The sequence below is a fragment of the Coptis chinensis genome, chromosome 7 (assembly GCF_015680905.1).
Source record: "Coptis chinensis isolate HL-2020 chromosome 7, ASM1568090v1, whole genome shotgun sequence".
NCBI classification, from domain to species: domain Eukaryota; kingdom Viridiplantae; phylum Streptophyta; class Magnoliopsida; order Ranunculales; family Ranunculaceae; genus Coptis; species Coptis chinensis.
The window spans coordinates 40,685,669-40,757,757 of NC_141462.1; the positions used below are offsets into that span (position 1 = coordinate 40,685,669).

General features: G+C 38.1%; 6 protein-coding genes across 12 annotated transcripts in view; all 6 read left to right on the forward strand.

The window, feature by feature from the left end:
• LOC147487540 (uncharacterized) overlaps window positions 1-1,115 on the forward strand; it is a 2,953-nt gene extending 1,838 nt beyond the window's left edge. The window contains exon 1 of the mRNA XM_086575088.1: window positions 1-1,115. This exon is cut by the window's left edge and continues 1,838 nt beyond it. Coding sequence (XP_086431214.1) covers window positions 1-95 — 95 coding nt within the window. The 3' untranslated portion in view covers window positions 96-1,115.
• On the forward strand, window positions 1,054-5,763 carry LOC147487541 (uncharacterized). 7 transcript variants are annotated; one of them, XM_086575096.1, is made up of 9 exons: window positions 1,054-1,195; window positions 1,569-1,762; window positions 2,778-2,899; window positions 3,052-3,255; window positions 3,579-3,638; window positions 4,099-4,243; window positions 4,330-4,451; window positions 4,754-4,971; window positions 5,504-5,763. In XM_086575096.1, exons 2-6 carry the CDS (start codon window positions 1,639-1,641, stop codon window positions 4,108-4,110), a joined length of 522 nt encoding a protein of 173 aa, XP_086431222.1. In that variant the 5' UTR covers window positions 1,054-1,195; window positions 1,569-1,638; the 3' UTR covers window positions 4,111-4,243; window positions 4,330-4,451; window positions 4,754-4,971; window positions 5,504-5,763. The 7 variants fall into 7 exon arrangements, with proteins under 7 accessions (XP_086431222.1, XP_086431218.1, XP_086431221.1 ...); XM_086575095.1 differs by having other exon boundaries at window positions 1,057-1,195; window positions 1,624-1,762; window positions 4,136-4,243; XM_086575094.1 differs by lacking the exons at window positions 4,754-4,971; window positions 5,504-5,763 and adding an exon at window positions 3,817-3,830 and having other exon boundaries at window positions 1,057-1,195; window positions 1,624-1,762; window positions 4,136-4,243; window positions 4,330-4,452.
• A 61-nt stretch (window positions 5,764-5,824) lies between these two features.
• LOC147487542 (ribose-phosphate pyrophosphokinase 4) lies at window positions 5,825-8,765 on the forward strand. The gene is made up of 7 exons (XM_086575089.1): window positions 5,825-6,104; window positions 6,843-7,158; window positions 7,342-7,437; window positions 7,619-7,687; window positions 7,775-7,903; window positions 8,269-8,368; window positions 8,447-8,765. The coding sequence occupies exons 1-7, from the start codon at window positions 5,989-5,991 to the stop codon at window positions 8,578-8,580; spliced, it is 960 nt and encodes a 319-aa protein (XP_086431215.1). The 5' UTR covers window positions 5,825-5,988; the 3' UTR covers window positions 8,581-8,765.
• A 14,487-nt stretch (window positions 8,766-23,252) lies between these two features.
• Window positions 23,253-23,870, forward strand: LOC147487543 (PKS-NRPS hybrid synthetase cheA-like). Its single transcript, XM_086574059.1, has one exon. It carries the CDS (start codon window positions 23,253-23,255, stop codon window positions 23,868-23,870), a length of 618 nt encoding a protein of 205 aa, XP_086430185.1.
• On the forward strand, window positions 23,871-24,923 carry LOC147487544 (uncharacterized). Its single transcript, XM_086574060.1, has one exon. The coding sequence runs from the start codon at window positions 23,871-23,873 to the stop codon at window positions 24,921-24,923; it is 1,053 nt and encodes a 350-aa protein (XP_086430186.1).
• Window positions 24,924-35,113: 10,190 nt separating this feature from the next.
• Window positions 35,114-35,899, forward strand: LOC147487545 (uncharacterized). The gene has a single exon (XM_086574062.1). It carries the CDS (start codon window positions 35,114-35,116, stop codon window positions 35,897-35,899), a length of 786 nt encoding a protein of 261 aa, XP_086430188.1.
• The last annotated feature ends 36,190 nt before the right edge of the window (window positions 35,900-72,089 follow it).

Sequence of the window (72,089 nt, forward strand, 5' to 3'; positions counted from 1 at the left end):
ATGACGACATGATAGATGCAGGCTTGATGCCTGATGAGACAGTTTGTTCTACTCTTATAAGTAGCCAACATGTGCAGAATCCTAGAAAGCTATGAGCACAGGATTAGTATTCTATTTAGTATTTTCCTATGTTCTGACTTTGCATTGCTAAAATTGTTGGCTTGAACACTGAATAGACAGTATCATAAGCTGGCGAATGTCATGTGTACATGTGAGAGGGTCTAATCTTCCATCAATAATATCAAGTGGTCCATCTTTAACAAGTGTTTTGAGGAAAACTGGGAGACACAGGGGCTAGAGATCATGATAATCTTCTTCACTATTGTTGTTTCTTAGAGACCAATTTGAGATGAAGCGATCAGCGGGATTTATGGATGTCATTGCTATGTTGGTTGCTTCTACTGTTCAACACAACTTTTATGTTAGTGGAAGGAGAACTGTGATTCGTAAACTGGCTGACAGGCAGATTGAGCCGTGGACTTCAGTCATATACTTATGGTTTTTTCAAGGCATTATGTGAAAAGGCAAGCAAGTCATTTACTCATTTATAATCTAAAGTTGGATCGTAGAGCTGTCCGTGGCAGAACAAACCCCGCCCGTTACAAGTGCTGTTAAAGAAGTATAAGTCAGACTATGCAGATGCAACCCTGAACCTAGAGTCTAATTTGACTTCACAGTCTGAATCTCAGCATAAAATCCTTCACAAAACGGGTTATGTTGATCTAGAAGACATGCGTTGCTTCTGTTCCAGTTTGCACATTATGCATGTGAGCTTCTATATTTGCATCGAAATCCATGTAAGTGTGTGAAGTGTATGCAATAGGAATGTGCTTTTTTCTGTCTGTGCCAGTCAAGTTGTCCTGCATTGTGTATTGTTGTGAAGGAAATGATGAATCGATGTTGAGACTGCAGAAGGTGTATATAAAAGCAGAAGGTGTTGAGACTGCAATATAGAATCGTAACATGTAGATGATGATTGGTCAAGTTATGGGTGCTTCTGACCAATTAATAATAGAAGTAACTTCTTAGCTCATTCTGTATTATGCATATGAAATATTGACTATTGAGTACAGATTGAAACTTCTAAAGGCACTTGACATCCATTTGTCTGAAAACGTCTCTATTCTCTCCAATCTCTCATCTCTTCACCCAGACTCAAAAATCTCTCTCTCTCTCTCCTGTGCAGTCCTGGCAGGTAGTATTACTATACAAGCTTTTATATATGTAGAATTGTGTATAAAGCATGTGAACTGTGAATATGTGTTAGTTTTTTAAGTTTCCATTGTTAATGTTATTGCCTATTTTAGGGCTTTAATGTGGAATATTGATAGATTTATAAGATGAAAAGAATATAACATGTGTGCTTTGTTTTAGTAAATATACAATTAGCAGAAAGTTGCGTATGACACTGTAATGTATGGAAACACGATACATGTTGGGTACCAATCAGGCTATATATCTTATTTTGAAGGAAAGTTCAGTAAGTCAGACTTAGAAATGAAGTTTGTGTGTGAAATGGAATTTCTTTGCAATCAGTTTGATGAATTCTTTTTATTTTGTGCAAGCAGGCTTTCGTGTGGGCAAGGAGAATGTATTGAATGGTTTACTCTGTTTTCATTTTAGGTTTTAGCAGTACCAATGTTGGTGCCAAGATCTTACACAAGAGAGGATGTTGTGGAACTTCAGTGTCATGGGAATGATGTATGTCTGCACCGAGTTCTAAGAGCTTGCTTAGAAGCTGGGGCTGGGCTTGCAGAACCAGGTTGGTTTTGGTTTACACTTTGCTTTCAAAAGTTTGGAAATAGTTGTGATAGTTTGTTTTTAATAAGAATAAGGAGAAATGTTATTACTTTTAAAACGGAAAAGTAAGCCAATCTACAAAAAGCTGCATTAGGTGTACCCAGGTCTTTTATATTTACATCTGCATTTAGGGAAGTTTGAGTAGAATTACATTGGGGTATGTTACTTATATCTAGCAAATCATCAGGACAATACTTGTGTACACCAAGACAATATTGACACCCCTTTTCCTGAGCTCAACTCAGCTCCTTCAAAAAAGAGTAATCATAGGAGTGATCTTGAATATAAGCTGAACTAGAGTTTTATTGTATATAGGTGTTTTCGGCAGATTTCTTCTGAGCAAGTTTTAAATTTGGATCTGTGATCTACTTAGTTGGAAATCTGGAACTATAAAGGAAGAAAAAGAAAAATGATTGTGGTGATGTCCAGTAGGTTTTTGATATGTATGAAGATTTATATTTGGATTCTCAAAAATAAAATTTCAAATCCCCAAACCAATGATAAAAAGTGGCCTACTTGGCAGCGTAATCCCTTAGGGAAAACAAATAGGATGTGAATGGAGATTTCTGCCACATCATAATAATAGATTGCACCATCACTCTCGCCATGGAAACACTGGTAGAGGTATCAAAAGTTTATAACACTCCTGCTAATTCAGCAGCAGCTAACTTCCTTTGAGCGTATCTGCCACTTGTATGTTATAATCTATGTTACATGGACACACCATATTTCAAAAATAATCTGTGTCGGATACGTATCCACGTGTCCGTGTCGGACACGCATGCACACATATGGTATGTGATATACCTCAATTTTTGATATTTCACCTTGTCGGACACTTCGTATCCGTGTCAATGTAACTTAGGTTATAATGTGTAACGAGCTAAAGATACTGACTGCTTTTCTTATTCAAAATTTGATGTTATCTGCTAGAAATGTTATATTCCCTATCACACCAATGTCTCTCTTTCTGTCAGGCGAGTTCACTCTCCGTGCTTTTCTAAATGGGTGTCTAGACCTCTCCCAAGCTGAAAACATCAAAAAACTTATTTCAGCAAAATCTGTGGCTGCTGCCGATGCAGCACTAGCCGGAATTCAGGTGTGCTATCTTTATACTCATATTCCAAAGATACATTACGTTTTGGGGATAGATCATTTTCCTATATATGGAACCATTGGTGATCATTTTGGTTCGAAGATACTTAGTAAACTTCTAATACTGAGACTTAATTAATATATTTTCTTGAGCAGGGAGGGTTCTCTGCTTTAGTCAAATCATCAAGGAGGCAGTGCGTCGAGTTGCTAACAGAGATTGAAGCTCGTTTGGATTTTGATGACGAGATGCCTTCATTAGACTCCCACTCTTTGATGGATATGATACATGGCATGTGTCTTGATGTTGAAAAGGCCTTGGAGACTGCAAACTACGATAAGCTTCTACAGTCGGGATTACAGGTATGATATTGGATGTCTGAATGTTCTTGCTTTTGTTTTCTTAAGAGTTAAGGCCAGGAGATCACTTGCATTGAGACTAGGATGTATAAAGTCAATAATCTCTATTCTCTACCACTAAATTTTTTTTAAAAAAAAATGAAGATAATTTACTGTCTCCCTCTGAACATAATAAACTTCTATGTTGGCTTGACCATTTTATATATTTTTCTGAGGTATCTGTATATTGTCACTATCTGAGTACTTTGTTGTGGGTACTACAGTTACAAGGATTATTTTAGGTTTTAACTCAAGTCCAAGCATTTATGAGGAAGTTTCTTTTGCAGATAGCAATTGTTGGCCGGCCAAATGTTGGGAAGTCCAGCCTGCTCAATGCATGGAGCAAAGTAGGTTTAAGAATTTGATCTGCCATACTTATTTCCTGTGTTGGTATTTTATTCATGTGTGCTTGTTCATGATCAATGAGCTAATGCTGTACATAATATAGTCATGCTGACTAGCTTCACTATGCTTTGGTTCTTTCATTTGAATCCTGAATTGACAAAACTCAGTTTCAACATATAGGAAAGCAGTCTCAAGTATGTGGTGCTCCCCAAGGTCTTCATAGCAACACACTAGGAACATACCTAGGGACCTCAAGTGGCAAGCTCACATGTCAGAAAAAACCATTACAAGATATGGGAACCAAAGTACCCAAACGCCTAAGGACTGTTTTTTATATTTGTTAATTTAAAATGTAGACAAACACCTACTTAAAATTGAGTGTTTTCTTGTTGAAAACAGTGAGGGCAGTGGTGTCATTTTCAGTTTCCGCATGCATCTTAATCATGCTATGTTTCCTTTTAGCATGCAGAGTGAGAAAGCAATATTACTGAAATCGCAGGAACCACGAGGGATGTAGTTGAAGCCAGCATTAATGTTCATGGTATTCCTATCACTCTTCTTGATACTGCAGGTATCTGGGAAACTGAAGATATCGTTGAGAAGATAGGTAATGACTGTTCTGTGTTTGTAGATAAGTTATCTTATTATGAATGGCAGATCTTTTCTTAATGTTACGATTTTACTATGTTGTAGGTGTGGAGAGATCGGAAGCAATTGCAATTGGTGCTGATGTGATTATTATTATGGCAGTAAGTGCTATGGATGGGTGAACTTCTGATGATGCTGAACTTCTTGAGCGCATTGAAGTTAATCAGGTTGGTGGAAATCACCTGTCCTCTCTTTGCCTACCTAGTTTGCTTGTTTATTTTTATTGAATAAATTTAGCTACCTTTATATATTGATTGAATAAATTATATTGATGGAGCCTGGAGTAATGGACACTACCAAATAAAGCTATACACATCATCTCTTTCTTGTTTGTGTTTCCCTTACATATTACTTGATTCAGATATGAAATAGAATATGCATCTTGTTACTCTGCTTTTAAATAACTGGCGATATATATGAATGAATTGGTAATCTGCACATGTTGATTTGGTTCTTTCTTAAAATGCAGGAAATTACAGGTTCTTCTGCACTAACGATTCTTGTAATTAACAAGATACACTGTACGTGCTCCATCTGAGTCGGTTGAAACGCTTAAAAGGGTTGTCAATAAGCATGTCTTAACATGTGCTGTCAATGGTCAGGGTATACCTGATGTGGAGTCTGCACTAGTAGAGATTGCAGGACTTGACCGCATTCCAGCAGGAGGGCTGCCGGGCTGTAAAGCAGGTTATTCCATATCCATACGTGTTAAGCTTTTTCTGTATTTTTCATTAGTTTGGCTAAGTATTCATTTTAATTGTGGGAACAGTTGGAACCCCCTAGCTACCAATTTGGTGTACATTAGGAATACGCCTGTGTCACAACGGAAAGGGCGATGGATATATGTGAATAATACAGGAAATTACTAACCATGCACATAATCACGTAAGGGGATGTAGTATGTCTCTGTCACACAAACTACATCCCTACATGATCTCAACCGACATTGGTATTTCCTGTGCTAAAACATTTTTCTGTATTATAATAGATGTAGTAGTAAATGGACCATGAAGGGATACCACATGTCCATATGTCAATATAGGGACACAGCCAGCATCACCCTATTACTACAGTCTGCAGAGTACAGACTGAAGAAATGCCCTAGATGATTTGCATCTGTTACTTTTCTTCTACTTGTACACCTGGAATATATACTGAACTGACTTTTGAGCTAATGTTTGAAGCTTATACTGATTTGCGTAATTGTGTTGTGGGACAGAGACAATTTGAGCAGCTCGGAAGCTCTTATTAATGAGGTTGAAGTCATCTATAGATTTTTGGAGTATCGATTTGAGGGAAGCTGCCGGAGAAGTCTTGTCCAACATCTTTAGTGAAATTTGTATTGGAAAATAGCTTATTAGCTTTGACATTATCCGTAGTATCTTTTCTCTTGATTTTGGCTGTGCTATAAATTAACTGAAGGTGGGCATACTCCTTAATTCTTTTTGCCATAAGTTAATAATAAAATTATTATCTGTACATTTCCACATGGCCATTTGATATCTCAGTGATATATCGATCGAGACTGACATGACAAATAGAGGGTAAAACAGTCCCAACTCTTTCTTCTCTTCGTCTCCAATATTCTCTCTTCTCCATCTCCAATTAACCTTTATTAATCTTAAAAGGAGGCCCCATATATATATATTGATTCTTCACTATCATAAAAAAAAAGGTGCAAAAGAAAGACACAGAGAAAGAGAGATGGAGATGCCAAAGAAGAAACAAGTACTACTATTCTACTGTGTTGAGTCTGAAGATCTTGCTCGTAAAATTGCTACACTATCTGACTCTATTCAGCTTCAGTCTATAAACTGGAGGTTTTCACTATCTTTTTATACATTATTTTCTTCATGTTTTTTCATTACCAACTTAACCATTTCTTTACGAGTGGCCTTTTAGTTTTATGTCTTGCCCATTCTTTATCTGTTCAAGCTTTCTTGTTTTTAATCAAGTTTTCATCTTTTAGCTTACATGTTATCTTGTACTTCATCATATATTTTTTCCATTTTTGTCTTATCATGGAATGGAATAGATATATTCTTTTTTGCTTTCAATGAGAAAAAATGTTGGGAAATTCTTTGTTACAGTGTACTTGTTTCACTGAGACAAGTTTAAGGTATTGTATTGAGTGGGGATAATGAGTTGGTTTAAAGAAACTGACATATCTGTGGCAATAGAGTCTTGGAAATTTGTTGATGAGCACAAGCTTATTTAGGTGATAAACCGATTGGGAATTGAATTGGTCTTAGTGGCAGAGGAAGTTTAACGAATGGCTTCAGATAAACCAAAAATCACAGGAAAAATTAGGTGAATTGTGTTCATGAAGTCATGGATTGATGAATATGAGTTGTAGTTTTGTGGATGAATTATGTTTAGATATAGTAGGTGTGTTTCATAATTTATGGATTTTTTTGTATCATAGAGTCCATACATATTCTATAAGATTACTGGTGGGGGCTTGTTGTGTCATAGGAACAAGGGTTCTTCTGTTTATGAAAAAATTGTTGTTTTTTATTAAGAGGAGAAATGATACATTTCCTTTTTGTATATTTCAGGAGCTTCGATGATGGATTCCCAAACCTTTTTATCAACAATGCACAAGATATTCGAGGCCGTCATGTTGCCTTTTTGGCTTCCTTCAGTTCACCATGTGTCATCTTTGAACAATTGTCTGTCATATTTGCCCTCCCAAGGCTATTTGTTGCTTCCTTTACATTGGTATTGCCATTCTTTCCAACTGGCTCTTTTGAGCGCATGGAAGAGGAAGGGGATGTAGCAACTGCGTTTACCATGGCAAGAATATTGTCGAATATACCCATATCACGGGGCGGTCCAACTAGTTTAGTCATCTATGACATACATGCTTTGCAGGTTGGTTTTACTGCCATGATGCTGGTACATATTTGAATGGTTTGCAGATGTCATATTTCTGATCCGTTTTGTAAATAATGTAGTTCTTCAAGCTTTTCACTCTATTCACTTTCTTACATTGTGTGTGCCGTACTGCTCTCAAACATTTAAGAGCTAGATCCTAATCTTGCATATCATATATAGGAAAGATTTTATTTTGGGGATCATGTTCTACCATGTTTTGAGACTGGGATCCCTTTGTTGAAACAACGCCTCCACCAGCTTCCTGATGCTGACAATGTGAGTAATTTCGTTCAACATAGTTTTTCTTTAGAAGTTCTGCTATGGAAGTATACCCATAATAATTTTCTGTACAACAAATGAAGATAGTTTACCCTTCTTAGCCCTCTTTCTTTGTTTGTTTGACCATAAGTTTTTCCTTAAAAGTTCTATTACTCAGTGTAACTATATTATCTTCCAGATTAGCATTGCATTTCCTGATGATGGAGCATGGAAAAGATTTTACAAGCAATTGCAGCATTTTCCAATGGTTTGGTTATTGCTCTGAATGTGTTTGTTTTCTTTGTTGTACAAAACCTTAAGATACCCTTCCTTCCTTCTTTTTTTTTTGGTACAGGTTGTGTGCACGAAGGTTCGTGAAGGTGATAAGAGATTTGTTCGCCTCAAAGAGGGGAGTGCTGCTGGCCGCCATGTTGTCATCGTAGATGATTTGGTTCAGTCAGGAGGAACCCTTATTGAGTGTCAGGTATGGACTATCTACAATGGAAAGGACGGTTCATGGTCTTGTGATGTAAATGACAGTTTAGTATTTTATCGATAGCTTATAAACTAATTGAAAATATTATTGTACCGTCCCATCAAACAGAACACAAAGTTTTGATTTAGTTTCTTGGTTGAAACTAGTTAAAAGCATATTCTGAAATCTGCTCACTTCTAGTTTAACCTGTGGACTAAGTTCTGACTTCTGACCATCTTCCACTCACTAGATTGTCTTCGTAGCCCCAGCTTCTGCATGCATAAGAGCTTCATGAATTTGGATTGACCTAATCTATATAGAATTCTACAAAATTAGGGATAGACTAAATTGTTTTTCATCTTTCTGGTTATCAGAAAGTGTTGGCTGCTCATGGTGCTACTAAGGTTAGTGCTTATGTCACCCATGGTGTGTTTCCTAAGCAATCGTGGGAGCGATTTCTGCACAAAAACGAAGGTAGTTCTTGTACTTATGCGTACTCAGTTTCTTTTTCTTCAAAGCTAACGTATTTTATTTAATTTTCTTTTCTTTCAGAGGGATCCGAGAAGGCATTTGCTAATTTTTGGATCACAGATTCCTGTTCCCGTACAGCCAAAGCCATAGCAAACAGGGCTCCGTTTGAAATTATAAGCCTTGCAGGATCAATTGCAGATGCCCTTCAAATCTGAGCGAGGGGAGGGGATTCAGTTTGGATTAAGCCTTAAGGTGTTCTGATGAGACGACGAATGCTTCAGCATAAGCTTATCACCACCAGTCTTTCTATATAAAGAGAAAAAAAATATATGGAGTTAAGAAGTTTTTGTCAGGATTCAGTGTTTCAAACTTTCAACATAATCTGAAGTTTTTGCCAGGATACATTGTTTTACATAATCCTAGACCACTGCCTATATATACAATTTGCTTCCCTCGGCATATAATATGTAGTACTTGGATACTGCGGAGTAGTTATCACCTTCCGACTCTCCCTGGCTAGGTATCAAGTACGCATCTTCCATGATATGATTGGTGGAGAAACGTCTAGCTTCAAACAATCGTGAGTCGGTGTTCTGCGTGGAAACAAGATTTGCACCCTGTTTGACAAATTCGTGTTCTTTGATTCTCTTCTTTCAACTAATACTTATTCTTAAGTCGGATTTCATACAAATGAAAGTACCATTACTGTAAATCATATGTTAAATGAACTATAACTGTCTTGGACAATATACTTGGCATATCCCTTCAATTCTTCTATTATTTTACCGTGATTTTGTTTTACAAACTTTACCTTTCAATTATAAATACCCCTCAATGGCAGTTATAACATCTTTCAGAGTTCATTTCCTATACATAATATGTTTAATCCCTTCCAAATATACTTTGACTCATCCAAAATCATGACTGCAACTGGCAGTGATATATATAAATTACGGAAAATGCCTAGATAATGTCTACCACCCATAATACCTTTCCAAATATTAGTTATTTTTATTTGAAAAAAATGAAATTAACATAATAGGAATTTACATATAAACCCTTGAACATCTCCCACCCTCTAGTCACCTCTCTTATATCAGAAGTTTTTCTCTTTCTCCTATTCCTACCCAAACTGGAAGTCTTTTCTTCTCTCTCAACAACATTCACTCCTGAGTACACAGTCTTCAATAAAAACTTCATTTCTTCCCGCCCAATTTCCTTCCCCCCTCTTTTTCCCCTCCATTTCTACTCTGATAAGATACTTTACCTTTCATTCTAGAGTTCTTCATCTAAGAAAATCAGTTGGAGCAGCATTGCAGGTAACCGTGTGCTTGTTGATAATAGGCTAAAATTAATTGTTTACATTTAAGTTGATTACGCTTATAATGTTTCTGTTACATTCGAGTTAAATGTCAGTTTAATAACAACATCCTAAATGTCCCAAGTCACTTTGATCATTGGATTCTTTCCACATGTTATAAAAGTAAAGCAAAATTGGGATGAAAACCATATTAACCATGTATTTTCAGGTTATCCAAATTTGAATTTTATAGCACTATATATTGTTGTACATTTGAGATAAGATGTCTTACTATGATCACATTCATTTCAGTTAAATTGTAGTACGCTCTCTAAAGTGAACTTATATAGTGGAGTACATATGAGATAAGATGTCTTAATATGATCATGTTCAGTTTAGGTAAATTGTAGTAAACTCCCAAAAGTGAACTGATATAGTGTTGTACTTGGGAGATAAGATATCTTAATATGATCATGTTCAGTTCAGGTAATTTGTAGTACACTGTCTAAAGTGGGCATATATAGTGTCGTACTTGGGAGATAAGATGTTTGAGATGGTCAAGTTTAGTTCAGGTAAACAGTAGTACGCTGTCTAAAGTGGACTAATATAGTTTCGTACTTGAGAGATAAGATGTCTTGATATGATCAAGTTCAATTCAGGTAAACAGTAGTACGGTGTCTAAAATGTTCTAATATAGTGTCGTACCTTGGAGATAAGATGTTGTAATATGATCTTGTTAAGGTAAGGTAAATTGTAGTAAGGTGTTTAAGGTGGACTTATATAGTGTCCTAGTTGGGATATAAGATGTCTTAATAAGATCATGTTTAGTTAAGTTAAACTGTAGTACACTCTCTAAAGTGAACTTATATAGAAATGTTTCGGGTTTTTGTTTCAGCCATGGTCACTAAAGCATATCAAAGTCCAGAGGAATTATACCATGATGGTGATTCTGAAAAAACTATAGAGAGGAATTATTGTAGAAAGAAAGTTTACTATTGGTGGAAAAGTCATGTTGAGATGGGCACATTTGACGAGTACTGGATTATTGGCAAGAGACCAGAAGCAGTTGTGGCTATATGTAACAATAATGGATACCTTAATTTCCGTAGTTACCATCTCTAGACCCCTCACTGTCCGGATCTAGAGACTTTGGTCCATTTGATGGAGATTTTCGTGGTGACAATTAACAAGTTGTACAACTTCGAGCTCAATATGGAGGCGGTGGTGAAATGAGAATTTCATAAGTTAGTTTCTGACATAGACTTGCTCAGGAATTGGCGTTTCGATATAAACTTCATGGCTAGGTATCTGTATGAGATGAGATGCGACTGTAAAACATGAGGAATGCAAAAAAGGCCAAAGAAATGAGGTTTATTCTATACCCAAGTGTGGTTTATGCGCTTAAGTTCCTGGGAGAATTTGAAAGTACAAAGGACTATGATGTTTCATAAAAAACCACCACGCCCGAAAGCACTACCATTTCCCTACCATGCCAAGTATCAGTGGATAGCCAAGGAAAAAAGGTAATAAATATGGTTTTGAAATATATAATAATATTTGATATATAAGGAAAGGAAAAGTTATTGTTGCCTGTTTATGTTGTATGCTATGTGCAATAAATCTAAGTTCAAATCTTGTGTAGTTGAAAAGAAACTACGACAAGGCTATGACAGATTCTGAGGATATTGAATGGAAGGCGTATCTACTCTCAAAACGACCACAACTAGGAATGGGTGGAAGTGGTCGTAAGTGCTATGTGCCTGCAAAGCCAAAGGACTCATGCATCACATATACACTGCCATGTGGATCTCTTGAAGCTGACTTCTACGACGAAGACGAATATGGTGATTTGGAGTAATTTGTATGAGGAAAGTTTTGGAGTTTCAAACTTGTTTTATATGGTCCTTTTGTTGTGATGAAAGTGAATACTAGTATTGATAAGTTTTAGTAAATTATATGGTAGAAGTTGATAGTTTTAATCTGTCGAAAGTGAGAACCTAAAACAGACCAAAATATGACGCTTTCCAAATTTAAAGTACACCAAAATAAACAAGGGTTCCGAATAAACAAACAAATCCACGACGCACCACATGAATAACTTCAATAAATGTCACCAGGCATGGAAGTCAACCCGCTGTCTAGAAGCTATCGTATTTTCGATGAGGAACCTAGGGTGGCCAAATTGTAAGAGATAGCAAATAAGTAGTCTCGACAGAGGAACATAATTACTCACGATAATTGGTATATGATATACGTGAGCGCGTGACACTTAAATTTATTTTTAACGATAAAAGGAAGACACTTCCAAAGCTAGGAAGGGGTTGGCACAGTCGTTACTGATTGAGTAATAAACAGACAAGCATCTTGAGTAAAAATTGTGCAGAACTCAGCAAGTAACTATGATATCTTACAACAAATCACAATGTCCTACTTGAAGTAGCGGACTTTTAATCCAAAATTAGAGTATAAGTTAGTGTTTGGAACATATTTAAACAACCATTTCCACCTCAGCAGCAGTAGCAGTTGGTGCATTTTCAACTTCAGATATACCCTTGACTGTAGGAGTTTTTTCTCCCGCATCAAAGTCTAAAGACCGAGCAGCTCTCCTCATACAGTACTCTTCGTTGGTCATGCCACACTCCAACAAGTCCTTTGCTATTCTTTTCCTGATATATATTCACCTCTTTGATTGAAAGACGGGTGGCAAATTTCTGAGTAGGCAGTCAGCAAAGGCAAGTGTGTATGCACCACAGCTGGTGTCGTCATCCTATTTGGCGCATTTGGCAAACTCCAATTTCCATTGGCGACCCAGTTTTGCCATGTCTATACACTCACTATCTGAGCTAAGAAGTGCATAAGGGAGCACTATTAACAACTTTGTCAAACGAGGTGTGGGGTCCAGAGCCCAGACGACACCATCTTTCGACTTCTCCAACGAGTTGTAGATTTGAACAGTCCACGTGACAAAGTTAACGATGATGAGGATCCAATGCACTCCTTCAACATTCACCGTCATCATCAACCCACGACAGTTTCTCAAAACCGCCTCGAATCATCCGGCGAACCAGATTCGATGATATGGGTCTTTAAATTACCCACAATTTGTAGTCCCGCTGCACAAAGCTTATCTTCTACGGGCATCTGCTGGTCTTCTAAAATAGTGGCCAATCCATTATACAAATCACACAAATAATGCTATCATTACTATAATAAAATAAAATTAAATAAATCATTATACTGAATAAAATAAGGAAAGAATAAATCATTATAGAGGTCTAATGTGTGTGAAATTATCGAGAACCACGACTCTACAACTATGATGTACAAATTCTCCATTCCACATGGCTGAGCTACGGAAGTGTACCACCGGCCTAGTAAGCACATGTACGAGTCCTGTACCTCGAACCCAAAACAATATTAATAATCAACATCAAGTATATGTAGAAGAAGTACTTTAATAGACAGAGACATACCACATCATTAAGCCATTCTCCCCCGAATAGTCCATAGAAGCTGCTGATGTCAATTTGAAACCCACTCCCATACCGTCTAACAATGTTAGAGTGACTAGTTTCATCATTGTCGTGCTTATTCCAGTAATATGGCACTTGTACATTCGAGGTATGCAATTTTGTCAGGTCATCTCCAACACTTTTCCGACTAGCAACACCAGGAGCTCTATCTAGCAATCCCACTCCCTTATTGAAAACACCAAGAATCAGATCTTTGCAAATGTCAGCCACTTCAACCTCGAGTTCACTCCTTATATATTGAGTAAATATTCGTTGCCACGATCCCTGTGCCATATCTTCTTGCATCACAGAAGTAGCCATAGAATATTCTCCCTCTCCTTCATCAACAATCAGGAGGCAACCTTCCACCCCATTCTTAGAAAGTCCATCACCACGATCATCCACAATGGATGTCTCACAAGCATCCTGTGTCAGAAAGGAATGAAGTCAGAAGGCATCTATGATGTCATACAGCAGGAACATAATGTCCTACTAAAATAACAACCTTTCAATCCATATTTAGAAGATAACTTAAGAGTAATTTGGGAGGTAATTAAAATAAAGGGTCCATACAATAAAATAATGTACCTTGACTGCATTTTCCCCTTCTACAGGAGCAGTTGGTGCAATATGAATTTCTGCAATAGCGCTCCTACAAGCAGATTTATGTTCACAAATAGCACCTTCTACCGTATCAGTGCCACCACCCTGAACACTCACAGTAGGCATAGGGCATAAGTCTGCAGCTTGCATCCCCAATTCCTTGAAAATAGTAGCCTAAAAAAACATAATAATAACATATAGACACGACAATATTTTAAAAAAAGTAATTAATAGTGAAGCATAAGCATCGGTATTACCATATCAAATGCAAAATCATCAGTGTATTGTTCGTTAGGATTAAATTCTAGCCCCCCATCTTCTAAGTTGTCCTCACAAATTGGAACTAATTCAACTTCACCATCACTTGGAGTCACAGAGACAACCTAAATAAACAAACTTTATATAAGCTCAGAAAGTAGATATGATGTCTCAAAGAAGCCACATAAAGTCCCAGTCATATACAAAACATTTAATCTCCACTAAGAAGCTAAATAAGTCATAGGGACACATTTAAATTTCAATTACCTTAGACGCACTTTCGACATCCATAGCCAGAAATTCGTGCAATTTCATTACATAAATTTTCCTCTAGATGAGTCTGTTCCCCATCGATACCCGCTGTCTCAATCTCAGGAAGCTTCTTCTCATTACCCACCGCCTTTATTTGCAATTGCTGATTCCTTGACACATACGATTGGTAGACTTCCATGTCACTCATGCTCCCCCTCAGGTGTTCACCAGCTCTAACAGTCGGCTCAGGTTGACTCTGCCCAGTATAACACTTGTTAAATTCTTCAGCCGAAACATCTTTTAGCAAGTCTTCTCCGCCCCTATCAATAACATCAGGCTGACTCCCTAACAGCTGCACGCTTAGATACTTGTTGAACAACCCATCCATTTGTTTAGGGGGGATATGGTTAATATATTCTTGCCGATCCCCAACAAATAAATATGTGGGGCTCAATAACACCGGGTTGTGAGTCTCTTGAAGGACACCTGCGACAACATGAGAGGGAGAGGGAGATATAGTTGCGAATTTGTATCCTAACAATTTTGCAATAATTGTTGCCATAACAAATTAAAAAATACATACCACTTCAGTAGGTACTTGGTTGTCGGTGCTATGACCCGCTTCAGACTCCTTCGAAATGTCATACAAATCCTGATTTAGATCAAACCCACAAAGTGAGGAGGTTATTTTTTCATATTCAGCCACCGAGGCATCTAAGGTCGGTGCAAATAAACTCAAATAACGATCTCCTTTTTTCATTGCAGTCACTAGGACTCGACTCACCACACGTGCTGACGATGACATTCTCTTGTTTGCAGCAACCTCCTCCTCCAATTGTTGATTGTTGATCAGTCTTGCCAGGTTAAGCGACCCTTCTGCGTATTCAATAGGGTTCTGTTCATCTTCCTCAGTGACTGATAAAGGCTCTGCGTCATTTCCCCCAACACGCTGGGGAATAACTCCAGTTTCTCCAGTCTGGGATTTAGAACTATGTTTGTGTTTGGGGTACTTAGAAAGAGGCAAGCTGTTAGACACGGTATAGTTTGACGAATCCTGGAGTTGTTCAGACACAACTTTTCTCTTCCTCTCATAAGTTGAGGGGAGCGCAACACTTACTCCAAGGGGGGCCGACGATCGTGTTGCCCTTCCAACGGCTCCGGTACCAGGCACAGTCTGTACTTCTTGTGTTATGGTAGTAGGAATTTTTTTTCTTGGATGGGTACGTTCTTTCATCTTTGGAAGTTGGGGTGGTTTCCTAGTGGAAGGTCGGGGTGTTTTTTTTTTAACAACGACAGCTTGTTTCTCTTTAATAGTCGTTGTTTCTTCCTGACAGCTTCTACTTTGACAACCTTTCTTTGGGGAACAGACTCACGTCTTGATAGTTTCCTGGTATGCACTTTTTTGGACTCTCCTTCACTACTAACAACTTCTTCTCCCTCTTCATCTTCTTCCTCGTCACTATCTAGTTCCTTTTCTACCGGAGTCAGTTCTCTTCTTACATACCTATTCGCTCGGCCGTGGGCAAGACCGAGGATCTCCTATGTAGTCTTTTTAATCACCTAAAACGAAACAACTTAGATGTCAAAATAGTAGACCAACATGTCTAATTCGAATTGAAAAACAAGTAGAATATAATAACCCCTCATAGTTATACCAATAACGTATCCAGCTCCAACTTTCTTCTTTGCGCCAGGAGATCGTAATCATTAGAGATATCTCGCAGCTCTCGCTATCATAACAAAACACGAAAATCATAAAACAAGCTGCTCTCAAAAAAGTATACATAACACAGTATAACACCATGAATGGTTAGGCAAAGAGATACAAACCTCCAAAGCAGATCTGACCACTTCCTTATTCCTAATGTCTTTTGGAATATCTAGGCGATCGAGAACCACAACATCCACTCTTCCCCTTTTAGTCAGCTTTGATTCCCACCCAATGGCCCGACAACTCTGTCCAGGAATTTTCACCCACCCTTTAAACCACGGGAAGTCGAGAGGATCCAACTGTCTTGCCCCCAGCGACGGAACATGGAGGAATACCCAGAGGTTGAATGCTAGGTCACAACCGTGGAGGGTCCCCGGGTAGGAAAAGCCGCAAAGTGGGCATTCATCTTCTCATACAGCGACTCAACTTCTGTGTATAGCAGTTCGTAGGCAAGATAAGGAAAAGAATTAAACTTCTCCAAATCAGTAACAATGTCAACCCACTGGACTCCGACCCAGTTGGGATCAGGAAAGCACCAAGAGAGAAAAGCCTGTTAAGGCAGTGGATATCATCAGCCGTGTTTGGATCAGTTAGGGAATTATCCTTGGATGTCTCTTTAGCCTTGAGAATCTCTTCACATTTAATTTGACCACGTAGTGAAGCTTCTGTTAAGGGAAAATACCTCGTCCGGAAATCACTTGGCTTGTTCTCGTTCATTTCATAATACCAGCTAGGTGGATGTTGGGTCGAAAGCCCGGTTAGTAGTGCCATATCCGACAACTTGAATGAGATGTACTTGCCACAACTCTAAAAGTTCTTGGAACAATTCTCATTTTCAATAACTTTGAAACCAATTTGGGGTGGCTAAAATGATTGTACGTGATTTTTTCAGGATCCCTATAGTCCATAGTCCCATCAACCATCAGAAGAAAACCAAATGGAGAAGTCTGAAAATGTTCTCTTTCATCATTATCAAATAAATCAAACAGCTGCTCTCGAAGCTTTCTAGGACAGCATCGAGAAGTAATCTTTACTTCAGGTCCCACTGGATGTTCAACTTTCTTGCCCTTCCTCTTGGAACTACTGCTTGTTTCATGACATTTTGTTAGAAAATTAAGACAACATCACTAATAAGTAGACAACAAAAAACTTTGAAACATCCTAGAGAGCACAGACGATTAATTCTACAGTTACTGCTAAAGCATACATCAGAACAAAGGAATTCCTCATCAACTGGTTACATTATCAAACACATATCCCTTATTACAATATCACTAACTAAAACAGTATGAAATCCTGGAAAAGGAAACCAAATATTACCTTTATTTTAATGTATTTTTAATCTTAGCATTTGTGCAATTTTCACTGTGCAATAGTTCAACTCAACATTGTGAATCATACTGAACCAATTCATTTCCGTATATAAAAAACACACCTTTTAGGGTTGCACATTGTAGTGGGGATCCTAAAAAAAATGTGCAACAAAAAAATTGAGCAAAGTTATGGCGACAGCAGATAGATTGCTTAAACGCTTGCTTAAATTGGGGGAAGGATTAAGGAAGGGAAAATAATGAAAAGGTTGAGTATTTCGTCTTAATTTGGGATGAGAACTTAGATGTCAGAGTTTATAAGGTTAGGATTCAGAGGTGAGAAGTGAACTTTAGTTGAAATTGAGCAAATTCTAGTTTACAAAAAATCGCAAAAATTAAGTGCTCTGCTACACCAGACAGACTATATGCGAAATGGTGGGTAGTTACCAGTTGGCCATGTGTCCGCGTGAAATTAGATTTCCAGAAGTGCCATATAGGTGGATGTGTACAACCGAGTACACGTGTTTTAATCCTAGACGATCCAAAAAGTTGATCATAAACAACTTCATCCAACCGTTGCAAATAACTTTGACATGTATCATGCTGGCACTTCAAGTACTTTCTCGAGAGGATTGCTTGTTGTTTGCGATATGCCTAACAATTAGAACCCATCACATGTAGCTTATTTACAGCGAGAGTACATAAATTGGCTCTCAATAGCTGAGTGTCCAAGTTGATCACATACTTGACATTCAACCTGTGGTGAACGAAACATGTACTTCTCAATTTTAAACTCATGAAGATAGCGACAATGAACAAATGGCTAAGCAACTAATGCAGAAATTAAACTTCTTAATAAGCTAGTTTAGACCAATAGCTCAACCAAGTTCAATTATTAAAGAATTACTAATCCATGAAAGAAGTAAAACCTTCACACAACCAACCAATTTTTTCATGCTCTTTATACTTGATAAACTAAAATTTATCTTTGTTAACATTTCAAATATCAAATTCTTCGTGCTCTTTATACTTGATAAAATTCGAAGTGAAGAATGACACTCAATAACTCAAAATCTTCTCTTACTCCCCCCCTAAAACTTAAACTTAATGAAACTCATGAATTTGAAGGGAAATTACCTTCATTTTTGCAAAATTATCGTGCTCTTATGCTTGCCTCATGCTTATTATGCTTGATTGGATCTTATGCAGCAGCAATAACAGATAAATTTTTTTTTAAGAAAAAGGTAAAAACCTTAAACCCTAGCCCTAGATGTTGATGCTGTTTATAAAAGAAAAGTAAAAGAAGGAGGGACGAGTTAGACTGTTGGAGCATACGGAGGGAACAAATGCATTGACCAACTTATATTAAAACAGTACATGTAATATACTCCAATTAAGCCACTAGATGTAGCATACTACTATTAAATTACTAGACGTAGCATACTACTATTAAGCCACTATTTGTAGCATACTCCCATTAAATCACTATATTGGATTTAATAAGTTTTACGAGCGATGGAAAAGTGATAGAGCTATATTGGAATAAGAGTCTTTTAGAGATGTACAAAGTGTATTTATAAGTTTTAGATTTGGCTATTTTATTTGAACATATGATCTCCCAACTACTATAGACATTATCACAAAAAATGGCTAATTGTGGACTGTTCATTTTCACCATTTATAAACTATGTTATTCGCAAGTTACATTAAACTTTTTAATTATTTTGATTAGTTGTGATAATGTTTTAAATAGTTAGGAGATCATATCTACAAAAACTTAGCCTAATCTAAAACTTCTAAATACCTTAACAATTGTGAGTTTGTTTACATGTTTTAACTTGTACAATAAATATTAACTTACACATACATGGTAATTTAATCGATTTGATGTACGTTTCCAATTAAAATTGTTTCCGCTTCTTGCAGTTGCCTTGTTCAAATGATCGTCTTCAATTTGAAAATTTTCAACAAAACATTGCATAATTGTCAATAATGTATGTTTTAATTATCTAATAAAATTCATATTTGTATAGTGTTAGTGGTGATGCTAGGAGAATTGAAACATTATTGTACTGTCTTTAGTTTAAAAACTTGAACAATTGTTGAGACGTTCTAGAAAGTGAAACTATCGGTGTAGGCAATGGCCTAACCTGAATACTGAAGATGTACCACACTCACAAACTAAAACCATAACACCGGTTTAGTGGTGTGCTGCTCGGCTACTACTCACTCCATTCACTGTTTTGGCTGTCATAATATAAACCCTGAAAACAATTAACGAGTTAACCCTCAAAGATTAAATTAACGAGAAATTGGAAACTAGATGCAAATTTATTGAACTAACCTCAAACAAAAATTAACGGGAACTCAGAAACTAAATGCAAATGAAACTTTATCAAATAATAAACGAGAAATCGGAAATCGAAAACTGGATGCAAATACATTAAACTAATCTCATATAATAATTAACGGGAATTCAGAAACTGGATGCAAATGCATTAAACTAATCTCACAAAATAATGAACGGGAAATTAGAAGCTGGTTCCAAATGCAATGAACTAATCTCAAACACTAATTAACGAAACATTGAAAAATGGATGAAACTGCACTGATCGAACTAACCTAAATGAATAATTAACGGGAAATTATAAATTTAATGTAACTGTATTGAACTAACCTAAAAAAATGATTAACGGAAAATTATAAATTTGATGTAACTGTATTGAACTAACCTCAAAAAATGATTAACGGGAAATCGGAAACTTGATGCAACTGCATTGAACTAACCCCAAAGAACAATTAACATAAAATCTAAAATTGGATGCAACTGCATTGAACTAACCTCAAAGAATAATTAATGGAAAATCATAAACTTGATGCAAATGAATTAAACTAATAACCCTAAAACATATTTGTATTATATGTATGGGGAATAAATGTATCGACAAATATAGTTTTGCATTTTAAGTAGTGTTTATCATAATTCTTTTATAGTGACTGGGAATGCCTTGCTATTCAAGTAGCTTCAATATTATCTTCGCCATATTGGGCATTCTCACAAAACTTCAATCAAACATCTATTGTTAAATCTAACAATAAAAAGAAGTCAATGAGTTTTATCAAGGTTTGATATGATGCTTCCTTTTTATAGAGAGTGGTGCAAGAAATTTAAATGAGTAATACTTTATATAATTTTCATATCTTATAGCTATGCATAGTTGGTAATATTTTTTAGAATAATTTAATATAATGACACCCATTTGTAGGACATGTTCATGTGATAAATCTTCGGAATCTTTTCAAGTGGGAGTAGTGTATTCTTTGAGGATATGGAAACAATCAATTTGTTTTAGTGATTTGTATACACTAGTATGTAAGGCGAGCGGTGATGATTTATCGCTAAATCACCATAAATCTAATCAAACTATTATATAAGCTAGATCGAGTTTAATATAATTCCATTTGAAAATTACGGATTAATATCCTAAACCACAAAGTGAAGAGGCTATCTCAATTTGATCCATTAGTTTCTAAGTACTTATGCACCATAATCGCTGCTAATTAAAGTATTTTAGTTTATTTTCAATAAAAATAAATTATGATAACAAAATTTGTGTGAGACTTTTTGTGAAGCCTTTTCAGCACACAAAATATTTAATATATCCAGGGAGTATGCCCGAGTCCAAAATCTAGTTAAACCCTATAATTAAACACAAGCGCACAACTATCGTTGAAAATTATTGCGGCGAACAGGTCGATCCCACAGATAATGCAATTGGGGACAAAATTTATAAAAACTGTATTTACCTTAGATATTTTATTTTAAATTGTTAAGAAAATGAAATATTACCTAAAGTATTCATAAAATCAATCAATCTGCACAGTTTATGTGAATTACGGGACAATATCTAAGTAAGGACTCTTATGTGAAACCTTAAATTATCCATTGAACATGTATATTATTTCCTTAATAGTTGCAACTTCCTAAGCACAATCGTACGATCGTTATTAAATATGAGTTTGTATCCTCTATAAACTCTGATTGCTTGATCCCATTTTGAATCCCTAGATTTTAGAGTCCTAAATTTTTTGTATACATATCTCCGGACATTAAATTAGATCTAATTAAGCCACAAGTTTGGAAGTTTCAATGGAGGGCCACTACTTAACACTGATATTACTCAGGATCAGTGTTCTTTATTATGTTAGATTGATGTTCTAGATGAACTATCTGATGAATCTATCAAAATACATTTTAGTTATTTTAATTAGCGTCTATGCTTAAGAATACACTCATACGGCAGTTCTAATTGTTTTGCCTGGGTTATTTCCCTTTTAGAAAATGATATTGGTTTCGCAGAAAAATAAATTGTGCTTGCCTTAGAGAATATCTAAGCCCTCGACTCCCGGAGGCCCCACCTCTGATATCAACTTACTTATGGACAACATAAAGTTCCACAAAATAGGGACAAACAGATTTGGCAAAGGGGATGACACAGATGTACAATCTGAGTCAACTGTGTTAGGGAACATAATCTTCCAGCTGAGGCATCGCAAAACAAGTATACGACAATCTATAGCAGATGTTTGTAATCTGAAAATAGCCAAGTGAATATCCCTTTAAGATATGATAACAATAACAGTAAATAGGGCTATCCCCTATTATAACCTAGTCCGGATTCGGTAAATATTTGCTCCCATATTTGCTAAGTTTACATGTGAAATCACCAAACTGTCCTCAAGTCTAATCCATGCAATTAATGGAAAAGCTTGCCAACTCTCATGTACGGAGCTAATAAGAATGAGAATCTTTGCCCAACATCAATTTCGAAGCAATTTTGATCTCTTTCCAATAAGGCACTGTGCGAAATTTCCTAGATATTTTCTCTATTTTTTTTACCCTTTTTTCTTCTTCAGTTTCATGCTTGAAACAATTTCCACACCAAATTTTGAAGTTGTACGTCATTGCCCAATTACAGAAAAAGGTATGTAAACGTTGTAAACATTACCCTAATTATTATAGGGTGATCTTGGACATACCCAACAAAACACTCCCATACCCCAACTTTAAAAAAAATAAAATAAAAATTTAGACCACATTTAGCTTCCTAAATTAGCCTTCTTTTTTATTAGACGTACCCAAGATATTTATTGACTAAAACAAATCATTTACTCTACGTGATTCTGAAAAAAAAAAAAGACTGCGTTTTTTTTTTTCTTCTTCTTCTCTAATAACCTCTTGTTCTTTTATCTCATCAATAAACATGCAAACACCCACTTTTGATTTGAATCAATCATACCAAAGTAATGAGGATGAAGAAAAAAATTCAAAATCAAATTTTGACGAATGGAAAAACGCAGAAAACTATTATACTTTAGATTACTACAATGAACCGATACAAACACCAAACAAAAATGTGAGTTTGTTTGCAATATTAAATAAAGTGTTATTTTTTTTAGGTGCATACTGAGTATAAGAAACCTAAACCATTTTTTTTTTGATAAAATTTTACTTTGAACAACCTCATCCTGTTAGTAGTGCATCTCCAAATGCATTGTCTTTGCTTCAACTGAATTATGAGTCAAAAAATGAAGAGCAAGAAAGCCTGACAGAAAACTCTAATTTTGTTTGTCCGGATACGACTGACACATTTACAACTGCAACAGTAAGAACTTGAAGACACTTTTATAAATTTAGTATATCGTTTTTCCGAATGGTGATGTAATACAATCTATAACAAAATGATTACAGGTATTTGAAAATTGAAAAGACCTTGTTGATTGGTGTAGAGAGGTAGGGAGAGAAATTGGTTTTGTGGTTATTATTGCAAAGTCGGATAGCGTTGAAAGTGGCCGAAGACCTAGGGTGCTTTTAACTTGTGAGAGAGGTGGTGTTTTTAAACCTCAAAAACCAAAGAAGATAGATCAATACAAGCTATCCATGAAACTCCCTCGACAGACAGGAACGAAAAAGTGCAAGTGTTCATTTAAGTTGAAGGGTTATCAGTGTAATCAAGGGGGATGGGAAGTGGTAATAGTTTGCGGAACTCATAATCACCGTCTTGCAGAAAATCTTACAGGCCATTCTTTTGTGGGAAGGCTAACACGAGATGAAGAAATGATTGTGATCGAGATGTCTGAGGCTGGTGTTAAACCAAGAGAAATTTTGAATACTTTGAAAAGGAAAGACGGTCTAGAGAATTTGTTAACCCTAAGTACCATCTACAATTTTCTAGCGAAACATCGCCTTACAAAATTGCAAGGGAGATCACAGATGCAACAATTATTGAAGATGTTGGACGATCGCGATTACTATGAGTCTCATAGAGAGAACCTGATTATAGGAGAATGCAAGGATCTTTTTTTTGCTTATTCGAGATCAATTAAGTTGGCCAAGTGTTTTCTGGAAGTATTGATTATTGATTGTACCTACAGGACTAATGTTCACAATCTGCCATTGCTAGAAATTGTTGGGTTTACGTCTACAATGAAGACGTTTGCTATTGCTTTTGCATATTTAGATTCAGAGAAGGAAGATAACTTTGTTTGGGCTTTGTAAATGTTATACAGTGTTTTGGAAGGCAAGGCATCTAGTGTGAAAGTTATTATGACTGACAGAGACTTAGCATTGATGAATGCTGTGGCGCGTGTATTTCCTATGGCTAAACACCTCCTTTGTCGTTGGCACATTCAGACTAATGTGATTACTAACTGTAAAAAATCTTTTGAAGAAAACAATGAGTTTCAGAAGTTCTACAAAATGGTTTGTGATTTATTTAGTTCACCTACTGAAGATGTCTATAATGAAAATTTGGTTGTGTTTAGAAATGAATATGCACATATGACACGTGTGGTACAGTACGTCGAAGAGTTGTTGAACAAGTACAAGGAACAGTTTGTGGCAGCTTGGGTTGATTTAGTGATGCACTTCGGCACTCACACCAGTAATAGAGTAGAATCCCAACATTCATCTTTGAAGAGAAATTTGAGGAGTTCGCGCGGCAATTTGTACCAAAATTGGGATGTGATTGATAACCTCCTTAAAAATCAGCTCAATGGTATACAAACTTCATTTAATATTAGTCGCAACATTATGCGTCATTATAGTCGAGACAAGGCATACAGTGAGATTAGAGGATTTATCTCTAGGGAGGCGATTGATATGTTGTCGAAAGAACTTGTACGTTCAAACAAAGTGGGCATTTATGAAAAAGAATGTGGGTGTGTTTTGAGGCGTACTTGTGGTCTTCCATGTGCTCATGAATTGGTACATATGGTAAAACTTGGTGATGGTTACATACCCTTGAGGTCCATTGATCGTCGTTGGCGGCAACTTGATTTTGAGCCAATGGAAATTCCAAGAGGGTTGCTGGACATTTCACTTGAGGTGGAAGGAATTAAGAAGAAGTTCAACTGCTTACCAGAACACCAAAAATTAATGTTGATGAAGAAATGTGTAGAGCTTGCTGATCCAAAGACTACACATATGCAAGAGCCTCAAGAAAAACTCAATGTCAAAGGTAGACCATCAATTTCAAAGAAACATGTGAAAGTATCAATTCAAGATCAGAATGACACAAGAAGAGAACCATCTGCTTTTGAGTATGCATAGACGCAAGAGGAGAAAAAAACAAGTGAACAAGTTCCGAAGAAGAGAGGCAGACCACGTAAAAACCAAGGAGAAACTCAAGCAATTGAAAAAGTACCTAAAAAAAGAGGCAGACCACCTAGGAAGCCAGTTCAAACATCTTTGCTAGAAGATTTTAATCCATTGCTTAGCAACTTTATTGTTTCATGTGAGGATGTCCTTGGGGATGGACACTATGGATACAGGTCCATAGCAAGATTATTGAACTATGGTGATGAGACTGGATGGTTTACCGTGAGGAAGAGGTTGTTGGTCGAGTTGATGGAATATGTAGAAGAGTACATTGAATGGTCTGGATTCACCATTTTCGAACACTTAATTCGAAATTTACAATGTACAAAGTTGATGACGATGAACCCGACTGAGTGGTTTGAACTTCCTGACATGGGTTGGTTAACTGCTTGTGCTTATAATTGTGTGTTTGTCACCCTAGCGCCAAAGCAAGCATTAACTTACCTTCCTTTGAGAACTCCACCAGACTTGGAGCATACTCTCATTATCTCAATTGCTCATATAAATAACGGCATACATTATGTGCCGCTTAGACTTAGTGATGATGCTCCCTTGCCACCAGTTATATCAGGTTACCACAATCTAGCCTACCCGGGCATCGCTGACTTGTGGATAGCAAAGGTTCAAGAAAAACTTGCTGACTGGGATAGGAAGGTAAATAAAAAAAAAATTATATGGTGTACTTGGGTGGAAGCATTTTTTGTTCTTGATTTGAGTTTGTTAAATTATGTCTATTGTAATGCCTAAGCTTGTTGAATTAATTTTAGTAAGATGTTGAGCAGGTTGTACAGGAGCAAACTAAAAAAAAGTGCACAAGCACAACATAGGGGACTTCAAAAAAGAGAAATAGAAATAAGAAAGGTATGTCATATCGATGGGTTGACTGTAGCAGATTATTTGTTTTAGGACTTGTTTTTCATAAAGGTTCTCTTTTTCTAACATGTATGTTTGTTCAAGTCTCTGTTTTCCTCCTTGTTTTATGCCTTTTTTGCGTGTTATATAATAAGAGTTTGTTTTGAATTATCAGAATAACTTCAATGTATAAATGTGGGTTTCGATCCTAATTCTTAACGCATTGATTCAACCCGGCCCTTATTGCCTTCCGTACTAGATTGATACTTTTGATATATATTTCCTTTATGTATGGGTGCTTCAGTTCTAAATGGCAATCCCAACAGCTTGTTTTATGTAGTTTAGTTTGAGAGTTCTGTAGTAATAGTGTATATCTCGGTTTGTTATTTTTTCTGGTTGGATTGGTCTTATTTCACTTTTGAGTAACATTTTAATTTGTCTCATACTCATTTCTTTTTTGAAGAACAAGGTGATACAAATATTGCTCAAGGCACAAGCAACGACCAAAATGTTCATTCTAACATTGGTGAAGCAGCTGCATGTCCCAATTCTTTAACCAACATGTCGCGGACTACGATTTAAATGAAGATGTTCATCCTGAAGTGAGTGGATCGTCTGACCTTGACTCGTTTAGCTTTCAAGAACTCATTAACAAGGCCAAAGAGAACATGAAGAGAAGCAGAAAAAAAAAAAAAAAACTAGGTCAGAGATAATTCTAAAAAATATGAAAATCGAGCATAAGTGGGTAAATATTTTACACGACTTTAATCCTTTGATCTGCGATATGATTAAAGATTTGGCTGAGGTAACCCTGGATGGGCATTGTGGTTATAGATCCATAGCTGCACTGCTAGGATATACAGATGATTTAGCATAGCAGACAGTAAGGGATCTTATGCTGGAAGAGTTGATACAGTATGCAGATTACTACACAGAGTTGTACGGTAATGACAGGTTTGAAAACCACAAAAGAAACTTACAGTGTACCGAGTCTTCTACAATGAATGAGAAAGAATGGCTTGATCTCCCGGATATGGGTTCCTTAGTTGCAAGTGCTTTTAATTCTGTTTTTGTCACCATAGCGTCGCAGCAATTAGGTGTCACGTACTTTCCGATGAGGATAGGTCCAGAAGAAATGTTCCGGATAATTACAATTTTCCACATAAACAAAGGACATTTTGTGCCAGTTGTGCTCAAGGATATTGCTCCACTACCTCCGGTTTGGCGAGATTGGCAGTGTGTTAGATGGCCAGAAGCAGCAGTGTGGGAAACTATTCTGAAAGAAAAATTGTGCAGGTGGGCTGGATAAGTTCCGATCAATATGCAGAACCTACAATATGTTTATCCAAACTAGTTTTAGTTGTTGGATAGAAAAATAAAATAGTTAGTTGTAACTTACTAATTATTTTCTGTGGATGAACCATCAGTTTCTCAAGAATTACTCTGTGCTTATTTCATTATAGAACATGGCTTATGGCAATATTGATTATAATATGAGGTTTTGAGTGTCAACAGAACAAAGATCTCTTAATATATATATACTTAACTTGCGTAGTTACTATGGAAGATAAACCTGCATTTTGCCATTTTGATGTTTCTGTTAATGCCCCTTTAATTTTTTTCCATCGTTGAAATATAATTTTTTTCCGTCGTTGATTCTTTGAAATATATGGAAGACTTGGTACACTGTAGGCCCTTCTTCGTTGCTGCTACTAACCTTTGCATTACTTGAAATTAGTTTGCTCTTGTGACTTGGTTTCTTCTGCAGCGCTACCGCTTTTAGTACTCTTGATGTATCTGTTCCTGCCTTCTTCTTCTGCATATGTGGCACATTTTCTTCACTTCTGTTTCTATCTTTACAGCTGTGTTTCCTATTAAGACAATTGACCAACTCCCCTAACAGCCCTTGGTACATCTGTGTTTAGATTGTACTTCCCATTTCTGCCTTTTGCCATATACATAACGTCTGTTTATAAACCTGCATTTGTTAGGCCACCTTCATATGGTGGGACAACATCATGAACTGATATGAGAGAACAAATAGTCAACAAAAAGAGAAGTGGATAACATCTCAAAAGATAAAAGACACTTTTCTTGTATCATGATATTAGACCCAGATGGATTCGAACCATCAACCTCTCAACTAGTGAGCGCTCTTTCCATTTTGAGCTTATGGATCCATTGATAGCAAACACATAGGGAAACTAACATTTATTTTGATGAAGTAAATAAAAACCATCCAAAGTCGTTTCCATCACAACTACAAAAACATCTTAGCATATATAGATGGGGGGTCCTATCATAGCACGGGAAAAATAGAGACAAGCAGTTGATTATAGCAGCAGCACAGCAAAAAAAGGGTACAGGAGCAAAGAAAGACAAAACACAACCTGTATTGTCACGACTTAATGTCTGCTCACCGTTTCCATTAGCTATCTTTGCTTCAAACAGAGAGATCTGGTTAAGGCCCACATCTCTCCCTTTACCAACTTGCATGTATTCACGATGAGTAACATTTCCTTCACGAAGTGTTGAATTGAAACCTGAAATATCAACAATATGACATCCTAATATCAGGCAGATCACATGAAAGCGGTATAACTAACTGACAGCTAAAAATTTGACAGTTTTGAACATGCCGGCAAAGATATCTTCACTTAAATTAATAATCTTTGATGCTTTGCTTATGCTCCCTCTTCGTGGGGTTGCGTAGTTGCCTTGTATTCTTCATGACTTGCTTCCGAAACCTGTCGCTCTACTACATTGTTGGTACCCTCGTGAAGACGATCACTTGCTTCAACATCAACCAACTCAACCTCTTTGTGGGGTTGCTTAGAAGCCTTGTGTTCTTCGTCATTTGCTTCAGAATCCTGCCGCTCGAATAAATTGTTTCTAGTCTCATGAACACGATCACTTGCTTCAACAGCTATCAGTGCAACCTCTTCTTGGGGTTGCTTAGATGCCTTGTCTTCTTCTTGACTTGCTTCAGATTCCTGCCGCTCTATTACAATGTCGGTACTCTTGTGAAGACGATCACTTGCTTCAACATCAACCAACTCAACCTCTTTGTGGGGTTGCTTAGAAGCCTTGTGTTCTTCGTGACTTGCTTCAGAAACCTGCCGCTCTATTAAATTGTTGCTAGTCTCATGAACACGACGACAATCACTTGCTTCAACATCCATTAATGCAACCTCTTCTTGGGGCAGCTTAGAAGCCTTGTCTTCTTCTTTACTTGCTTCAGAAACTTGCTGCTCTATTACATTATCCACAGTCTCATGACCTCTATCACTTGCTTCCACATCCATCAATGCAGCATTTGTTAGGTTTGGTTCGTTTATGAGAACTTCAACTTTGGATGAACCGCTGTCATCCCCTTGAATGTTTTCACTAGAGATTCGTTCGTAAATGTTCTTCTTGTCGTTGAATAATACCTCATTCACATTCACACTGTCAATGATGCTGGCTCCTTCAGAAGACACTAAAATTGTTTCCTGATCAAAATCAGAGAAATACTATTTTATGTATGCAAAAAATGATTTTGGGAAAACAAAGCAGGGAATGGTTGCTAAAGATGACTTAGCCCATCAGGAAACATCCTACAGCTAAGTAAAGATTCATGATTAGAATATATAGGCTCTACCACAAGCCTAACTAAGAGGTAATATATGATTATTCTGATCCTTTCTCCCTAGAGTTCTATTGCAAACGCATATGAGAAGAGACTATGATATTTAGGAAGGAAAAAGGAAGATTGTTACATTGGCTCACCCAAAATTTCACCCAAGGCGTGCTTGTTACAAGTTTCCAACAACGAATCCTAATGTACTCGAGCTTAAAATGCAAGAACATATTTTTTTTAACTAACCTAAGATTCTTCATGACGATCAATATCAGGTGATGGTTGAACCATCAAGTTATCAGGCACAAGCTCTCTGCTCTCCAAGTTTGGCGAAGGACTAGGAATGATGAACTCCAACACCTCTGCATCTGGATGTTTGAATGCAACATGAGCTTCTGATTCTGTGCTTGAAGGAGGTGCATCATTGACAGAGGAAAAAGCGAGTTTGAGCTGTTCACAAATTGTTCAACCACAAATTTCGCCCGTGGGATCTTCAACCAACCATTTCAAATCTGTGTCATACCCTTTTTTACTCCCACTTTGACAAAGATCATCCTCACTACTCTCGGTTGTTTCTACTGGTCTCAATTCCTTTTCTTTAACTTCATTTCCGGGATCTTTCCCATTTTCATCAATACCACCAAGAAATGAAGATTCCCCATCAAGATATAGATATCTATCATAAGGCACCCTCGGTGAACACCTTTCGAGACCTCAACCTGCATATCGGGTTACGGAGGAACTAGTAGTGAGAACATGACCTTTAACCGAATAATTTAAATATTCATCAATTGTCCTCTTCTCAACAGCAGATGGACTTGAGTCGAAACTGGTTCTTTGGTATGAGCATCATCATCCTCCATTACCCTGCTATTAATCTCAGAGACCTCCAATGACAATGATGGTCCATTTGGCTCATTATAAGGATTGTTGAGATCAGCTATTGATGGTTCAATATCTTTTGATCGAACTTCTTCAATGTTAATACCCAAGACCTCTTCATTGATACCCGCTGACGAGGAATCGCTTGAGTCATGGCACTTTTCTTCAACTACTTCTAATTTTATGAAAGCTTCAAGTCTATCAGGTAGGCTTATTTCTTTTCCAACCCCTTTGATCTCAACCTTGTTGAGGTCAGCATCTCCCTTTGCCTCTTCGCCAGACTTCATCAAGTCTACTTCAGTAGAGGATTTCCTTTCTTGCTCAATAAGATCAAAATTATGGTTGGTCTGGTAGATCAGTGCTCCTTGAGAAAAAATTTGTTCGGTTTGTGCCATGTAAATTTCTCTATCAGTAGGAGGAGATGGTGATTCGACTTCTGGGGACGTAAAACCAGTCCAGATATTACTTTTTTCACCTAATTTCCCATGTAACTGGAATACTCATGCTGCAGTGATGCTTCAATTTGCATAGTAGGGGTCGAATTTAGTGTTGTTTCTCTCTTGCTTAAGTCCCCCATGAACGAAGGTCCCAAACTAAAGCTTTCATGCCCCTTAAGTACATATCTTTCTCGAAATGCTTGACATGAATTCTTGATGAAAATTGTCCTCGGTGAGATTAGGTTTTTTCTTGCGGGTCATAAGGAATATCAAAAGGATTTCCTCTCGGGACTAAAACGTAGGAGCGAAGCGAGGAACAAGTGGTAAGCCGTCAAGCATACCGGAATTGTATGGAACCTCAAATGGGTTGGTTTTCACCATTGTAATGGATGGAATATGAACCGGAGCGTCATTGCTATCAAAGTCTATTAGATTCTTCTCCACTACCCTGCTGAAGTTTTGCCTTGCTCTTCGCTTTGGCAATTAGTTTCTCTAATCGTTGATCACGCTCCACTTCGAAGTCCCAAGATCCATTAGATTCTTCTCATCGTCTTACGTCAAGAGAATACAGATTTAGCTCCATCCTCTTCATTCTCATGTTTTTCTTCATGGTTCTCGGTTTGAATCTGCACTCCCATCAAGGGATCTATCCGAACAATCCAAAGTAGCATCAAATTCATCCGTAGAGGTAATGCAAGCCGAGGATATTTGGGATTTAACAGATGGATCATTCTCATCAATCACCGGAAGTAGATCGGCCGAGGAGTATCGGAGAGGAACATGTTGCTTGATCGAACCAAAATTTGAACTCTCAAAGATCATCCGAATTGATTTGCACTTCAAAGCCATCGATGCCATTCCGAGAATTTCGGAGGTCGCCCTCAATCCCCGACTATTCTTCTGATGAAACCTTCATAAGGCTTAGTGGAGAATGACACCTTTTTATCCTTACTACTTAAAGCCTTGCCTCCAATGGGAAAACTACCAATTTCTAATGCTCTTTCTTTTACGTCACTTCTCTTCCTTGCACGACTTTCTACAAAATATCTGTCATCTTTCTCTATATCCTGACCATTCAGAGATGACATTGCATGGACCCTCTTCTCTTCAGCTTCCGGGTTATTGGGACTACCGAAACTTAAAAGTATGTTTAAAAGAACAACAGTACAGATAAAAATAGGGGAAGAAGAAATAAAAAATCTTAGCACAGATGGGAAAAATCTATATACAGTAAGAAAAATAGTGCAACCAAGACTAAGGCATGATTATAAATCCATCTATAAAATGTTTGTATCGAAAAAACTAGACTTCTCCACATCTGAACTATATTTTTTTATTGCACCAACAACACCCATCTCTTTGATAGGGTATAATATCAAATGACTGAACACATAACAACAAAAAGCTCACAAAATTTAATAAAAAATTCAAAAACCAGCTTCCATTAATCAAAATGTGGGGAGACTAGAGAAGAAAAGAAGAAAAACGAAATACAAATAAATAAAAATGGATAGAAATATTTCAGGGAGGATAAACTCACTAAATTACATACAAATATGCAAAATCAAAGAGAAAATAGTACCCGAGCAGGAATACGTATTGCCTTGTTAGACTATCCACATTTTTTGCTTCTTTGTAGCAAAACTAATTGGGGAAGAATTGCAACTGCCTTGAGGTATATCGAAAATGCCCAAAAGATCTGGAAAAAAAAAACAAGTTATATCAAAACACCACAAAATGACTTGCTGGGAAAAATTGGAAAGATGTTTACATAGAAATTAGAAAGTAATATTGTATATGACTTGAAATAGCAAATGTATTCCTTCTACAAGATCATCCACGAGTTCTTTTATAGTCCAGCTTTAGAGAAACTCTGGGTTTACGAAGAAAAAGAGTACGTTTACGAAGAAAAAGAGTGTGAAAGAAACTTTCACTCAAAACAGGCGGGTACCAAAAAGAGTGGTTGTTATTTTTATTTTTTTATTTTATTTTGTGCCCCTATTGGAAATACTCCAAATTTATTTGGGAGATATTATTGGATTTAGGCAGTTATTGGGGTATTTCAAAAATTTATGTTAGTTATGGGGTACGGGAGTGTTTTGATTGGGTATGTCCAAAATCACCCTTATTATACTCTTTTCAACTAAATATGTGCTAATGTTTGTGTTGGTGTATGTGTGGAAGTTAATGCTACCACCTTCCATTTGTGTTCAAAACTACATCTTTAATTTGATGTAAAAGCTCACCACTTTAAACATGGAACATCAAATAAGGACACAAGGACAATAAATAGGGGTTGTACAATAATTGTTAAATGTTGAATCATCATACAACCCAAGCAGGACATTAAATGTGCGTATAGTGGCTGTTGATACAATAAAGCTGGATTCTTGATACTGTTGAATGAAAGAAACCCATGAAAGAAAACCCGAATGTTTTTAGTATATATATTTGGCAGCTATATTTGGACTCATTGACACTGAAATTCGAAAAAATAAGTTGATATTTTATCGGAACCCATATTATATTGTCTGAGAAGAGTAAAAATATAATGAAAAACTGACATTTATAATGTCTTGTACATTATAATGTCTTATTATGACAAGCAGAATTATGTTGAAGCTGAACCTGAAGAGTTCGATATCGAGCGAATACCACTTCAGTACTGCCCGATTATTCCTGAGTTACATAAAGGTACATTTATTGTAACGGGGGTTAGGAACCCAACATATTCCTCTAGAACTTAACGATCCATCTGATGGGGAAGACAATGTATATATACCAGAGCTACCTTTAGCAAAAGTTAGTAACCAATCCGTAAGTCTTCTTGAAGTCATTAGGATTGCTGAAGAACAACTGGAGGGAAGCTGATTGGGAGGATTACATGTTGAACCCTATTACAGATGACCTAGGAGATGGTGAGGCTGGTCATGAATTAGTGTTGGATGATTCTGATGATGATGCAAGTGATGGACATGTTGTCTTAACAAATGATTTAGATGGTGGTGGAATTGATGAGGAAGATCCCGAAGTTGATGAGCAAAGTGGGGGAAGCGATGACCAAGGGTGTGAAGTTGAACAATAAGGTGGTGGAGGTGGGGATGGGTTAAGAGGAGGTTGGATGGACTAATCTTTGGCATCGGGACTTTTAGGGGTGAGAGGTGAAAGTGTTGATGGGTTAATAGGAGGTGATGGATGGACGCCAATGATTAGACTATTAAGACACTAATTGTAGTTGAGGAAGGTCGTCAAAACAGAATTGAAGAGCACATTCCGGTTTTTTCATGCTCCACATGAAGAACTATGCGATTCAAAATAACTTTGAACCAAAAAAGGATAAATATGGATGCAAAGGTTCTGATTTGAGTAGGCTTGGGTCGGGTTGTCCATTTCATTTATATCTTTGCAACACGACTAAAAGGATCTTATGATTAGACTATTAAGACACTATCAATTTGTATAATCGCGATGCGAACAATGACTATGTTGCCATGATTTGTAGAGGGATGTTGCAAGATGACAAAACTATAAATGCAAGCAAGGTGAAGGCTATTGTTAAACACTGGAAACACGTTAAAGTATCATACAAAGTTGTGTGGAGGAGAAGGGAAAAGGCACTGGCACAGGTGAACGGAATAACCAAATAACCAATAACATTTAGCTCTACCACAACAATTTAATTGTGTTAGCCATTATAATGATTACAAGTACGTGCATATACTCTGTCTTTGTATCCTGAATAAATAGTAACTGTATAAGACAAGGTGATATATGTGACCTACAGTACATATATAGGTAATACCCATACCTACATATACTCTGCTGGGGCATCCTAAATGCCTTATGCGAGATAAGACAAGGTGATATATGTATATGACATTATAATGAGTACCCACATATATGTGCAGATCCATGGGAGTTATGGGCAGTCATACCAACTACTATCAAGTTATTCTAGCGAGCTAAAGAAATTTGATCCAGGTTCTTACACTAAGATAAAAAGAGAAGAACGTACCGATAGGTTCAAGTCCTACTTTTGGGCTTACGAGATTACAATTAGGATCTTCCGTAACACATGTAGACCTCTAATAGAGCTTGGTGGCACATAGCTGAAGGGTAGATCAAGAGGTTGCCTTCTATCTGCCATTGCATTAGACGCAGAAGGTCATGTATTTCCCGTTGCCTTCGGTGTTGTTAGTGCAGAGGACAATGAAAATTGGGAGTGGTTTCTTCGTTGTCTTGGGGACCACGTCGTCGGTTATGACCGTCCGCTTATCCTCATGACTGATAGGCACCAGAGTCTGATCTCCAAGGTCCCCGTGGTGTTTCTGAGAGCAAGACATGTGTTATGCATGAACCACGTGTGCAAGAACTTGAAAAGAGCTCCACAACATGTGTTCGAGAAGGTGAAAACGGCAGCTTCTTCCCTTCAGCCATGGCATTTCAAGGCAGTGATGAGAGATATCCTGAAAATTAGTCCCACAGTGCACACTTTATTGTCGAATATTCCGGTAGAGAAGTGGGCTTGTTCAGCCTCAGATGTGAAAAGGTACGGTATCATTTACACCAACCACGTCGAGAGTTGGAACAAAATGATTAAGGAAGCGCGGTCGTGGCTCGTACAAGCTATGGTGGAGGAAATCAGGCGAAATTTGACTGTACATTTCTACAAGTACAGAGATATTACGAGTGAGTGGGCTTTGAGGGGTCAGCTGCTAGTACCTTATGCAGTTGAGACATTTGTGTATAACATGAAGAAGTCGAGGGAAATGTACGAGTTGTGGTCTTCAATGACATGTTTTATGATTATGACCAAGCAGGGGGGCAGCCACGCCGTGAATCTGGAGAGAGGGGATTATATGTGTATGTGGTTCCAACACTTGGGTATATCGTGTCCCCACGCACACTTGGCCATTAGCGTTGCTGGCCTGTGCCACATTTCATATGTTGATGAGTACTACACAACAAAGAACTGGTTACGTACATATCAAGAGGTTTGGATTGGTATTCCTAGCAAGGAACAGTGGGAAATAAACGAAGAGGATGACCGTATTCTTCCTTTTGAACTGAGGCGCAGACCAGGTCGTCTCCCAATGGAGAGAATCAAGATCCCACCACCGCGAAAGGGTCCAAAATAGAGGAGGTGTTGCACGCTATACAACCAACATGGCCACAACAGAAGCACTTGCAAGTACTTTGTTGATGACAAGGGAGCTAGTAAATGTCCTGCGAACCAGGAGACTGTCGACAAACGGTTCAATATCTGAGTTTTGAGTAGCACAGACTATATTTTGGGTTTCACTATTTCTGTTGTCACGCAAAAAATCAGCCAAAATTGAACTGCATCATTGTATTTGTTTTGACTATGGCTACAACATGATCTAGAAACTTATTTTGAAGGTATTATCACATAGCAAAAAATGGTATCCAGACAGCAGCGTTATGTTGTCTTACACCTACGTGTTGGTGTCGCCCTATGCACACTTTTAATTACTGCGATTGTACATGTTTACTAAAAGTTACAACCCAAGTTACAAGGGTGGAGTTACAAGTTGGGAAATTCAACGAGTTGACCACCACCTCCTTCTGACGTTACTTGCAAATGGCCCCACCTAATTTATTGAACGGACCATTTATTTATTGAATGGTGAATTTTGAACAGTTTTCCCTAACCTAAAATCCCCAAGGGATCCGAATCCCCAATTGGATGCAATGCCGTATTCTTCCTCCTATTCCCTGACAAATCGAAACTAATCATGAATTATGATAGAAGGTTGGTTGGTTGAGGAAGTTCCAGACCCCAAACTGGAGCAAAGTATGGTTGTTTTTGTGCTGGGTTTGTCCATCAAGAAGGGACTCTAACTCAACGAATCGACTAACTGCAGTACGAGATAGAAACGAAGTGCTCTTCGGTTTAGGGAAGTGGAAGTGGTAAACAATTTCAGAGGACAACAAATTGATGAAGAGGAAACATTCATTGGTTCAGACTAACTACAAATGTTTGGGTTTTCAGACAAAGTTGCAATCTTTTGTGTTGTTTGTCCTATGTGGTGTACTGGTTGTGCCTCTAATGCAAGTTAGCTACCTTATCCATATCTGTTTGACTATATTATCTTGGGATGTGGGATCATAAAGTTGAATCGTGCTCCTGAAGATTCAGACCAGTCTTTCACGGTAAGTGTTGGTGGTGTCATTCAGATTCTTGTATGACACACCGTACAATTGCATGATATATATGACACAGTGTTTCTCTACTCCAGTAGAAGTTTGTCTCATAGTTTGAAGGTCCGTAGTTTGAACGGAAGCAGAAATTTAGGTTTGATAACATAACGGAAATGTCAATTACTTCCGGGTCATCTCTTCCACCAAATCGGATGGTGCAAACTTTAGAAGAAATATTGTTGTCCATCACTAAGTTGAAGAAGGAAATGAGTTTGGAAGGCAGGATGGAGTTAGATATTCTCTATGGCAAGCTGGATATATTTGTCTATGAATACAATTTGATGCTGAAAAGAACAAAGGCGGCGGCTGAGGTGGCCCTTGCACAACAGCGCCAAAGAATGAGGAGGGTGGTTTTGTGCTCTCGTAAGCGGAAGCGCAAATTAAAACAACTAAAAAATGTTATATTATATTCATTAGAGGGCACTTCATTAGATAGTTCATCATGAAAATGTGTAACATGGAAGCCTCTTCGGTGCCATTGGGAAGAAAAAAAGGAAAAAAATTCAGTTTAGTTGTGGGGTTCTGTTGCTTGTTTGTTTAATGTTGGGATAATTGTAGATATGATGGTTACTTTCGTTATTGTCTGACTAGTTTATGCAAGTGCTAATGTTTTGGGTCCGTGAATGTCTTCTATAATGTTTTCCATAATGTAAAGGGTCCGTAATGTAAATGAGTGCTTCAGAATGTATGCATGTGTTTAGGGTTAAATGTTGTGGTATAATCTTTAATTTCTCTGTAGAAGTTCATTTCATTCGTCAACAAGCACTAGGCATTGAATGTTCCTATTGTAGTCCAATGTAGTAAATAGGGAATCTCATCACTCCACAACATGCATTGCAATCTAGTGACACTTTATGACTACTTCCATATGATGTTGTAAGGAAAGTATCCATTACAAATAGGGTTACAAATAAGAGACGCCACAGTACAAAAAATGAAATAAAAATCCACAGAAGCAAGACAGGAGACACACTATGAAGAGACGGCAAGTGATTCCCATTCTGCCCAAGTTTTCCTCCAATCAAATGAGGGTTCTCTGTGGATCAATTAGTAGCGGCATCTCCCTGTCGGACATAATTGTAAGAACGGACCTTGTAAGAATATCTTGCGTGCCTAGTGTTGGGATTTCTTTATCTGATATTATCAGCCCTGGTACCTAAATTGAACTGCATTATGTTCCTATCACTATTAAAAACAGCAATGTCTCTGGAAATTAAATGAACAAAGTTTGGAGAGGGTATAATAATGCATAAATGATGGTTGCGAAAGTTATGAGCATTTTCAAGCCCATTACTCGTTGTCAAGTAACCAAGATATGCTATTCAAGGCGTACTCTACTAGAAACAAATGTTTATTGGGTCCGATGTTTATTCGCAACACTTGCCCATTGACGGCGTAGTTTGTTGGACTTGTGATGAAAGGATAGTGGAGCAAGAGTAAGAATGTTTCTCACCGTTGGTGTTGGAAGGTACTTATTGTTCTTGTGCTTTCCTTCCAAAGAAGAGGCTTCCATTGTAGAGTTATTGGTTTAAGGATGTCGTGTCATAAGTTCCTAGTCCATGTCTTTTGTTTATAATATGTATGGTAGATGATGATATATGTAACTACTTCGAAATACTGTTGTTGTCTGAAAGGGATAATAAGTTGTCTTAAACAAGATCATTATTAAAGTCTAGGCAAAGTAGAAGTAACTGATGACAGTCCAGTACAATGGAATTATTTTGTCCATCCCTGACAGTACACTAGCCAATGGTTGTTGCTAAAATTCGTACATGGTGAACACACATTCTACCAGCGTTTTTTCTCCACATTCTTAAATTGGGATTGGGTCAACCCACATTCTATAAGGTCTTTGGTCACCCTATTTCTTAACATGGCCCCATACCGGCTGAATATTAGGGCATCACCTCGGAGTAACTGATCAGCATAAGCCAGTATGAAAACCCAAGTGTCCCTAGGATCCTTCTGCTTCTTACAGTCTTGGTATTTGATAATCCATGGTCTCTATAGCTGTGATTGAGGTACACAATCTTTGTTGTGCATTAAGAGTGCGTACGGAAGTAGGGTACAATTTTTTTCCAGCCGGGGTGTAGGGTCGGCAATAACGTCCACCAGCGAATTGTAAATCAGGCAAGTCCAAGTGCGGAAGCAGAAGGCGACCAGTATCCAAAGGTGGCTTGAGAGATCGAAGGCTATCATCAACCCCTTGGACTTGGTGACGTACGAGATGTGTGTGTTTTCTTTGAGCAATTCTTTGAAGGTCAACCTTAGGGACCATGACATGTTGGAAGCAAGTACAACAATCTTTTCTTCTGTAGTCAGGCTTCGATCAGTGAGAGTCTCCCCAACGGTGTCATACAAAGACTCCATGTAGACCTACATAGTTTTTGAAACTATAATTATTCGGAGCATTGTTGAAAAATCTCAGAATAAGTCGGAGAAAAGAAGTGGGTTTTGGGAGACATTATACAAGCATCTGTGTATCTGGGATGATAGCGTAGTATTTCGACAGTTCACGTATTGTCACAAAATCGTCATACCGTGCAAGTCTGTTGTAATGCCTGTCTAGAAAGGTCATGTACACCGAAATAACCTTGACCAGGAAAAAAAGGGTAAAACCTCGTGATTCTACAAACCCATAGTTATAAACAAGACAAATTTACTATTTCAATGAAACAGTAAGTGAAATATTGCGAGAAAGGCCAAAATGTAGCAAGTAGCATTCTACAAACCTCATGATTTAGCCACTAATACTGTCTAAGCAACTGGTAGGTGCTCAAGTTTATGGACAACCCCCGACCATAAACCCTGACTGTTAGATCAGCAGCATTCCCAGTCTTGAGAGTTTGGTCATACAACCACCAATACACCTGTGCAAGGACTTTTGACTCTGTGCTTTGCACGAGATTCGGAGGCAGACTATGTCTAGCCAGAACGGTGGGATTCCGCTTTATTAATGGCAAACCCACCGGCATAACTTCCAGAAGCTTATCAAGACACACTTCAGCGACCCTCTCCTCCCTAGCACTTAATTGATTACAGTCCTTCAACTTCTCAACTTCTGGTTGACTGTCAAGCGTCTTTATATATATGCACATTGTCAGGCTCCACTTCCATGGTGTCTGGCTGCAAAATATCAGCCACAAAATTAAGGTCAATAGTGGGTTCAGTACTAACATTTCCATTGGTAACTTACACAAAAGATCACAATTATATTAGTTAGTAGGGTCCGTAGTTAGTAACTATGACATCCCAGTAGGGGAACCTAATGTCCCCAGTACAAATTCTCTACAACATTCTCATCTAGGCCATATTATTTAGAAGGATCTGTTATTTTAATCCCTATTTTAATTTGTCCATATTTGGCCCTACGTTATATTTAAATATGATGACTTTGAATAGTGACATAAAGTCCCAGAGTTGTAACAGAGTTTTAGCCAGAGTCTGCAGGATCCACCTCCACGACACCAATTGGTGCACTTTGAACTTCAGCAACCGTTCGCCCACCACCAGCTTCTTTTCCCGCATCAAAGTCCAAACGCTGGCCAACTTTCCGCTGACAATACTCTTCATCAGATATGCCACACTCCAACAAGTCCTTTACTATTCTTTGCCTTATATACAGTTGCTTTTTCGCTGGGAAGACTGGTGACAGATTTCGCAGTAGGTTGTCGGCAAAGACAAGTGTAAATGCACCACAGCTGTTGGCATCGTCTTGTTTGCCTCAAACTAGAAACTTAACACTCTACTAACGACCCAATTTGGCAATGTTTATGCATTCTCCATCCTGGCTCAACAATGCATAAGGGAGCACTATCAACAACTTTTTCACCAGTGGTGTTGGGTCAAGAGGCCAGGGGCGACCATCATTCGGATTCTCCAACGAGTCGTAGATTTGAACACTCCATGTCATAAAATTGACAACGATGAGGATCCAATGCACTCCTTCAACATTGACCGTCATCATCAAACCACGGCAGTTATTTAAGTCTGGTCTCGAACTATCATGCCGAACCAATTCTATGATTCGACATTTTAACGAACCCGCAACTTGCTGTTTTGCTTGATGAAGCTTCTCTTCAACCATCATGTTATCCTCTTCTAATATTGCTCCCAATATTCCGTATATATCATACAGGTAATGCTATCGCAAAAACTAAATCATAAGAAACAAGGGAAGAAGATATAATCCTAAAAAATAATGAAAGGTAATATGTACAGATGCGTGACTTTACCGAGAAGCTTGATTCTTCAACTACAACATACATATCCTCCATTACGGCGTCGACATGTCCTACGATAGTGTACCACCGACTGAGTAAGTACATGTACGAATCCAGTACCTTGGAATCCAAAAACATCAAATAATCAGATGCTAAAGGCTATCTATATATATATTCCGTATATATATTAGTGTCAAGAAAATGTATAATTGAAAGAGACAAACCACATCATTCACCCAGCCTCTCCTTGTACAATCCATAGAAGCTGCTCATGTCAATATGAACACCATTTCCATAGTGCTGAAGAATGTCACAGTGACTGGATTTTTCAACATCATGCTTCTTCCAGTAATACAAAACTTGGAAATTGGAGGTAGTCATCTTAGTTAGGTCAGTCCCAACCTTTTGGAAACGTACAATACCAGGCTCTCTTTCTAGCAATCCATTTTCTTTCTTGTTTAAAACAACAAGAATTAAGTCTTGGCAAACTGCAGCCACTTCATCCTCCAATTGATTGGATTTGATTATTGAAAAAAATGTTTGGATTTTCTTGCCATATCTTCTTGCATAACAGATGTAGCAACCGAATTGGGTCCCTCTTCCGCATCATCAATCACTACGTATAATTCCCTATCAATATTCTGACCACCTTCGGTAACATCAATGCTTTCGATAGGCTGATTCAAAAATCATGCTGTATGAGCAATTGAGAATGAATATGCAATAGAGCAATTAATGTCTCAGTCCAATTATAGTATGAACATGGGGTTGGTGAGGGGAAGTGTACCTTTATGATAAGGTTGGACTTCCTCATCAGAAATTGATAAAGATTTAACAGTACCACTAGCAATCCCACAAGCATCCTGCGTACAAATTTAATAGAACTCAGAAACTAACTATAATGGCTCACAACCTGAACATAATATCTTACGAAGATACTTCAGAAAAGGATAGTCTTGCTGTGGTTTTTACAAAATAGAGTTATTGGACTTCCTCTTCATGTAGTTCCTGGTCAGAGATAAGAAGAAATTTGACTGGACTACTTGTAATCCGACACACATTCTGCATCAAAATTGATTAGAACTAAACACGTTTCTATGATGTCTCAGAGTGTACACACAATGTCCCCTTCATATCACAAACTTATAATGGTAACTTTTAATCCATATTAAGACCATAACTAAGTGTTTGTCACATATTCAAATTTACTTATTCCCCATCGATACTGGGTAACATTTTTTGCAAGTGATGATTCCTTGACAAAAACGTTTCTACCACTCTAACCCTCTGAGTCTTATTATCAATTTCGACTACCCTCGGCTTTTCTTTACTTTTGCCTACTCCGCATGTAGAAACATGTAAGGTCGGACTTGGTGGTTTCTTTTGAAGTTGTCAACCGCGGTGACCTCCTAATGGTAGCAGTAGCAGACACTCTCTCTAGTAGTGGGTCCTCGGTTCAACAATTCGTTTGTGAAGTGGGAGATGGGGCTGTTATGTTTTTATAAGCTGCTGCTTTTATTGTCAAAGGTGGTTCTTTGTTCTTCAATGGTTGTGGTTTGATCTTCGATGGTTGGGGTGGTTTGTTGTTCAACTGTGGGGATGGTTTGTTCTTGGATAGTGGGGCTGCTTCGTTCTTCAATGGTGGTAGTTTGTTCTTCAACTATGGGGCTGGTCTGTTCTTGGATAGTGAGGTTGCTTCGTTCTTCAATGGTGGTGGTTTGTTCTTCGACTGTGGGGCTGGTCTGTTCTTGGATAGTGGGGTTGCTTCGTTCTTCAATGGTGGTGGTTTGTTCTTCAACTGTGGGGCTGGTTTGTTATTGGATAGTGGGGCTGGTTTGTTCTTCAATGGTGGTGCTCGTTTGTTGCGGACATCCTTACCTATGTGGGACTTAGTTTGTAGCGCAGAGGAACGTCGCACCCTTTTTGCAGGGGCTTGTTGGGACTCATCTTCACTGCTATGCTCGTGTTCCTCTATGTTCTCTTCTTCTTCTCCAATATCTTCTTCCACGGGACTAAGTTTGAGTTTTCTCTTCAAATAGCTTCTTAAATCTATTTTGCCTCCCCTGGACCATGAAGAAGGAAATCCTGGGTGGCCTGCATGATCACCTGAAATGACATAACATTTCCCAAACATAAATTAGAACTAACAAACTAAATTGCCCATCTGTTAAAGAGACAACCTTGGCAAAAAAACTCAAAACCATGAAAATTATACTGCTACTGTCTCCCGGGCTATGACATGATTTTCCGTGATGATATTGTATGACTGACTAGGATCGTTCCTCTCTCGTTGTCATAATAAGTACATAAAATTATAGGAAAATTGTCAATAATATACTTAAAAACTGTACCAACAGTAATGACCTCATAAATACTAACCTCCAAAGCATCTCTGACCACGAGTTTCTCCCTAACCTCATGGGGAATACGTAAGGGAGTGACAACTTGTAGTTTCTTCAAGTCACTCAACTTTTTCTTCCACGTCCTACCTCGACAACTTTTTCTGGGAACTTTCACCCATCCTGTGAACCATGGGAAGTTGTTTGGTTATAACCTTGTCGCTTCTAGAGACGGCACGTGGAGGAATATCCACAGGGTGAATGCTAGGACATAACCATGGAGGGTGCCAGTATAAAGGTGGCCAGCCTTAAACTCATTATGTTTACTGATGGCATCATATAACAACTCCAACTTCTGCTTAAGCAACTCATATGCAAGATATCCCCAAGGAAAACTATCAAACTTGTTCAAATTGTCAGCAATGTCAACCTATATGACATCGACTCCTTTCGACCCGGTTGGTAAGAGAAAAGCTCCAAGCACGTATAGCCTATTGAGGCGATGGATATCATCAGCCATATTTGCATCAAGTAATGCATTTGCCTTCACCTCCTCCCTAGCTCGCATAATATCTGTTAGTCGAATATCACCACGTACGGAACCACGAGTGCCCGTAAAATATCTCTTTATGAAATCACTGATGTTCTTGGGCTTCATTCTGTAATACCATTCCAGTGGAGAGTCTGTGGAAAGCCCGATGAGTAGTGCCACATCGGACATCTTGAAGCTTAAGAATTTGTCTCCAATTTGGTAAGTGACGGGAGCTATTCGCTTTTTTAGAACCTCTACAACTAGTTGGGGGTGGGTAAAATGAGTGTAGGACGTGCTGTTTGGATCCGTAGCGTCCGCATTTCCAACGACACTCCACAAAAACCCAAACGGAGATGACTTAAACCTATCCTTTTCCTCGGGATCAAACACTGAGAACAGCTTCTCACGAAGCATTTTTGGACAGCAGCGGCAAGTTATCTTTGTGGCTGGCCCAGTAGTAGATTGGGGCCACTTCTTTTTACCACTACTCAGAACAGAACAAGCCAATGCGTAAGCATACTAATACCCTTTAATCGTAACCACATATATTCTACATATTTCATAACAACTAAGACAGTTATTGCCATTTGAAGTTGCACTTTAAGATCACAACAGTGCAATCCGGTAGTGACTAAATAATGTCAGACAGAAACAAAGGAAAATATTCTCAGCAAATATAACTTACCAAACAATTGGTTATGCAATAAATAATCCCATAAATAAATATTAGGGGTCAATATTATCGGATTACTTAAATCCAACTCAAGTAGTGTAATAATACTGACCAATTTCATATGTATATAAGAAACATACCTTTTAGGGTTTCTCATGATATACAGGAATCTGAATAAATATGTGGATGACAAAATTGACGATGAAATTTGGTCATAGTGATATGCAATGACTGAAATCGACTGACTGAAATTTTGTCAGATTATAGATGGGAGAAGAGGAAGTAGAAATTGAGAGGGCTCCCATCCCAGTTCCCATACTTGTTTCCCCCCAAAACTGAATGTAACTTATCTGGTACACCATGACCTATTACAGAGAAATTGTTGTCACGGTCAACGTTAGCCATATCTCCCAATCAAAATCAATTGATACACTCAACACATATAAGACATCATATAAGGATCTAAAGACAAAATATATGGCATAGAGCGTATAATTGCAATACATTGCATTTTGCTGGTCCAAGTTCATGACCGTTATTTCCATTTCCGATGTCAGTAGTTGTCTGACATTGGATTTTGACAAAGTATAATGCATTACAGTTCATCCAAGAAAGTCCCCTACCTGAAATAATTGCATATATACTAGGGCCTCTTATAGTAGAAAGTAGGACAAGTAAGTATGCAAAGAAATATAAATCAAAATGCAAAACAACACAATGTGAGAAGCCCTCGTCTTCTTTCAATCATAATAGCATGTGTCTATGATACAATAAATAGCATATGAGAATCGTGGTTGACTGGTTGTAATGTAGTTTGGTGTTTCACTCTTGGGTTGCACTTAAGTGTTTAAGTTTGTGTTTCAATGCCTAAACATTATGGTTTGGTTTTTGAATCATGACTATATTTGGTACTTAAGTGTTCACATTCAAATTATGGCTACATTTTCGCGTTCAAATTATCATTACCTTCACAATCATGAGTTTGTTTACGTGTTTTTCTAATACATGTCCATAGAACCCCTCCCATAATTTATAATTTAAATGAGATACCAAAATATATTACCGCATTAAACGACAATTTTCTAGTGTATATATAACATGTCAACAACATGAATAATTTTTTCCATGATGTTTGTTTTGTTTATGTGTCTAAAGTGACTTTTTTTTTTCTTTTTTTCTTCATCTTGGGTACTTGATAATTATGTTGAAATTTGCATATTATCTGGTAAATTTGATTTAAACATTGGTCACTTCAAGCTATAAGCTTTCATTGTATGCAATTAATTCCCCAATTAATTTAGGTAAGGTGATAGTCAAAGGGAAATTTTACTTTTAAGTTTGGGATTAAGTTTATGGCTTTGAAACCGGTGAAAGCAACACCTAGTCACCCAATATTAAATACATATTTATTGCTAATTATGATAACATCAAGCTTTCTTCAAAAAACATTTCCTCAGACGTTTGGGACAATATCTCAACCACAACTCCATTTTCACAATCTTCTGCTTTCAACACAGGCAAAATCCTATCTAGAATATGTCTCCCCCTTCCTTGATGGAAAGCACCGACGTCAAAGTTCTTTTGAGGCCATGCAACCCCTTCTCTCCTAAAGACAAGCACATAATAAAGTTGTTCATCGACAGCAAGCACGGAGAGCGTCTAATCATTGGTGAGGTCATGAAACACTTGAGGGAAACTAAGGTGTAGATGGAACAGGAGGAAGAAGCAAACCAAGAGATGGAAAATCTTAGGTATGAGAAGTTCAAGTTGAGACATTTGCGGTATATGCTGGCTCAGGAGTTTGAACCCATGTCATGGCCTCCTAGGTGCCCTTGTGTGTGCCATTCAGATGAAAGCATTTCTATTTAGTTGTGGCTTTTTTGCCGTTTCTTGTTTTGTTTTGCTATGTGTATATGTGTCTTTGTTCTGTTGTTCTAGGTCGTTTAACTGTTATGCCAGTGACTACCCATATCTTCTTACTAAGTTAGACAAATTTTTCTGTATATGTCAAGGGTTATTAGTTTATCCATGTGTTGCGGTCTGTGTTAATTTGTATTTACTAGTTCATCTTTGATCATGTGTCGTAGTCTTTTTGTGATAAACGGAATATTACAAGAAGACACCACAAATGGTGAATCGCATAGACCATTATAATGTTCTATCCGGTTGGTACACTGTCTTAGGATGGGTAATCACAAATAAGTATTGATCATTTTCTTAGAATGAACAAATCCATCATCGATCACACCATTATCGATGACTATCAAAAATTGAATAAAAAATACGGACCATAAAAAATATCATCATGTAATCTAACCGTAACAAAATGAGTATCCCGATGATGCTCAACAGTACGAATTGTTTTTTTGTTGGGCTCAACAGTACAAGTTTTGTTTTGTTGTTTCCGTAGGCCTCAACAGTACAAGTTTTGCATAAGTTGGGCTCAATTGAGGATCCCTATCCCCAATCTTTGAAATAAATAGGAATACCCTAACAATTCAACTGCCCAACAAAAAATTCCCAATCTTTAGGGCATCATCTCTATCTACAATCTCTCCGTTACTGTTCCGAAATGGGTGGAGGGAAAGAAGGAGAATCTTCCAAATGCGAGGTAAACCTTATATGTCTGTTTTCACACTCACTTTTGAACTAATTAAATGTCGGAACAATTTTGGAAAGTTGGAATTTTGACAAAAAAATTCTGTAGCATGCACACCATGAATTTGTTGCGATTTGTATAGGTACAGGGTTGCTTTCTTTGTGTTGATACGGACCATAGCAAGAGAGACTGTCCTTATTTGCACTACTCATGTGTGGGGTGCAAGTCAAACACAATGACTCTATATTTCTGTAAGCAAGGGATAAACAAAGGTCACAGGTTTCTAAAATGCAGAAGTCAACCTAGATGTAGTGCTTTCAAATGGATTGATCTCCCAGATGAAGAAAGCCATGAAGCCAGCCATCAAGCAACTACAACTATGGAAGTAAAGGTCACAGAAGGAGGGAATGTGAAGGTAACAGTAGAGGGGAATTATACCTCTAAAATTACGGTGGAAGGGACTGTTTCAGATATTTCAGCACTTGTTAAGTCGTTAGGGTTTGCCGATTGAACTGTAATGGATCTACTGTTAGCAGAAGTTGAAATGAGTGAACATTTTGGATGTATGTTAACTATGAAATGATGTAATGGATGTCTTTTAAATGTAATTGATGTAGTTTAACTATGAAATGATAATGGGCAATGATTCAAGAAACATGAATTCTGCTTAAACATAATGGGAAACTTACACATAATTACAACGGTTCGTAGAAAAACAACAATAACTCAACTAAGGGACAATTAGACAAATACAGGTGTCTCCAGATTATGTCATATTAGAGATGCTCTGTGTTGTCTTCATACATAGTTATGTTGTCGTGTATTTAACCATTGAGGAAAGGACATAACATGTTTAATAAGTAATAATTTCACATAACCATAACACAATGCAGTGCTTCCTGCAGTTGATACATAATAAGTAATAAGTACACAGTCTATTAAAACGTACTAACTAACAGGAAATAAATAATTACATATATAAACGACTAGTTAAATTGGGTTTCGGCAAAGTCTGACATGAATGGGAAAATGGATTGAATGCCACTTGCTGGGATTATATGATCTGCTAGGACCTTCTTCTCCATGAAACTGTACCATATGATCTTGTCATACCAACTGAACACCCCAATGTCTGATGGCAGTAGGTCGACGAAATTTGCATCCCTAAACCCTATAAACCTCTTGGGTTCACTCCACTGGCTGTTATCGTACTGTTGTAAAACCCACAGTTCTAATATTTGAGTAGAGGTGTTGCCCTCGGGCCACAAGGAAAACATAATAGCTATGGAGCCATCATAGGGAAACAGTCTGTAAGATTCAAATGGACGTTGAGTATCCGGTAGCCTAATCCTCGTCCACTGATCCTGACGAACGTTAAAAACCAATATTCCTGCATGCCAAAGAGACCAATGCAGAATTCCATTTTCAATAACTCCGGCATTCCTGTTAATGTGTTCATTTATCAACTCCAGGTCATCCAACCTTTTCCATTTGTCAACTTGGGAATCAAACAATTCAACATGACGATAGACACATGTCCTCGCTTTGTTGTCTCGGGAATGCCGGATAGTGACGTACCTCGATATTGAAATCCGAACAATATTGAATCGCAAAGGTTCCACAGAATTCACCACCATGCCCACACTTTCAGTGAAGAATCTATTCATAGGATTATTTAGGCGATGAACGTTTCTAGTCGTTGGTTTGTATACGTAAAACTGTTGGTATATTTCGTAAGGTGTGTTCAAGAGAACAATACCTTCAATTGACGAGGCAATGACTGATGTACCATATGGTTTGGAGTCCAAATTTTGAAATGGAATTGGTGGGTTGTTTGCAATGTTGTAAGTAAAAGTTATCGTCGTTTCCCTTTTGTTTTCCGTATTTATGATGTAACCAAAAAAAGATCCCGTTATCAACGCGTGCTCCTTGGTGAAGGAACTTGAACTGGTAAAGGCTGCCCATTTTCGGCATACGAACTTGGCTTTTTTGAGAAATGGAAGTGGAGCATGTTTGACAATCTTTTCACAAATTTCTGCTAGAAAGTCCTTGTTGGTTTTGTTGGTGTTATTGTTGTTGTTCTTTCCATGTGAAGTAGATCCCTCCATTATTGTTCTTTCGAGTGGGTTTAATTTCAAGTGTGAAGTTTTCTGGTTTAATATTCGGACCTTTAATATTCTCTCAATGCTTAGAAGTTTTCTGCATTTAATATTTAACTCAACCGTTTTTTACCAGAGTATGGCATACATAACGTCTTATAGTAAACTTACGGTGTCCTATCGATTCCCGTGGCGTGTTTAGGAAGCTCTCATTTGATATATAAATCTAACCGCCTACTTAATAGTAAAACCGATGCTTCTCAATTATGCCTAGATTATGGCAAAGAAAAGGAGGTCTTGATAGATGTGCTATCTTGTCATAAGAGTAAGGTGTTGCGTTGAGGGTGCTAAAAGTTCGAATTTGAACCTGACTGCCTAATTAACTCTAAAACCGATGCTTCTCGCTGTGGACTAGAGTATGGCGTAAATAATGGCCTATCGGGCAGCTATGGTGTCATATCAGGCACGTGTCATGTTGAGGGTTTTCTATTTTTGAATATGAATCTAACCGCCTAATTAACACAACAACTGATGGATTATATCGAAAACCTAGAGTATGGCGTACATAATGGCCTATCGGGTAGCCATGTTGTCATCAGAGGAACAAGTCGTGTTCAGGAAGCTCTAATTTGATATTTGAATATAACAACCCAAGTAACACAAAAACCGATGCTACTCTTTAAAGCCTAGAGGATGGCATACTCAATGTCTTATAGGGACGTTATGCTGTTATATCTGGGATGTGTACAATTTGGGGTGCTCTAATTTAAAATTTGAATCTAACCGCCTAATTAACACAGGAACCTTTGCATCTCTCTACCTACTAGAGAATGGTACACATAATGGCTTATATGAAAATTATATTATCATATGTGGAACGTAATCCTGTTCATGCTTCTCTAATTGTTAATTTGAATCTTACCGCCTGGTTAACACAAAAACCCACAAAAACCTTTACTTCTCCATTTGAGTAAAACATATTATACATAATGTCGTGTACGGTACGTACGTTGTCCTATAAGAAACATTGCTTGTTCATAGTTGGGCCTTGAATGGCAGGATTCTGTTCAATGTTGGAGGCAAAAGATATTAATTATGGATTCTCAATTTCTTTCTGTATCTATCATGTTGCCCATAATGTGAAGTCCATTGTTATTTCACGTAGAGGAGATTCTGCATTACAAAACAGGTTATATACAGTGGTAAAAGTCTTTTAACCACGGTTTTAAAACTAACAATGAGAAACTAATTGAAGTTAAGAAACTAGAAAAATATGTGCCTAATAGAAATTGCAAGAAAACCATCCCATTAGATGACCTTGTAACTGCCACAAGGTGCCTACAAACACTTGAATTTGCAGGTGAAAACACAGTACAAACTCAGGACACTTTTTGTTCTTCTTGCAAGGGAGGGCGCTTACTTGAGTTACTTCCGCTAGTACCAGCAGCTGTCACCAAGCCACTAATTAGTCCTGTTTGGTCAGATGTGAAATTTTCATCCTCACCCGTACTACTTCCAGACAAATATACCAACTTTACTCTTTTTAATGGTTGGACATCCAAATGTATATCTAGGGCATCTCTAATTTGTGTAGATATTTTTGAACACGGAACCATTGGCAACATTGGGTTCTTACTGACTTTGAGCAATGCATCAAAAACTTTCCTTTTGAATTTGATTATTTGAGATAGAAGTGATCCCGCCTCAGTACCTGCAAATTACTTCTATAAGAGAACTCAAAGCACTCTAACAAACAGGTCCAATTGCATGATAATATCATCTAAGAGGTAGTTAAAGTAAAATCCATGTAACCACAAATCTAATAAACATGAATAAAAACATAAAGAACTACCTAAAATTAACTGGATAACAGAACGTGCACCCATTTGTTCTGCCGCCTTTTTGCTCATAGCGGGAGTACCCGTATATGTTTTACCATGGAAATCCAAAGTTGAGATGAACACTGGAATAAGACCATTTGACTGGGCAGTTGTATAAATAGGCATTTCCAAACCAATCTTCACAGCAAATTCATTAAGGATGGATTCGCAAGAGGTCATATCCTGCAAGAGTGACAAAAACAAATAAAAATATATAACCTAAGTTAAATTGACATGGATACGTGTGTCCGAATCCGACACGGATACGAAGTGTCTGACACGGCAAAATATACAAACTTGAGGTAAACTTTAGTGTCTGCTTATGTCCCAAGCAATTTAATTCTGTTTTAGTTAAATATACGAAGAGGAGGATGACGAGTAGATGCTGGGGTGCAGGTAAGTTTTAGTTAAGTTAGTGTCTGCTTATGTCCCAAGCAATTTAATTCTGTTAACCCCATAATGGGTGGAACTCTTATAGAGTTGCGTCAGTATTTTTATTACTATATTTGTATGTTTTAACTTTGTTTTGCAGATGTTCCTGAATTTCACGCGTTTCAATGGTATTTTTCCTACCCTCTTTATTTAAATGCTTTGAGGACAAAGCATGCTTCTTGTTTGGGGCATAGAAACACGTGTAATTAAGACATCCTCCGTTAGATATAGATAGGTATAATATGCACTTGTTTTCTAGTTAAAATTTCAAAAATTCAAAAATATAAATAAATAAAAAAAAAAAAAAGTATGCTATACACTTAGGAATATTGGTATTGTTTTCTTTCTCCATGCTCTTAACAATCTAGAAGTCTCAATGAGCTTTTGCATCGTAATAATAGTTAGAAACTTAGGTTAATATGTAGGTAATAATCTTTGCATCTATCTATAAATATATTACATGAGTATCTATGATTGTTTGGCAAGAAGTTTCTCAAATCTAGGCTAGAGTACTTATTCTACAAATCCTGTGAGAATATAGCCTAAAGCCTTATATGAGTGAAACATTTGAGAAATGACACAAGGGAGAAGTAAAATCCGATAGAGAAATCACACGCCCACTTGCTTGATCACTAAACCATATCCTAAGCGAAATTTAGGCCCTCTTTGGATCGATATAGCCAGAAATTCAAACCTATGGATTATTTTCCGCTAGTCGCCCCTCTGAGCCTTTCTTTAGCCTTCCATAAACCACAATTCCTTTACCCTATTACAAAACAAAATAAAAAAAAATAAATCAACCTACCCAATTTAGAATAAGTCCGAGAATAGAATGATGAAGAAAAGAAGAAGAGAAAACCCTCGGTAAACAAAAATTAGTAGTTGCTTCCTAAATAAAGAAAAGAAGTTTCCATCCAAAGAAAAAAAAAAAAAAAAAATAGAAATAAATCAAAACTCCAAAAATAGAATAAAGGGAGTCAAAAGCCAAAGAAAAGAAAAAAAGAAAAATATGGCTAAGGATGGAAACAAAGTGTAGAAGCAAAAGTAAATAACAAGGTTTCTCTAGTTACATAATATGAAGACTCTATTATCTCGGACTTGTCCTTTTTCGAATATCCATTTCCTTCCTTCTTAAACCATCTCCTAATCCCCGAACACCTAATAAAGACCTCTAGCTTAATTAGGAATAAAGTTAGTGTGATAGTAAGTGGCAGATGTGTTTGATCGATCGAATTCCTTCCTTTTGTTGTCATTGAGATTGTAAGGTAAAGTGTGCCCACCGCATTAATCGGAGTAGCTTAAACTTGAGTGGAAAAAAAATCGAGTGGTTTTGTCTTGACATTTATGTGAGGACCTACTTAAGGACGCTTATTCCGAAGTTTTCGAACGGACCTCGCTATTACATTTCATAGTATTACTCATTGTTATATGTTTATTTTAGATGATTGATTATTATGCATATATTAGCTTAGGGTTCCGACCGGGTTATTCTTATGTATTTGCTAGTGAGATGTATAGATAGTTGAGACATGAATGAGAAAACAATAGTTTTATTTCTTAGTCGTTGAAGATAGATGAAGTTTGTGAGTACCTTCAAAAAAAAACTCTCACGAGGCTATAACTCGGCCCACTAGGGAATTCCTAGTGGTTTAAGGCCTTGTTGCATATGGTCAATGCAATCGCACTCAGCTTAAATGAGAGTAGTTAGAACTCCATTTTTGGTCACTTATTCTAATTTCTCATCTTTGCTTGAGGACAAGCAAAATGTCAAGGGGGGTGGTTTGATAAGAGCCCAAAACCTGTAGTTTTAACCCCCTTAATAATCATACCGTTAGACCAATTATGTGAATAATAAGTAAGAGTTAATACTGATTACGTGTTTTTATGCATTTCAGGTGCTTCAAAGTCCATTATGTGCGTAAACCGCGCCACTTTAGCGAGATAAAGGAGCAACAGCCAAGCAGAACTTCCTAATGCCATATCTTTGGACTCAGACCTCGAATTGGGCCTACCTTATGTCAAAACGACCGCTCTCGAAAGAGCTTTCCAATGGTCCAAGCCTTGACCCAATCAGAGGAGCAGAAGTGGACGAAAAGTCTGTGGAAGCCAACTGCAGCTGAAGAGGCCTTTTGGGATCGAAGACTGGGTTTTGGGCCCGATTCTCGCCCAAAACATGGCTCCAAGCCCATGCACGATTTTTGATCTGGATGTATAAAACAAAAGCTTCACTCTTTGTTAATGGTAGCTAGTTAGACCTAAATTAATATATAGAATTCTAGATCTAGTTTTATTAAGAAATTAAGTTTTAGTTCTATTTCAATTCTTGTTTTAGATTAAATCTTTGAATCATTGTTCTTGATTGATTAGATAAATAAAATAGTTAGTTGTCCATTTCAAATTTTGTCATTTCCATTCTAGATCTAAATTAAATTTTGTTATTATTCCATTCCAGCCATTAAATTAGATTCATTATTGTTAACTAAGTAAATCTCAATTTCTTACATTATGTTTAGTTTAGATTCAATGGGAAATGTTGGGTTGATGACTCAAGGCTAAACCTCCATTAGAGGGGTTGATGAAGCCTTGATGAAAACTTAGTGGTTAGTATAGAATTTGGTAGTAGAATCTATTCCACTCTAGAAGGTCGGTTTCGCCATGAGAATGGGTGGACGACCTCACATGCTAGTTAGTATCCCAGAGGAATGCCATGAACACTAGGGATTAGACTCGAAATTTTTGCCGCTAAAACGTAAGAATCGAGATACCACAATCTATACTAGGTTATTAAGTTGAGTCGAGGTGGATTTAATTCCCCTCTATTTCTTTATCTAGAGTCAAACAATCGTGATTCCGTAGCTTCAGATTATCTTTAGTTATATTTTATCTTGTTATTTATTATATCTAGTTATTTAAAATAACGCCTTTGTTAGCATAACATTTCGTGAAAGCTCTCATTGACTTAAGAGAGATTTCTTAGACTTAGAAAACAATCCATGCTAGGGAACTAGGAGTGGAACTAACTTCCTACTCCACTTAGTGCAATTCGCATCGAGTAGAAGCTTTGATAATAGACTCGTAAAAGTTCGAGTTTTAGTTTACTTACGCTTTGAATTCATCATTCATTTCAGTAGGTAGACTATTCATTTTATCATTATCAAAATAAAATGATCTTAGTTACACTTTAGCATTGTTTTCATAGTAGAAGTAGTCAATTTTAAGTCCCATTAAACCCACCCACCCTTGTTTGTTTCATATTTCGTGGTTGCCCATTTCAGCGGACAAATTCGTTAAAATATTAAATTGTTTTCATAGTAGAAGGAGTCAATTTTAAGTCCCATTAAACCCAAGTTAATTTCGGAATTTTGTTTACCCCTCGAAGCCCGCTTCATACCAAGCGCCAATTCGCCGCCAAACACCGAACTCGACTTCCACCGAAAAACGACCCCATTTGAGCGCGACCCTCTAAAACACCAGAAACTGAAAATTACTCGAGCCTGAAGGCCGCTTCTATGCGAAATGACCGCATCCCCAAGTTAAAATTTCCGGATTTCCACAGCTTTGATTCAAACTTTGATCTTTCATATTTTTCAGTGTTCTAATCTCTTATATACACCAACACGCTGCATACAAGACGCTATTCATAAGCGGGCAAGGACGCTTATCGTATTCCTTTCTTCCATACCTCGTGATTTCCGCTAGAGGTTTTCTACTAGTATATCGAATTGTTTGGAGTGTTGCATGTTTAGTTAAGCTCAACTTAGTCTTGCATGAGATTAAGGTCCGGTCGAACAAAACAACAAACGAATTACACGGCAACAAACAAGTCTATCTAGTACACAACCCACCTACACCTCTAACTACTATCACACACACCATACCCCGACATAATGGTCAAGAAAGAGAGACTCCTCTCTCCGACTTTTACAAAGCCTTGAGCGATAGCCCTAAATCGCATCGCTCTAGCAGACCCAAAGGGGGGGATTTTCGAATCCCCCAAACATATTTAATTTGTTACCCGCCTTTCATGGGTTAGACCATGAAAACCTTATCGCCATTACGCGAGGATTGAACAAGTCCTTATTTACATTCCACCATCCTACGGTTGGTGCGGAGCAAATTAAACCGAGGGTATTCCCTTTCACCCTAGCCGATAAGGCTGCCTTGGTTAACCGCCCAAGCCTAATTCTCAGGACTCGTGGGCTAAACTTGTTCAAATTGTTTATGGAACATTTTTACCCACCCCTAAAGACGGATGAGATGCTTTCAAAGATTCATTTTTTCCGGCGTAATCCCTCATGAATCATTTTCTCGAGGCATGGAATCGCTTCACCGATCTCCTTATAGAGTGTCCACATCATAACTTAGCTAAAGACACGCTAGTTCGCGGCCTTTTTCAAAGGTCTTCTACACCACCATAAAGAAGTCCTTGACATAATGAATGGGGTAGTTTCCTAAGTAAAGGAGCCCCTGAGGGCTTATAAATTTTTAGAAGACCAAACTAAACGGAATAATAATTGGGGTAGTGATGATATCCCCCGCCTAGTTCTTCTTCAACAAGAAAAGGTCACGGGTATGTTTGAGAAGAAAACCGATCCGTAACTTAAAAATCTAATCAATCTCTAACTAAAAAGTAGAGGCTATTTCTCGCTCAACAAAAGCCTATCCCCTCATGAATGTAAACTCCAACCCATGTAATTTCTGTTTGAGTCCAGAGCACCCCGACGATTATTGTCCCTCTAGCTTATGAACAACAACCACCGTAACAAGATAATGTTTACTCTATTAATAACTATCCTATTCCTAACGCCCCTTGAGACAACATCCCAACTTCAGTTTGAGAAATAATCAACAAGTAACACCTCCGGTACAATAATCAAAACGCTAGGCAAGCAAACAATTATAACCAAGCTCCACCTAGGCAAGGACAAGGACAAGGACAAGGTCAAGGGAATTATAATAATTATAACAACCAAGCTTAAACCACCTACAAGGTCAAGCACAAGGTCAGAATAATTATAATAATTATAATACCAATAGAGGTATCGCTCCTTAATAATAATAACTATCACAACCCACCCATAAATAATCAACGAGATAGTTCCAAATACACCACCCGTGACTACTACACCTACACAACCGATCAGATCGACGCCTTTATACAAGTTACCCAACAACTTTTCCGCATAATGACTCAATCAAACCAACAGATTTTACAATCCATAAATCGGGCATACAACAAGCTTAGCCCAAGCGAAAGCCCAACCAAAAGGCGGTTTCCGTGACAAGCAATACCAAACCCTAAAACAAAGAACACAAAATTTTTGAGGTAAACGGTAATTTAGTAATGAAACTACAATCGAGGGTGACCTAAATGCCATCACCACTCTCCGCCTGAAGAGTGGTTGATAACAAAGTAGCTATGCCTATAGTTACCCCATCAAGATTCCCTACACCGGATATCGAACTAGATACCGAATAGAAACCGAGAACCCTACCACCGTAGAGGTCCCAGCTTAAACCACAACCTAAGAAACAGAAAAGCCAAGGTTACACTTCAAGTCGAGCCATACACTAAATATAGAGCTTAAACCACCGCTCCTCAAAAATTAGCCATGCTAACCAGTGGATACAAACTTTGAGGAAATTAGGAACGCTTTCAAGAATCTAACGATAAACCTTCCTTTTCTCGGCTATTAAAAAGCTACCTAACCACGCTTAAGTTTCTTAAAGAGTTGTGCACTACTAGGCGAAGACCAACATACCTAAAGACGCTTTTTAACGAACAGCCCCAACTTTATCCAAAAATAATGGAATTGTTAAGTACAAGGACCCCGGTCGCCCCATCAGAAATGCACCTTAGAGATTCCCACACGACGCATCGCCTTTATTAGACCTCGGGGCGAAAGTGTTAACTTACTCCCCGTGATTACTTGTATAAACAAATAGGTCTACAGAAATGCAACCTACAAAAATAACGCTGCAATTAGCGGACAGTCAATTAAGTATCCTAAAGGTGTAGTGGAAAACGTGTTTGTTAAGGTTCGTGATTTCTACTATCCCCGCTGATTTTGTTATCCTCGATACGTAAGTCGCTAATGACTCTGATCGATCATTTTAGGACGCCTTCTTGGCAACCGCCAATGCGCTTTATAAATTGTCGCTATGGAAAGATGTCCTTATCTTTTGGCCATCTTTCCCGCCGAGGTAAATGTTTTAAAATGATGAAACAGCTTACCGTGATTCGCCCTCAGATGGGGAGGTTAGCATGATCGAGTTTAGCTCAAGATTATTTTAACAACACGCTTCCTCGAAAACAATATGTACAAATTCCTTTCTTTGAACTTCGATTTTGTAAATGACTCCTACTTAGAGGAAGTCAACACCATCCCGAGTCCACACCAATTGTAGACCCGCCGGTTTGCTCCATATATCGATACGAAGACTTGCTACCTAAGCAAGTCTTCATTACGCAAGATAAGGACACTTATGAAACATCAACGGACATTCCGGCCCACACCATTGCTTAAACCTCTTCCCCGAGTTAAAATATATTCAACTTGATCCGATGGTAGTCACCCGATAATTATATCTTCTCTCGTTAACTAAGGATGAAGAGACATGTTTAATAAGGGTGATTAGGGAACATCGGTTTCGCGATTGGTTGGTCCCTAGCCGATATTAAGGGAATTGACCCCAATGTTTGCACTCATCGTGATCCATTTGAGGATAACGCCAAGACTTCTCGCTAACCTCGCCACCGCTTGAACCCCGCCATGAAAGAGGTGGTTAGGGAAGAAGTCTTGCGACTACGATGCGGTATTATATACCCAATCTCCGATAGCTTAATGGGTAAGTCCCATTCATGTAGTTCCTAAGAAATCGGAGTTACCATGGTACGTAAACGGAAGGGTGACTATGTTGTCACCAAGGTCCTATGAAATGGAGAATCAGATTGATTACGACGCTTAAATGCTATGACACGAAAGGACCACTTTCCCTTTACCATTTATAGATCGATGCTAGAACGCCTAGCTGGGTCATGCCTTTTATTGTTTTCTCTCGATGGCTACTCCGCTATTTTCAGATTATTATTGATATTGATGACCAAGAAAAGATAACCTTCACATGTCCCTTCGAACATATGCCTATAAACGAATGCCTTTTGGCCTTTGTAATGCCCCCGTACCTTCCAAATGATGTATGCTTCATATATTTAGTGACATGGTAGAGCTTTATGGAAGTGTTCATGGATGATTTTTCTATCTATGGAGACTCCTTTTACGAATGTTTGTCTAACCTGCCTAAGGTCTTGACACGGTGTGAAGAAAAGAGCCTCGCTTTTAAATTGGGAAAAGTGTCATTTCATGGTCAAAAGGGCATAGTACTAGGTCATATTGTATCTAGTGATGGCATCGGCGCAGATAAAGCCAAACTAGATAAGATAGCTTAATTTACCTAAAACCACGGACCGTCCGCGGAGATTAGAGCCTTTCTAGCCATGCAGTTTTATAGGCGCTTCATTAAAGATTTTTCAAAATAGCTAGGCCTTTAACTAACCTCGCTTTTGAAGGATGCAATCTTTGATTTTAATTTTAACTGTAAACAGGCTTTTGAAACCTTAAAAGCCGCCTCTAACCATCGCACCTATTATACAGCCTCCGATTGGTCTAAACCTTTCAACTCATGTGTGATGCTAGTGACTATGCAGCTTGGTGCCGCCTTTGGGACGTAAACTAGATAATAAGTCCATCGTTATTTATTATGCTAGTAAAACATTAAACGATGCTCAACGGAATTATTCAACTACTGAAAAAGAATTTTAGCTGTCATTTATGCTTTTAGATAAGTTTCGGCCCTTATTTGGTTGGTTCTAAAACTTTAGTTTACACGACCATGCAGCCTTTAGGTACCTTCTTGCAAAGAAGGATGCTAAGCGTAGATTAATCCGATGGATTCTTCTCCGCAAGAGTTCACATTAGAAATAAAGGACAAAAAAGAGGGGTCGAAAACGAAGTTGCCGACCACTTATCTAGACTTTACAAATGACGACAAGAGGATTCCGAGTCCATACCGACTCTTTTCCCGATGAGCATCCAGATGCTATTTTTTCATCACCATGGTATGGACATCGTAAACTATTTAGCCGCTGATGTTATGCCTTATAATTGACAAGAAATGAACGTAAGAAGTTCTTGGCCGAGTCAAGTTATACTACCGATGAGCCCTACCTTTTAAGTATTGTGCGGATCGATTATTCGCCGTTGCATTCCCCAAAGGGAATATAATGAAGTTCTATCGCTCTGCCATGACAAAGAGTGTGGTGGCCACTTTAGCGAATGAAAACAGCCGCTAAAGTTCTTCAATGTGGATTTTATTGGCCTACCCTTTTTAAGGATGCCCAAGCATATTGCAAGACGGTATTCGCTGCCAACAACTTGGGCTTAATCACGGCCGCAATATGATGCCATTAAATCCAATCTTGATAGTAGAAATTTTTGATGTTTGGGGTATTGATTTCATGGGCCCTTTCCCTGCTTCCCACGGTTATATTTATATTCTAGTTGCCGCGGACTACGGTCTAAATGGATAGAGGCCCTAGCTTGCCGTGAGCAATGACCATAAGACCGCGGTATTTTTATTAAAGAATACATTTTCTCAGTAGGTTTGGCATTCCTAAAGCCATCATTAGTGATGGGGAACACATTTTGCAAAATGAGTTGTTGCATCCCTAGTGAAAAGTATGGAGTTACACACAAAGTAGCAACTCCTTATCATCCACAAACTAGCGGACAAGTAGAAGTTTCTAATAGGGAAATCAAAAAGATTTTAGAAACAACAAGAAACCCCGAGAGGAAAGACCGGTCGGCTGCCTATCGGATGCCTTATGGGCATATAGAACTGCTTTCAAAACCCCTATAGGTATGTCTCCCTTTAGACTTGTATTTGGGAAACCATGTCATTTGCCCGCAATTAGAGCACCGCGGCTCTCGGGCTATAAAAAGCCTTAACTACAATATTGATGAGGGCGGTGTCAAACGCAGTTACAATTAAATGAGCTTGAAGAAACCGTGAGCGATTCTTACGATCTCGCTAAGGATTATAAAGCCAACATGAAACGCGGTTCATGATAAGCATATCTTGCGCGAAAGAGTTTGTGGTCGGACAAAAGGTTTTGCTTTACAACTCCCGCCTACATATTTTCCCCCCAAACTAAAACCCGCTGGTCCGCCCCTTTCTCGTTATCAAGTCACCCCTTACGGGGCAATTACCTTGGTAAATCCCAAGGACAACAAGTATTTTCAAGTTAACGGTCAACGGTTAAAACATTTTCACTTAACTTCGTCCCCCTCGATATAGAGGAAGTCCTTTTACAGACCCTATATATGAGGAATGACCCTTGTCATTGGTGTACTTCCTTTCACTTCCATTTAATGGTAAGTGCACCATTCAGGTAACCGGCCCTCCCTATGGAGTGTGTATCGTAAGCACCGGATCCTAAGTCCACAGCTCACATAATTCACGCTTTCCACTTTCGATGTTTTCTCGATTTTTGAGTCATGTTCCTCTATGGAGTGAATTATGTATTTATTGTTTTTCGTGGTTTCTTAACAAATAAAAATAAAATTAAAATTTTAAAAATCATAGACATAGCAATCCAACAAGTCTTGGGAATCGACTTTAAAACGACGACGCTTGTAAAACAAATTTTGTGTTTAAAAAAATTTGTTTGGGGTGGGCAACGATCCTTGCATCCGGATTGCTCGAACTTCCTTTTGCGCTGCTTTAGGTCTATTAGTATAGTTCATTGGGTTTGACGCCATCTAATTTAGTGTTCATTCGCTCGCGATAACTTACGCCACACACGCACTTCGAGGCGTCCTTCCACCCTCTCATACGTCACCCATGGTTGGAATCGAGTGTTTTATGGATCATTGATTGAAATTCTTTCCTGATCATTTCCATATCTCATTCGCAAAAATCGGACCGATAACGGCTGGAAATTTAGTTTGAAGTTGGCTTAAAAATCGATTTTAAAACTCGAAAAAATCGAAATGGGTTTCAAATTAACTCGCAAGGCCATCTCTACAAGGCTTCCTTTCCAAAAGAAGATCGCGACTTCATCTTCCAACAGCTTGTCCAAATTTAAAGTCAAACCCTAGCAACCCAAATAAAAAAAAATAAAAAAATAAAAATAGAATACATTAAAATAGAAAGACCACCCAACCCCCATTGTCAAACACCAACACAATCTCCAACCGCTTTCCACCAAGAAACCACCCACCAATTCAAGTTTTCAACCTCGCCACCATCTACCACAACCACCACCGCCAGTGTTTAGTTAGTTTTCATCAAACTCCGATCCACCACCATCTACAAACCCCAAATCAGTTCAAAACTTAAATGGCGCTTACGACGAGAATTCTCACGAAAACGCTTTTGTTCCCGATAGCCAAGCCATTTTATGACGCCAGATGTTTAAGAGACATTGAACGGACTGTGGTATTCGACGAGGATTTCTATCACTATGATTTGGTAGAACAGTTTTATAAGAAACGAATCGAGGGGAAATAGGATTTTCATTAGATAGCAGAACGCTGAGGGAAGTTACGGTGACATTGTTTGGTCGAGCTATTAGGAATCACGCCAGAACTAACCTAGATATTTATTATCAGAACCCCAAGATACCGCAGCCTCTGCTTTGATGAAAGATACGGTCATAGAGGGTGAATACAATACGATATCTCATTGCGTCAGCCAGACGATTCGAACCAATCAACCGGGTCAGAGCTCGCTGGATTGGTAAGAACGCCCCTGAAAGACAAAGTCACGACATCGGACTTCGTGTCCGCGACGCTCTCCTCGATTTTGCAAACGAATGAGTGTAATTTCTGCATCCTTGATTTAATTTTGAATGTGATTAGAGGAGGGAAAGAGCCCCGCTTCTTCTTCCCCGTGATTGATCACTAAGATTATGCTCTCATTTAGAGCCGCCGCTAAATCTGCCCTATTAAGATCAAATTGCATTCTAATGCAAGTATTTATAAGGAATGCATCCAAGAGACTTGGCCGCTGTCCGCAGAGAATACAAATTGAGTCGAATAATGAAGGCTAAGATATGACATGGTTGGTTGAGGATAATTTCGATAGTCATACTTCTAATTTAGAACTAATGATAATGCCGCGAACCGGGTCATATGCAGCTTATCGTGATCCGTGAAGATATCCGACATAGACAAATTGTAATTCGAATAAGCAAACTAACTTTCGACGAGAGTTGAAATGCTCGAAAGGGGTCGAAGATATCTTGTCTAACTTGGAGATTATCCACCGTAATCACCAAGCCCAAGATGCGACTCAAGACCGAGATGGAAGCACAACGCTTGTTCAGATAGAGATGCTACGACGCATGCCACTCGTGGATGAGTCCGTCTCACCGAAGTCCGAGGGCATGAGCCGCCGCCGCCAAGCCGATGGCTCAAGCCATTCGTCACCACGAGCCAGCCTCCATCTCGTGGACCATCTTCTTCACACGCCTAGGTGTTCACCATCACCAGGGTCCCTCGTTATTTCATCGCTTTTATTGTTTTGTTAGTGGAATTTTATTTCAAGAGTTAGATTTAAATATTAAGTTGTTTGTTTTAGATTGCTTGGATTTCATATGATTTTTTAATATAATTTATTTTGATCATCTTTCATAAGGTTGTCTTGGAGTAAAAGTTGAAAATAGTGGTAGCATGATATGTAGGAGAGTTTAGATACCGTGGTTGTTAGGAAATCAAAACTATGGTTAGTTTCCTGCTTCGGTTTGGCAGCTTTCTATTTCGAAAATTGCCTTAAAACAATTTGGCAATTTGCCGATTCGCTTTGGAAACCCGTAACCTATTTAAACTTCCATCATACTACACTCACAACCCACACTACACCCCACAATCATCTTTCACTTTTTTCACTCCAACCTTTTTTTTTCTTGTTTTTCTTAGAAACTCACTTTCTCAGACCTCCACGAAGCCGCCTTCAAGCTTCAAGCAGAGCGACGACTTCTATTACATCAGAAATCGAAAATCACTAGAGCGCACAAGCTTCAAGTAGAGCGCCGACCCGCCAAACACCGAAATCGAAAAAATCACCGAGAGCTACGCTTCAAGTAGAGCGCGACCCGCTTAAAAAAACACTGTAATTTCAAAAACCTAAGAGCGCCGACTCATTTATATACGAAAGAAGCCCCCTCCTCCCGTAGCACAATGTGAAATTCAAATTTTTCTGAGGTTTCTTCCAGTGTTTTCGCACCGCTTTACAGAGTAGTTTTAAGATGACACCTCCTATAGTGATTCCCCGAACAGTCATTTGAAGACTTAATGGGAACCGATACCTATGGAGCATCGTTCCGCGAGCCGATCGCGGCAGCTTAGGATGGCGCATCTTCCGTAAGTGATGACGACTTTTTCACCTAAGCTAACTGAATTCTTCTATAATAATATTATTTTCTTTTGTACCCAAGAAGGAGAACAAAAATTTTCCCTTGCTTTTGATGGTACGACTATGGAATTCAAGAAGCACTTGATAGCTTTGGTTTCGGATTGCCATTACCCTCCCACCCTATGCACACGGGGGATATATGACGATAACTCATACCTATATGAATATGCCTATTTCCATGAGTATTATGGGGAGGGGTGTTTCAGATCATGGACCAAGACCAATATAACATCGCCTCGAAAGTAGCCTATCGCTGAATGTAGGCAAACCATGTTGTTCATCATGATGAACATTCTAGGGAACGGCAGCTTTACTTCCAATAATATCATCGGGTGACGCTTTTCCTTGCTTTAGCCGAGGGGACGCCGCCGGTATGACATTCCCCGAAGTTTTAGTTGCTACTCGCTTTGTAAATTCCTCGAGGCATAAGTACCTTCTTATGCCCGCCTTGGTTTGCCGCCTTTACGCTTTTGCCTACCCGTGATTCGTACATACGCATTACACAGATTGGGAAAGGGTCGAAATCATGAGACCCACCAATCGTGGTGGTAAGATCATTCCGAGCCATGACTTGGTCGGGATGGCAGGTGCAACCACATTTGGTTGCCCCTTACACCCCATCATCGACCAAATAACACTAGAGAGGTTAGCACTAGTTGATGATACACGACGGAAGGCGCGGCAAGTTGTTATGGCATGGCAGATGCTAAAGAACCTCATATAGAAGAGGAGGATGACGAAAGTAGATGTCAAAAGTGTAAGTTTTAGTTAAGTTAGTGTCCGCTTTATGTCCCAAGCAATTTAATTCTCGTTAACCCCATAATGGGTGGAACTCTTATAGAGTCAAGGCCAGATTTTTATTACTATATTTGTATGTTTTAACTTTGTTTTGCGATGTTCCCGAATTTCACGCTTTCAATGGTATTTTTCCTACCCTCTTTATTTAAATGCTTTGAGGACAAAGCATGCTTCTTGTTTGGGGCATAGAAACACGGTAATTAAGACATCCGTTAGGATATAGATAGGTATAATATGCACTTGTTTTCTAGTTAAAATTTCAAAAATTCAAAAATAAAAATAAAAAAAAAAAAAGTATGCTATACACTTAGGAATATTGGTATTGTTTTCTTTCTCCATGCTCTTAACAATCTAGAAGTCTCAATGAGCTTTTGCATCGTAATAATAGTTAGAAACTTAGGTTAATATGTAGGTAATAATCTTTGCATCTATCTATAAATATATTACATGAGTATCTATGATTGTTTGGCAAGAAGTTTCAAAAATCTAGGCTAGAGTACTTATTCTACAAATCCCGAGAATATAGCCTAAAGCCTTATATGAGTGAAACATTTGAGAAATGACACAAGGGAGAAGTAAAATCCGATAGAGAAATCACACGCCCACTTGCTTGATCACTAAACCATATCCTAAGCGAGAATTTAGGCCCTCTTTGGATCAATATAGCCGAAATTCAAACCTATGAATTATTTTCCGCTTAGTCGCCTCCTGAGCCTTTCTTTAGCCTTCCATAAACCACAATTCCTTTACCCTATTACAAAACAAAATAAAAAAAATTCAACCTACCCAATTTAGAATAAGTCTGAGAATAGAATGATGAAGAAAGAAGAAGAGAAAAACCTGTGTAAACAAAAATTAGTAGTTGCTTCCTAAATAAAGAAAAGAAGTTTCCATCCAAAGAAAAAAAAAAAAAATAGAAATAAATCAAAACTCCAAAAATAGAATAAAGGGAGTCAAAAGCCAAAGAAAAAAGAAAAAAGAAAAATATGGCTAAGGATGGAAACAAAGTGTAGAAGCAAAAAAGTAAATAACAAGGTTTCTCTAGTTACATAATATGAAGACTCTATTATCTCGACTTGTCCTTTTCAATATCCATTTCCTTCCTTCTTAAACCATCTCCTAATCCTCGCAACACCTAATAAAGACCTCTAGCTTAATTAGGAATAGGTTAGTGTGATAGTAAGTGGCGATGTGTTTGATCGACCCCGCTTCCTTTTGTCATTACTGAGATTGTAAGGTAAAGTGTGCCCACCGCATTAATCGGAGTAGCTTAAACTTGAGTGGAAAAATCAGAGTGGTTTTTGTCTTGACATTTATGTGAGGACCTACTTAAGGACGCTTATTCCGAAGTTTTCGAACGGACTCGCTATTACATTTCATAGTATTACTCATTGTTATATGTTTATTTTAGATGATTGATTATTATGCATATATTAGCTTAGGGTTCTCGACCGGGTTATTCTTATGTATTTGCTAGTGAGATGTATAGATAGTTGAGACATGAATGAGAAAACAATAGTTTTATTTCTTAGTCGTTGAGTATAGATGAAGTTTGGGAGTACCTTCACCGAAAACTCTCACGAGGCTATAACTCGGCCCACTAGGGAATTCCTAGTGGTTTAAGGCCTTGTTGCATATGGTCAATGCAATCGCACTCAAAAAATGAGAGTAGTTAGAACTCCATTTTTGGTCACTTATTCTAATTTTCTCATCTTTGCTTGAGGACAAGCAAAATGTTTGGGGGGGTGGTTTGATAAGAGCCCAAAACTGTAGTTTTAACCCCTTAATAATCATACTGTTAGACCAATTATGTGAATAATAAGTAAGAGTTAATACCGATTACGTGTTTTTATGCATTTCAGCTTCAAAGTCCATTATGTGCGTAACCGCGCCACTTTTAGCGAGATAAAGGAGCAACAGCTAGAGAACTTCCGAATGCCATATCTTTGGACTCAGACCTCGAATTGGGCCTACCTTATGTCAAAACGACCGCTCGAAAGAGCTTTCCAATGGTCCAAGCCTTGACCCAATCAGAGGAGCAGAAGTGGACGAAAAGTCTGTGGAAGCCAACTGCAGCTGAAGAGGCCTTTTTGGGATCGAAGACTGGGTTTTGGGCTGATTCTCCGCCCAAAACATGGCTCCAAGCCCATGCACGATTTTTGATCTGATGTATAAAACAAAAGCTTCACTCTTTGTTAATGGTAGCTAGTTAGACCTAAATTAATATATAGAATTCTAGATCTAGTTTTATTAAGAAATTAAGTTTTAGTTCTATTTCAATTCTTGTTTTAGATTAAATCTTTAAATCATTATTCTTGATTGATTAGATAAATAAAATAGTTAGTTGTCCATTTCAATTTTGTCATTTCCATTCTAGATCTAAATTAAATTCTTGTTATTATTCCATTCCAAACATTAAATTAGATTCATTATTGTTAACTAAGTAAATCTCAATTTCTTACATTATGTTTAGTTTAGATTCAATGGGAAATGTTGGGTTGATGACTCAAGGCTAAACCTCCATTAGAGGGGTTGATGAAGCCTTGATGAAAACTTAGTGGTTAGTATAGAATTTGGTAGTAGAATCTATTCCACTCTAGAAGGTCGTGTGGTTTCGCCATGAGAATGGGTGGACGACCTCACATGCTAGTTAGTATCCCAGTAGGAATGCCATGAACACTAGGGATTAGACTCGAAATTCTTGCCGCTAAAACGTAAGAATCGAGATAATGACAATCTATACTAGGTTATTAAGTTGGAGTCGAGGTGGATTTAATTCCCCTCTATTTCTTTATCTAGAGTCAAACAATCGTGATTTCCGTGTCAGATTATCTTTAGTTATATTTTATCTTGTTATTTATTATATCTAGTTATTTAAAATAACGCGTCTTGTTAGCATAACATTTCGTAAAGCTCTCATTGACTTAAGAGAGATTTCTTAGACTTAGAAAACAATCCATGCTAGGGAACTAGGAGTGGAACGAACTTCCTACTCCACTTAGTGCAATTCACATCGAGAGTAGAAGCTTTGATAATAGACTCGTAAAAGTTCAGTTATAGTTTACTTACGTTTTGAATTCATCATTCATTTCGTAGGTAGACTATTCATTTTTATCATTATCAAAGAGCTACAGAGCTCAATAAGTAAATAGTATGTGAGCAACATAGCTTAATATTATAGACCCATAGAAAAATTGTTTCAAAATAAATGTTTTCTAAATCATGAACTGAATAGCTAAGTCTTTACTTAGCCTATTGAGCAGGGGTAGAATCAAACTTCGGTTCAGCATTAGTACTTGCTACTACATCAACATCAAGAACTCCTGGACCACTTTTAGGAACTGACTGTGTGGTTGGACTGGCTAGGATGGTTGAAGGTTGAACAGAACATTCACCTGAAATGGGCACAGGGAGAAAAGGAAGCTGAATAAGAGGCATGTCATCATCAATGTCTTCTTTAGAAGATGAGGAGGCATCGGGCATAAGTTCATTTTGAATCACTGAGATACTAGTATTCAGGTCAGGAAGTAAGATGAGAGGGTTGGTCACCCACCCCTGATCATCCACATAAGAAACATACCCAATAGCATCAATTGTCTCTTCAAATTTAACTTGTTTGGTTGCATTGAAGGAGTCTTCAGAAACATCAAGTACTCTCAGAGCAAAATGAATAACATTCTTAGCTGAGCTCTTCTTTACCTCCTGTACTACCTTGGAATAGAACTCAGAGGTTTACGCCAAGAGATCACCAACCTTCTTTTCAGAACATAGATGTTTATCTTTGAGAGCCCTCTAATAGCCTATCATGACTTTATTTACATGAGTAATGGCTTGGCCAAGGGTTCTCATCTCGGTATTCCTACGGTGAAGCTCCCCCTGGACCTGGTCATGCTCTGCTTTACTTACAAGGTAGTGAATTGGGACCGCAGTTTGATTACCACGCATTTATACACGTTTATTGATTTCAGTTACTTATTTTCTTAAGTCCGAGGTCCACAGTCCAAAGTCCGAAGTCCAAAGACCTAAGTCCAAAGTCCAAAGTCCAACGTCCGTATAGTCGTACGCTTTAGTCAAGTTACCTTACTCACGTGGGTTTGGTAGGATAGGTCGAGTAAGGGATCGTCCAAACTTTAGGGCTCGGATAGGTTTACAACTGGAATTACAACTTTTGGTGAGTAGGATTTTTAGGTTTCTTTTTAGTTGGTTTTAATTAAATTAATGGTAATGCAAATAATGTAAATTACTACGGCGATTATATGTAGGTAAATAAAAATAGAGAAACAGGGAGAGAGTTAGTCATACTCATGCGAGAATCATTTTTCAACAGTTTATATTACCACATCACTACATCTCTAATTGCCTCGCTTTTTTGAGACGCGTCGAAGTATTGATCCCTAGTGCATGCCCACATCTCTAGGTCGATTTCACTAGCATAAGGAGTTTCAATAATATCTCATCTCTGGTATATTATTTCAGCTCCTGGCTCAATTTTACATCAGCTGGACGAATTGGAGAGTCAGTCGACACTGTAGAAGTCGCTACGAAGACCGTCTGGAGCATCGCCAAATCCAACTTTGTACGCCTCACATTTTGGGACCAGATATCAAATCTAAGCCTAGTTCCTAAGTAGTGACTCTAGAATATTAAAGAGTCAATCCGGTTTTTTACACGAGCAGCATAACCCTCCCCGGGGGGATTAGCTCATGGTCATAGAAGGAATAATAAAACTTGCTGTATACATTAAGTAAATAAATGCAGGACAGGAATTAAACTAGAAAAGAAATTACTGTTATTAAGGGTAAAATAACTTACAGTATTTAAGCTACTGGAATGGAAATGACATAATGTAAGTACTGAAGAAATAAACTAACTAGGCGGAAGCTAAAGCATGAATATGCTGAAGGCCGATATACGAAGGCCACCCCCTCATATATATAGGCTGATATAGGAAGGCTATCCGTGAATGATTTAATTTAGATTTGGCCTTATGCTAATTGAATGGTTCGAAACTTTGAGAATCAAAGTTTTGTTTTAACTATTTTAATTTTTTTTGTCTTTTTGCTTTTTAAGTTTCGTCTTGTAGCTCATTTCAATTCAAACCACCTGGTTTGAATTGGTACGTGTCTTCTCTCTTGCCAGGTGGTACCAAATTGAAACCATCCTTTGCCACCTGCCTATGCTGACTCGTCATGCCTTCTGGGCCCGCAGAGTGGGTCTACTTAGTGTGTCCAGCATGGCCGATTTTGGCATTTTTATGACTTTTGTCCTTTGCGCAGAAGTTCGTCGCCTCGTCGCTATGGCAGCTTCACTAGCCAACGCCGGCATCTCTAGATTTATCCGATTTGAGCTTCGGAAGTTTGTCGCTTCTTTATATGTGGACCCGCTTCAGACCGGGTTTTGTTCTTTTGGAAACTTCGGCTCTAGTCAGGCTTTGTTGGGCTTCATGGGGGTTGAGTGGGAAACTTCAAATATTCCCGTATTCCCGTACTTTGATGCATGTTTTATCACTATATTTATTTTAATTGCGGAAACCTGCAAAAGTACGAAAATATAATTATTTCATGATTATTAAACACATAATCGACCAAAATGCTATGTCTCTCGGGGTTTAATATTACAGTTTTGGGTGCTTATCACAGTTCCAAGAATTTCACTTTCCAAGAAACAACCTCGGCAGCTCCCTTTTGAGCCTTGTCTAGAGAGTTTCGGAGGTTGGCAACAGTCTCTCTCATGTTTCTGAAACCAGCATCTGACTTCTTCTCTCTGGCCAAAAGTTAGTCTACTTGGGTTTGCAGTTCCTCATCCCTTTTCTCAGCAGCCTGTCTTGCCCAGTTCAGCTCGCCAGTGGCCATGTCATCGGCAGTTGTATTGACGGGGGTAGCAAAGATTGGTTCTTTCATGGCCAAGAAGTTATTCACTAACTGAAAAAGAATACAAGGTGTGTAAGTAACACAATGAGAAAAACATAATATTGTACAAAGAAGGAAGTTTTACCTTCATAAGATAAACAACAGATCTGTTAAATGACAGATCTAGACTACCAGCCATACTAGCTTCAGCCTTATCAATAGGAAGTCGCATAACTTCCAGAACTCCAAGCGAGATGTCAACATAATTAACGGAGTGCTTATTGGTAACGGGAAGCTCATCAGGTCGACCCCAATGCCTCATCTCCCTTTCATGAGAGTCTGAGGATTCTGGCGAGAAAGGCATATCATCTGCCTTCCTCCTCCTATCAGCTCGAGGAGGAAGGAGAGCAACAATTGTGGCGGCCGTCTTAATGACGTTTTTCCCCTTTTGTTCATCAGGGAGAGAAGGATTAACAGTTAACGGTATATGATCACCAGCCTATTCAGAACCTAGGAGAGGGTCTGGAACAGGTAGTAGTGCAGTAACTTTTTCAGAAAAATTACTTGGAACATTCACAGGAGCCTTAAAAGATATCTCTTCATCCACAGATAGAAGTCAGAATTTGGTTCTATTACTTGAGGGTGCAACACCGAGCCGTAAGTAATCAATTCTCTTTAACTTCAAGCGTTTATGCGTGCATGCGCATTTCCTCTTAAAATTGCTAGCTTGCGTTCATCATGCGGTAGTTCAAGGCCCCTCCTACCAGGTGATTATACAATCATCAATCGAGAACAGCTCCTATATAGCTTAACCCGATGTCGCGAAGAACATTGGAAGTCCACAAAACTTTTCTCTTTGTGGCTCCCTCTTTTTCTAGTAATCAAAGTGGATTCATCCAGAACTGGAGGAGGAAAAAGCCCAGCATCTTGATCCATAGGAGGAGGAAGTACTGTGTGCTTAGAATTCATAGTATTTATCCCAGAAGGGGAAAAGCCGGGGGCAAGTGCCAGCAGTTCTTCAACAGACATGTTTAAATATTCAAAGAGACGAGTAGGGTCAATAACTATCACCCAGGGCATCATTTGATCCTTGGGGATCTTCTTGATGAAGTCCACCATAGAAGCATCAGTTGGAGTTAATTGGTTTTAGGGGGAAGAGTAATCTAAGGAATAATAGCAAAGGAATTCAGTCGAAAGACTCTTAT

Coding starts and splice junctions, on each gene's coding strand:
- LOC147487541 (XM_086575092.1), top strand. CDS start 1,639: ATGTTGGTGCCAAGATCTTACACAAGAGAGGATGTTGTGGAACTTCAG. Junction 1,763..2,777: donor GGCTGGGCTTGCAGAACCAG/GTTGGTTTTGGT, acceptor TCTTTCTGTCAG/GCGAGTTCACTCTCCGTGCT. Junction 3,256..3,578: donor TTCTACAGTCGGGATTACAG/GTATGATATTGG, acceptor TTTCTTTTGCAG/ATAGCAATTGTTGGCCGGCC.
- LOC147487542 (XM_086575089.1), top strand. CDS start 5,989: ATGGAGATGCCAAAGAAGAAACAAGTACTACTATTCTACTGTGTTGAG. Junction 7,438..7,618: donor AGCTTCCTGATGCTGACAAT/GTGAGTAATTTC, acceptor ATTATCTTCCAG/ATTAGCATTGCATTTCCTGA. Junction 7,904..8,268: donor GAACCCTTATTGAGTGTCAG/GTATGGACTATC, acceptor TCTGGTTATCAG/AAAGTGTTGGCTGCTCATGG.
- LOC147487543 (XM_086574059.1), top strand. CDS start 23,253: ATGAAACTCCCTCGACAGACAGGAACGAAAAAGTGCAAGTGTTCATTT.
- LOC147487544 (XM_086574060.1), top strand. CDS start 23,871: ATGTTATACAGTGTTTTGGAAGGCAAGGCATCTAGTGTGAAAGTTATT.
- LOC147487545 (XM_086574062.1), top strand. CDS start 35,114: ATGAACCACGTGTGCAAGAACTTGAAAAGAGCTCCACAACATGTGTTC.